Genomic DNA, 72089 nt, shown 5'->3' with positions numbered 1-72089 from the left:
CAGCCATGATGAGACTGCAGACGACTCAATGAGCCGAATGGCCTAATTCAGTTCCTGTGTCTTATGGTCTAGTAATAGTCGTAGCTGTGATCACTCGCATCAAGTATGATGGGCTGTCTGTTGGTGGAAATTCAGGTGGCTATAGATACTGATTCAGGATCCAAGTATTCTGGCATGGGACTTAATCCTGGATTCCCTTAATGGGGAACACCTGTGCATGAATTTGTTTAGTGTGGGGAGGCTGATGCAGAAGTAGCACCACACTGTCCTTGACAGACTGGACTCAAGAGTCCAGTGGAACTGGAGACCTTTCACTGCTGCAGCCTTCCTCTTCCTTCCCTGCTGCAGCCTTCCTCTTCCTTCCCTGCTGCAGCCTTCCTCTTCCTTCCCTGCTGCAGCCTTCCTCTTCCTTCCCTGCTGCAGCCTTCCTCCTCCTTCCCTGCTGCAGTCTTCCTCTTCCTTCCCTGCTGCAGCCTTCCTCTTCCTTCCCTGCTGCAGCCTTCCTCTTCCTTCCCTGCTGCAGTCTTCCTCTTCCTTCCCTGCTGCAGCCTTCCTCTTCCTTCACTGCTGCAGCCTTCCTCTTCCTTCACTGCTGCAGCCTTCCTCCTCCTTCCCTGCTGCAGTCTTCCTCTTCCTTCCTTGCTGCAGCCTTCCTCTTCCTTCCTTGCTGCAGTCTTCCTCTTCCTTCCCTGCTGCAGCCTTCCTCTTCCTTCACTGCTGCAGCCTTCCTCTTCCTTCTCTGCTGCAGCCTTCCTCTTCCTTCCCTGCTGCAGCCTTCATCCTCCTTCCCTGCTGCAGCCTTCCTCTTCCTTCCCTGCTGTTGTGATCTGTTATCTGTTGTCTTTTGCAACTCCAAAACATCAAACTAATTGAGCGAAAAACAAGGGGCTGGGAATGTGTTTTAGCTTTTTTCTTTAACGAGACACGCATTTACAATGTGGTGACGCAATGATGTACACCACCCTCGTACATTTAAATATAACCTATTATGAAGATTAACCAACCAATATACTTACAATATTACTCAAATATTAAAAATACGACACTCCTCCCTGCTTAGCTATAAACCAATCCAATAAAGAATGCATTGCAACTTACAATATATACAGCATATATATATGTACAATATACTTCACAACACAACTACTATATAGATATACACAGCAGAGTAAATTTTAAATTGTCCCATTCAGGCCTAAAGGTATAATCACTCTGGAGGTTTTCTTACTTTTGTGGAATTACATTTTTCCTGACCACGGAGGTCACTCTGCTTGGCAGGTGAAACTTGTGGCTGTGAGACAATCTCAGGTTCCAGGGCCTCTTCCATTGGTGGTTGGAGGAGTTGACTCTGGGACTGCAGGAAGTGATTCTGACAGCTCTGAACATCTTTTTTCCTGGATGTGTTGCAATCCCAAACAGTGCATAGCAAGCTGCTCGAACTGCAGATCTATCCCAAGTCACCAGACAAAGCCTCAAGCCAATGCTTTCATTTTGACCACAGCTAGATGACAGCCATGTAGCTCCTCCAACACTTCAGCTCCCAGCTTGAATACTACAACAACTCAATCTCCACAGAAGGCCACCACCGTCAAGTTAATCCCAATACTGGTAAAATGGGGGACTGAAATTTCTGCTACGCATTCCAGCCACTTTGGATGGCTATGTAGACTTGGAGTTGAATAAGAGCGAAACTTTCAATTTGCATTAGGGAGAATATGTCCAAAGGAGTGTACCCTTTTGTGAATTCTTCAGGTATTTCCTTGCCCAAGGGTAAACAGGACCATCCATCAGCATTTCCACAATTAGTTGTCCTCTTGAATTTGATCCTGTAATCCCCCAAGAGCCCAGCTCTGCATTTGTGCTGCTGCTGTTAGTGGAACACCCTTCTGTAGATTTGAAACAGACACTAGTAGTTGATTGAGTCATAGGGTTATTACTGAACTGACAATGATAAGACAATCTTGTCAATTCAGCCACGTATGCGGGAATGGATTCCCTTTCCTTTTGATTCCGCTTGTGAAATCTGTAGTGTTCTGCAGTCAGCAATGGTTTTGGTTCTAAATGTTCCTGCATGACTTTCACAATATCAGCAAAGCTCATTTTGGCTGTTTTGGTTGGAGTAGTTAAACTTTGAGGCAAACTGTCTGCTTTCTCACCTATTATACTCACCAAGACTGGCACTCACTTTTCATCGGATTTTTTTTTGGTTTGAAAATACTGCTCAATTCACTCAGTATACACCAGCTGTGCAATTGAATGTGTCTATCTTTTTGATGTAGCTAGCCATTTCTGCTTTTTCTATATTTATGATTATTATCACCCAACCCTCAGTGTTTATAAACCTGAGAATTCATGTGTTTTCTGCCTTTGTTAACTTAAATGTCTCTCTGCTTTTTTAAAAACTTTTACATCTTGCTGTTCTTCAACAGGTAGGTAGTCACCTTGTATTCATTTAAAATTTCCTTATTATCACTGTTATGTTTTCTGATCACTGTTATGTTTTCTAACTCCAAAACATAGAACTTATCAAAAGAAAAATATGGGAAGACTGGGATAAATGTGTGTAGTTCATTTTTACTTTAAATGAGGTGTGCACTTATGATATAGTGGCATAATGACGTACCAAGTCGTCAAGTCAAGTTTATTGTCATTTCGACCATAAGCTGCTGGTACAGTACACAGTAAAAATGAAACAACGTTCCTCCAGGACGCTGGTGCTACATGAAACAACACAAAACTACGCTAGACTATGTGAGACAGCACAAGGCTACACTAGACTATGTAAAACAACATAAAAACTGCACTAGACTACAGACCTGCACAGGACTACATAAAGTGCACAAAACAGTGCAGGGCAGTACACTAATTAATAAACAAGACAACAGGAACAGTAGAGGACAAATTACAATATAATAATAAATGATGTAGATGTCAGTCTAGACTCTGGGTACTGAGGAGACTGATGGCTTGGGGGAAGAAACTGTTGCACAGTCTGGTCGTGAGAGCCCAAATGTTTCGGTACCTTTTGCCAGATGGCAGGAGGGAGAAGAGTTTGTGGGAGGGGTGCATGGGGTCCTTCACAATATTGTTAGCTTTGCGGGTGCAGTGTGTGGTGTAAATGTCTATAATGGCAGGAAGAGAGACCCCGATGATCTTCTCAGCTGACCTCACTATCCGCTGCATGGTCTTGCAATCCAAGACGGTGCAATTCCTGAACCAGGCAGTGATGTAGCTGCACAGGATGCTCTCAATACATCCTCTGTAGAACGTGATGCCATTTATGTACTTTTACATATAACCTGTAATGGATTACGTAAACAACAAAGAATGTTTAATCAAACAAGTATATTTACAATATTCCTCATCTTACTAAAATATTAAATACCTAACATCATCACCTTCTGCCAGCTCCACTGTTGATGTCTTGGTTGGATCGCTCTTTGTCTGGAACCTCCCACTACTACCATGGGTGACCTTACCAGGAGTAATTCTTCAGACGGTATCACTCTCGGTATCTCAGGAACTCTCAGCCTCTCCACCACGACAATGTGACGATCCTCGGAGGGGCTGAATTCATAATTCAAGAACCATAAAATGAAAGGAAATTGAAGAAAACCATGGTCAGCGTGGTTAGCAGAACACCATGACAGTGCCAACAGTCACTGATTGGGGTTGAATTCCTGCTGCCATCTGTAAGGAGTTTGTACGTTCTCCCTCTGACCACGTGGGTTTCCCCCCTCATTCCAAAGATGTACAATTAGGGTTAGTGATTTGTAGGCATGCTACTTTGCCGCAGGAAGTGTGTCGTCCAGCACAATCCTCGCTAATTTGACATAAATGACACATTTTGATGAACATGTGACAAATAAATAATGTCTATGGAGAAATATGGAAGAGAGGTAAGGGTAGTGTTGGTGGGGGTGGGGGGAAGAGGAGGGCTCTGGTGAAGAGTCAATGGGATCAATAGGCTGCAGGGCCTTGTTTTGTCTTGTATCTTTTTATTAGAAAATGAGGAATTTAAAAAAGGATAGTATTTGTTTTTACTTAGAGGTATAGACACTTCTCTTGCACACCTCTTATTGCTTTTGAGGAGGTATCAGTGAGTTGCCTTCTTACCATGGGTGGATGTTAGCGTTAGGTTAACATCAACGCTTTATGGTGCCCGTGATCTAGGTTCAATTCAATTTCTGCCACTATCTGCAACGAGTTTGTTCGTTCCCCCAGTGACCATGTGGTTTTCTTCTATATTTCAAAGACATGCAGGTTAGAGTTAGTAAGTTGTGAGTTGTGGGCATGCTATATTGGTCACTGGAATCATGGCACACTTGGAGCTAGCCCCCCGCCCCCCACACGTACACATCCTCAGATTTCGCTGGCCATTGACGCAAACCATGCATTTCACTGTACCGTTTCGCCGTACATGTGACAAATAAAGCTAATCTTTCTTTCTTGAACCATACAAGGTCTGCCAAAAATGGTCCCACAGTGATATTTGGGGTGGTGTTCCAGGATTTAGACCCAGAGTCAATGAAGGAATGATGATGTATTTCCAAGTCAGGCTGAAGAGCGATGTGAAGGGGAACAGACAATAGGTGCAGGAGTAGGCCATTCGGCCCTTTGAGCCAGCACCGCCATTCATTATGATCATGGCTGATCATCCACAATCAGTATCCAGTTCCTGCCTGATCCCCATAACCTTTGATTCCACTATCTTTAAGAGCTCTATCCATCTCTTTCTTGAAAGCATCCAGAGACTTGGCCTCCACTGCCTTCCGGGGCAGAGCATTCCACATATCCACCACTCTTTGGGTGAAAAAGTTTTTCCTCAACTCCGTTCTAAATGGCCTACCCCTTATTCTTAAACTGTGGCCTCTGGTTCTGGACTCACCCATCAGCGGGAACATGCTTCCTGCCTCCAGCGTGTCCAATCCCTTAATAATCTTATATGTTTCAATCAGATCCCCTCTCATCCTTCTAAATTCCGGTGTATATAAGCCCAGTCACTCCAATCTTTCAACATATGACAGTCCTGCCAACCCAGGAATTAACCTTGTGAACCTACACTGCACTCCCTCAATAGCAAGAATGTCCTTCCTCAAATTTGAAGACCAAAACTGCACACAATACTCCAGGTGTGATCTCACCAGGGCCCTGTACAGCTGCAGAAGGACCTCTTTGCTCCTATACTCAATTCCTCTTGTTATGAAGGCCAGCATGCCATTAACTTTCTTCACTGCCTGCTGTACCAGCATGCTTGCTTTCAGTGACTGATGTACAAGAACACCTAGATCTCATTGTACTTCCCCTTTTCCTAACTTGACTCCATTAGATAATATTCTGTCTTCCTGTTCTTACCACCGAAGTGGATAACCTCACATTTATCCACATTAAACTGCATCTGCCCACTCACCCTGCCTGTCCAAGTCACCCTGCATTCTCATAACATACTCCTCACATTTCACACTGCCACCCAGCTTTGTGTCATCTGCAAATTTGCTAATGTTACTTTTAATCCCTTCATCTAAATCATTAATGTATATTGTAAACAGCTGTGGTCTCAGCACTGAACCCTACGGTACCCCACTGGTCACCGCCTCCCATTCCAAAAGGGATGTTAATCGCTACTCTTTGTTTCCTGTCAGCCAGCCAATTTTCAATCCATGTCAGTACCCTGCCCCCAATATCATGTGCCCTAATTTTGCCCACTAATCTCCTCTGTGGGACTTTATCAAAGGCTTTCTGAAATCCACTGGCTCTCCCTTGTCCATTTTCATAGTTACATCCTCAAAAAATACAGAGTTGCTGGAGAAGCTTAGGCAAGGAACTGGAATGCATTTGTAGATGACACACAGAATAGGTGCAGCGATGGAGGGAAAAATGATGGATGGGTGCCAATCAAATGGATTGCTTTTCACTGGATGGTATTGGGCTTCATCCAGGCAAGAGGGGAGCAGTCAAAGTTTATCGTCATATGCACAACTATATCTATGCACAGATGCAATAAAAAACTAACTTGCAGAAGCATCACAGGCATAATTTTACAGGAAAGAACACAATTGAAGAAAAAAATTCAATTTTAGTGCAAAGCATTAGTGTTGCTTAACTGTTTTGATTAGGGTTAACATCGAGGATAATAGAATAGTCCAGCATAATGCTGGGCCCTCGACCACCATGTTGTGCTGACCTTTTAACCTACCCTAAAATCAACTGGATCCTTTAGCCCTCTATTCTTCTGTCTTCCAGGAGGCCATTCAACTGGATGTGCTGGTTGGTTCAAGAACTGAATGGTTGAAGGGGGAAAAAGGCTGTTCTTGAACCTGGTTGTGTTGGATTTAGGCTTTAGTTATTCAAGTATTCAATTATGTTCTTATTGTAAGGCTTGCGGATAGTAGAGTGGCTTTGGGGAGTCAGTATGAGAGTCACTGAACTGCACAATATCCAGCATTGTAAGTACTGGTAACAGAACTTAAAAAGTTCTAATTTACTAAGAATCTGTCTTTTTTCTATAAATCTAATGTGGTGTGTTGGGTGAGAGAAAGGGTGGTTGGTTGAGATTTTGTTGCTGATGTTTGTCTCTTGACATTTGCATGACATTAATGTTGTTTGCCATTTACAGCCGGTACTCACCTGTACTCATTGAAGTTCAAAAGAATGAGAAGGAATCTCATGGAAACATGCTGAATATCAAAAGGCTTAGAGACAGTGGACGTGTTTCTTATAGTGCAAGAGTCTAGGATCAGAGGGCATAGCCTCAGAATAGAATCACGTCCCTTTAGAACAGAAGTGAAGAGGAATTTCTTTAGACAGAGGGTGAGGAATCTGTGGGATTCATTGGCGCAGACAGCTGTGCAGGACAGTCATTGCACGTATTTAAACTGGAAGTTGATAGGTTCTTGATTTTTATGGGAGTCAAAGGCCATGGGAAGAAGGCAGGAGAATATGGTTGAGGAGGAAAGCCATAGTCATAGTCATACTTTATTAATCCCAGGGGAAATTGGTTTTCGTTACAGTTGCTCCATAAATAATAAATAGTAATAGAACCATAAATAGTTAAATAGTGATATGTAAATTATGCCAGTAAATTATGAAATAAGTCCAGGACCAGCCTATTGGCTCAGGATGTCTGAATAGAGACATTGAGTCATAGAAAAGTACAGCATAGAAACAGGCCATTCAGCCCATCTAGTCTGTGCAAGACCATTTAAACTGCCTAGTCCCATCAACCTGCAACTGGACCATAGCCCTCCCTACCCCTACATGCCATCTTGGTCAATGTCTCCCATCCACTACATAATGTACTGGGAGGGCACAGGAGTACATTCAGCCAGAGACTCATTTCTCTGAGATGCAGCACTGAGCGTCATTGGAAGTCATTCCTGCCTGTGGCCATCAAACTTTACAACTCCTCCCTTGGAGGGTCAGACATCCTGAGCCGATAGGCTGGTCCTGGACTTACTTCATAATTTACTGGCATACAACTTAGACAGCATCCTCTTTTCAGGCACCACCGTGAGAGAGTCCAGTTCCATCCCCACAACATCACCGGCCTTACGAATGAGTTTGTTGATTCTGTTGGTGTCTAAAGCAAATCAGCCATTATGGAATGGTGGAGCAGACTTGATGGGCCAAATGGCCTAATTCTGCTTCTATGTCTTATGGTGATTTTTGTTTGTTTTTAAGAAGGAAGGAATGCAGAAGAAAAGAAATTATAGGCCAGTTAGCCTGATTTCAGCAGTTGGGAAGATGTTGGAGTCCATTACTAAAGATGAGGGTTTGGGGTACTTGGAAGCATTTAGCCAAATTCGTCTTGGTTTCCTTAAGGGGAAATCTTGGCTGACCAACCTGCTGAGATTCTTTGAAGAAAAAACAGACAGGACACACAAAGGAGAGTCAGTAGGTGTTGTTAACTTGGATTTTCAATAGACCTTTGACGGAGTGCCACACATGAGGCGGCTTAACAAGAGCCCATGGTACTACAGGAAAGATACCAGCATGGATGGAAGATTTGCTGACTGGCAGGAGGCAAGATTGGGAATAAAGGGAGCCTTTTCTGGTTGGTTGCCCATGACCAGTGGTGTTGGGACTGCTTCTTTTCACGAGATATGCCAATGGTTTGGATAATGGAATTGATGGCTTTGTGGCCAGGTTTGCAGATGATATGAAAATAAATGGATGGGCAGGCAGTGTTGAGGAAGAAGGGAGTCTGCAGAAGGATTTGCACGGATTGGGAGAATGGACAAAAGAGTGGCAGGTAGTTAAGCATATAGTGATACACTTTGGTAGAAGGAATAAAGGCATGGACTATATTCTAAATAGAGACATTGAGTCATAGAATAGTACAGCATAGAAACAGGCCATTCGGCTCATCTAGTCTGTGCAAGACCATTTAAACTGCCTAGTCCCATCGACCTGCACCTGGACCATAGCCCTCCCTACCCCTACCATCCATGTACCTATCCAAACTTCTCTTAAACATTGAAATCAAATTCGCATGCACCACTTGCACCACATTCTCCTGACCCTCTGAATGAAGACGATTTCCCTCATGTTCCCCTTGAACATTTCATCTTTCACCCTTAACCCCAGACTTCTGGTTGTAGTCCCACCCAACCTCAGTGGAAAAAGCCTGCTTGTATTTACCCTATCTATATCCCTCATGATTTTGGACACCTCTATCAAATCTCCCTCCCCCCAACAATCATCTATGTTCCAAGGAATGAAGTCCTAAACTATTCAATCTTTCCTGAAAGCTCAGGTTCTCCAGTCCCAGCAACATCCTTGTAAATTTTCTCTGTACTTTTTCAATCTTATTTACATCTTTCCTCTAGGTGGGTGACCAAAACTGCACTCAATATTCCAAATTAAGCCTCACCAAAGACTTACATAACTTTAACATAACATCCCATCTTCTGTACTCAGTACTTCCATTTATGAAAGCCTATGTGGCAAAAGCTTTCTTTACAACCCGACCTACCTGTGAGAAATTTCAAAAATCAGAAGCACAAAGGGACTTGGGAGACCTTGTGCAGGATTTCTTAAAGATTAACTTGCAGGTTGAGTAAGTGGTGAGGAAAGCAAATGCAACAATAGCATTCATGTAAAGAGAACAAGGATATAAAAACAAGCATGTAATGCTGAGGCTTTATAAGTCATAGGCTAGATCGCACTTGCGGTGTTGAGAGCAGTTTTGGGCCCCTTGTCTGAGAAAAGGTGTGCTGGAATTGGAGAGAGTCAAGAAGAGGATCACGAGAATGATTACGGGAATGAAAAGGTTAATGGTTGAGTAGTACTTGATAGCTCTGGGCATGTATTCACTGGAATTTAGAAGAATGTAGGTGGAGCACATTGAAACCTATCAAATGCTGAAAAGCCTATATACAGTGGATGTAAAGAGAATGTTTAGGACCAGAGGGCACAGAATCAGAATGGAGGGATGCCCATTTTGAACATAGATGAGAAGGAATTTCTTTAGCCACAGGGTAGAGAACCTGTAGAATTCATTGGTACAGATGGCTGTGGAAGCTAAGTCACTGGATATATTTAAAGTAGAGATTGCTAGCTTCTTGATTCATTGGGGCATCAAAGGTTGTGGGGAGAAGGCAGAAGAATAGGGTTGAGGGGGAAAATAAATCAGCCATGATAAAATTGAGGAGCAGATTTGATGGGCTGATTGATCTGATTCTGGTCCTATGTCTCATGGTCTAAATTATCCCTAATGGGGGTTCTAGAATCTGAGGCAGGGTGAGGGGGTGGAGATGGTTTGAATGTGGAGAACAAAATGGAATTAGAGTCATTAGTGGTTGATACTGATTTGGTGAGCTGAAGGGCTCTTTACCTTCTATGCATAAAACCATAAGACATAGGAGCAGAATGCAAAGGGTGTTAGACATTGGAAACCCTCTCCAAAAATCAGAATTGATGCCAATTCAATTACATTGAACAGTTCAGTTCAGGAAGAAGCCTTTTGGCCCACTTTGTCTGTGCTGAACACAATGCCAAATTAAACTAAATCTCTTCTGTCTGGATATGATGCATGGTCCTCCATCCCTGCATATTCACATAAATCAGTCATGGCGGAATGGCCTATGTCTTATGGTCTAAAAGCCTCTTAGCACTGCTATCATATCCAGTTCTATTACTGTTCCAGGCAACTACAACCTTTCTGTTTAAAAAAAAATAATTGCCCAACATATTTCCTTTAAAGTTTCTCCCTCTCATCTTATGTCTCTAGTATTTGACATTTCCACCCAAGGGAAAAGATTCCATCTGTCTGCCTTATCTATTCTTCTCTTAATTTTATAAACCTCTATCAGATCTCCACCGAGCCTTTGACACTCCAAGGCAAGTTTGTCCAAACTTGTTCATGCCCTCTAATCCATGCAGCATTCCAGTAAACCTTTCCTGCACCTTCTCCAAAGCCTCATCCTTCCTGTAATGGGGTGATCAGAACACAAGCTGAATACCTAGCTATGAGGTCTGTAATACTTCAAGATTTCCAGTGTCCTTGAAAAATAGTATCTTACTGGGAATCAATGATGCCTACAACCCTGCCATACAGTTTCCTCTCTTCTACCTTCTGGGAGAAGATACAGGATGACAGAAGAAGGGCTTCTTCCCAACTGCTGCCACACTTCTGAACCAATCATTTTTTTTTTCAGTGGTACTGGCATGTTCACAAACCATTAATACTATCTCTTCCATTATTATCACTTCATTTCCTTTTGTACTACCTTGCTGTATTCTGTTGCTTTTACTTGTTGCTCTATGTATTAAAACTATCAAAAACAGTAGCAGAATTAGGCCATTCAGCCCATCAAATTGTCCTACCATTTGGTCATGGTGGATTTATTTTCCCTCTCAATCTGATTCCCTACTTCTTGTAACAATAGGAGAGTAGGGCCAGAAGGCACAGCCTCAGAGTACAAGCATGTCCTTTTAGAACAGAGTTAAATGAGGAATTTCTTTAGCCAGAGGGTGGCGAGTCTGTGGAATTCATTGCCACAGATGGCAGTGAAAGCCAACTCATTAGATATATTTAAAGCAAAGGTTGATAAGTAGGTTACAGGGAGAAGTCGGGGAATGAAGTTGAGAGGGAAAATAAGTCAATAATGATTAAATGGTCCAATTCTGCTCCTATGTCTTACAGTAACTTTTGACACTTACTAATCAAGAACCTACTGTATCAACCTTTGCTTAGACTCCCCCATTATTAAAACATTCTCTCCACATCCACGCTTTGAAGGCTTTTCAGTATTTAGCAGATTTCAATAAAATCTCCCCTCATTCTTCTAAACTTGAGTGAGTAAAGGCCGGAGCCATCACCACACCTTTCAATTAACCCTTTCATTTTTGGGATAATTCTTGTAAACCTCCACTGGACCCTCTCCAATGCCAACATATCCTTTCTTGTATATGGAATCTATGACTGCCAGGTACAGTATTTACTTTGTGACCTTCATGAGCATGGAATTTCTTTGCACCTTGGTGAATATGTTGATACACTAATCTAACCTGAATCGTTGGCCTATGATTAATCACAATGGAGCAGCAGTATCTAGGATGTCACCGAGGACATTAAGAGTCTTTTATTTACAGTGTGTGTGTGTGTGTGTGTGTGGAAGACCAATGCACATAGCTGAAGGAGCACGTCTGCTCTCATGCTACTTGTTTCACTAGCCTTCTCTTGCCCCACCTGTGGCAGAGACCTGAACTCACATGGACTACATCAGCTATCATAGAACAGAAAGACCCCTCAAGCCCATCTATTTGCCTGCCTAGGCAATCTACCTATAGCATAGCCTTTCATATCCCTCTCATTCATGTAGCTATCCAAACTTTTGTAAATCGGGCAGCATGGTCGCATTAGAATGGCCTTTAGTATTATCATGGAAAAGGATAGAATCAGAGAGGGCAGGAAAATTTTTAATTGGGGAAGGGCAAATTACGAGGATATGAGGCCAGAACTTGCGGTTGTGAATTGGGATGATGTTTTTGCAGGGAAACGTACTATGGACGTGTGGTTGATGTTTAGAGATCTCTTGCAGGATGTTAGGGATAAATTTGTGCATGTGAGGAAGATAAAGAATGTTAGGGTGAAGGAACCATGGGTGACAAGTGAGGGGGAAAATCTAGTCAGGTGGAAGAAGGCAGCATACATGAGGTTTAGGATGCAAGGATCAGATGGGTCTATTAAGGAATATAGGGAAGCAAGAAAGGAGCTTAAGAAGGGGCTGGGAAGAGCAAGAAGGGCACATGAGAAGGCCTTGGCGAGTAGGGTAAAGGAAAATCCCAAGGCATTCTTCAATTTTATGAAGAAAAAAAGGATGACAGAAGTGAAGGTAGGACCGATTAGAGATAAAGGTGGGAAGATGTGCCTGGAGGCTGTGGAAGTGAGCAAGGTCCTCAATGAATACTTCTCTTCGGTATTCACCAATGAAAGGGAACTTGATGATGGTGAGGACAATATGAGTGAGGCTGATGTCTGGAGCATGTTGATATTAAGGGAGAGGAGGTGTTGGAGTTGTTAAAATACATTAGGACAGATAGGTCCCTGGGGCCTGATGGAATATTCCCTGGGCTGCTCCATGAGGCGAGGGAAGAGATTGCTGAGCCTCTGGCTCGGATCTTTATGCCCTCATTGTCCACAGGAATGGTACCAGAGGATTGGAGGGAGGCGAATGTTGTCCCCTTGTTCAAAAAAGGTAGTAAGGATAGTCAGGGTAATTATAGACCAGTGAGCCTTACGTCTGTGGTGGGAAAGCTGTTGGAAAAGATTCTTAGAGATAGGATCTCTGGGCATTTAGAGAATCATGGTCTGATCAGGGACAGTCAGCATGGCTTTGTGAAGGGCAGATTGTGTCTAACAAGCCTGATAAAGTTCTTTGAGGAGGTGACCAGGCATATAGATGAAGGTAGTGCAGTGGATGTGATCTATATGGATTTTAGTAAGGCATTTGACAAGGTTCCACATGGTAGGCTTATTCAGAAAGTCGGAAGGCATGGGATCCAGGGAAATTTGGCTAGGTGAATTCAGAATTGGCTTGCCTGCAGAAGGCAGAGGGTCGTGGTGGAGGGAGTACATTCAGACTGGAGGATTGTGAGGAGTGGTGTCCCACAAGGATCTGTTCTGGGAACTCTACTTTTCGTGATTTTTATTAACAACCTGGATGTGGGGTAGAAGGATGGGTTGGCAAGTTTGCAGATGACACAAAGGTTGGTGGTGTTGTGGATAGTGTAGAGGATTGTCAAAGATTGCAGAGAGACATTGATAGGATGCAGAAGTGGGCTGAGAAGTGGCAGATGGAGTTCAACCCGGAGAAGTGTGAGGTGGTACACTTTGGAAGGACAAACTCCAAGGCAGAGTACAAAGTAAATGGCAGGATACTTGGTAATGTGGAGGAGCAGAGGGATCTGGGGGTACATGTCACAGGTGGATGGGGTAGTTAAGAAAGCTTATGAGGTGTTAGCCTTCATAAATCGAGGGATAGAGTTTAAGAGTCACGATGTAATGATGCAGCTCTATAAAACTACACTTGGAGTACTGTGTCCAGTTCTGGTCGCCTCACTATAGGAAGGATGTGGAAGCATTGGAAAGGGTACAGAGGAGATTTACCAGGATGCTGCCTGGTTTAGAGAGTATGGATTATGATCAGAGATTAAGGGAGCTAGGGCTTTACTCTTTGGAGAGAAGGAGGATGAGAGAAGACATGATAGAGGTGTACAAGATATTAAGAGGAACAGATAGAGTGGATAGCCAGCGCCTCTTCCCCAGGGCACCACTGCTCAATGCAGGAGGACAGCGCTTTAAGGTAAGGGGTGGGAAGTTCAAAGGGAATATTAGAGGAAGGTTTTTTACTCAGAGTGGTTGGTGCGTGGAATGCACTGCCTGAGTCAGTGGTGGAGGCAGATACACTAGTGAACTTTGAGACTACTAGACAGGTATATGGAGGAATTTAAGGTGGGAGCTTATATGGGAGGCAGGGTTTGAGTTTTGGTACAACATTGTGGGCCGAAGGGCCTGTACTGTGCTGTACTATTCTATGTTCTATGGTAGCATAGAGCTTAGTGCATCGCTTTAGGTTGACAGCTGTAAGATCGGGTTACAATTCTCAAGGTTGTAAGAAGTTTGTATGTTTTCACCATGATCGCGTGGGTTTCCTCTGGGTGCTGTGGTTTCCTCCCACATTCCAAAGGTTAAGGTTAGGGTTAGTGAGTTGTGGAATCCTACGTTGCCGCTGGAAGCATGGCGACTCCTACCAGCACAAGCCACGCTGATTTGATTTGACGCAAACATTTTCACTGCATGCTTGAATGTACATGTGACAAAGCTAATCTTTAGAAATCTTCCCACTTACATTGGCAGTTCATTCTGCAATTGCACCATCCTCTGAGAGAAGAAGTTCCCCTTCAGATTCCCCTTGAATATTTTGCCTTTCACTCTAAATCCATAATTTCTCGTTCTGGACTCACCCAACCTAAGAAAAAGATCTGTTCTGAAAGTGAATTGTCCTTAACCCTGAGGGACCGCCTCAAAATCTGTCAATAGTTAGGATTCTTGAGAGAACATGGAGGCAGGTCACAGACCAGGCAGAATTTGACTAACTGCCACCTTCTCACTTTTAAAAATTGAATTAGTCACGGACAAATTGTTAATTGCTTGTACATTTTATTTAATTGCTCATCATAAAAATGTTTTAGCCATTACAAAACAGATGGGCACGTGATTACTTGCTGAATACGACTCATCATTTCCGAGTGTAACACACCTCTATTTTGCTGCTGTTGGATTAATACACATACTCTGATACCTAGTAAAAGGAATTGTTTGGAACAGTCAATAAAGCAGGCTGACGTTTTGATAATTGTAATGGGGATATTCCACATGCAAATGATTTTTATTCAAGATACAATCTGTGGGAACTGGAACGAGAAATCTTACTGTTTTGGAATCCTTCATTCACCTATTTTCTCTATTCTTGAGGCAGATATTCAACATAAATTCCTTCTGGTCTGCTTTCTCCCATATTTTTAAATGGTGAGCAATTGAATGATGTTCAGAGGAAATTGGCTGTTTCTTTTACGATTTGCTAGAAACTACCATGTAAATAACAGCATGAAGTTTGGAAGACAGACATATACTCAGCGGCCACCTTATTAGGTACAACAGTGGAACCCGACGTGGTCTTCTGCTGTAGCCCAAACACTTCAAGGTTTAATGTGTTGTGTGTTGAAAGATACTGTTCTGAACACCATTGTGGTAATGTGTGGCTATTTGAGTTAATGTTGCATTCCTGTCAGCTTGAACCAGTCTGGCCATTCTCCTTAGGCCTTCCTTATTAACAATGTGTTTTCTCCTGCAGAACTGTCACTCACTGGATTTAAAAAACATTTTTTGCACCTTTTTTGTGAACTCAAGAGACTATTGAGCACAAAAATTACAGGAGATTGGCATTTTCTGAGATAAACAAACCAGCATGTCTGGATCCAGCAATCATTCCACTGTCAAAGTCACTTAGATCACATTTCCTCCCCATTCTGACGTTTGGTTTGAACAACGACGGAACCTCTTGACCATTTTGAGTTCCTGCCACATGATTGGCTAATTAGATATTTGCATTAATAAGGTGTACAGATGTTCCTAATAAAGTGGCCACCGAGTGTACGCTGGCCATTTCTACAAGGGATGAATGCAAGAGTAAGGATATCTTACTGGAATCGTATTGGGCCTGGTGGGTCCCACCATCTGAATGACATCGATGGACGTGGAGTCCTGATGGTGCTAAACTGCGATCCTTCATGTGCATCTACAAAAACAGCTTCATTTCTACCATTATGTCTCTCCTTTTCCCTTTCAGGGAGGATGGGGTTCTGTTGAAGACCTTGATCTGGAGTTACACTCAAACTTGTTTTTTTTTGCAGTTAGTGGAATCTGCTCCCAGGGGTTCACTGCTGTCAGCTTTTCGTTATCCCAAGGACACAGACTAGAAGATGAGCTCACCTTCTGGGTTCTGAGGTTTTCTGATTCCAAGCCAATGTTGCCAACTGAAGTGTCGCAGAAGAGAATGGAACATTGGGAACAGATCAGCTGTCAGGGACTGTGTACTTGCCAAGTTGTGCTCTCTCACACTCGTTGGTGGGTGAGAGATTGTTGCCATTTCTCAGGTCATCATAAATCAGTGAGTTGTTTTGTTATGTCTCCCCTCTCAGTGTGAAAGGGGACATCTCTTTTTCCCTTTATTAGGGAGGGTGGGAGAGAGCGAGCCTGTGGTATGTTGAACTATCGGGTGAACAATTCGTTTTTGTACTGCAGATTATGGTCTTGGGGGCTTTGCTATTGGTGGGTGGAGGGCACTAATGCTTTTTTGCGGAGTGGTCATTGATTTGCTTGTGCATAGGAGGGGGGAGTAGGTGGGGCTTTGGGGCTCTGTTTTAACTGTCATTCATTCTCTTCCGTTTTTGTGGATGTCTGTGAAGAAAAAGACTTTCAGAATGTACAGTATATTGTATATGGAGGAATCTAAGGTGGGGGCTTTTATGGGAGGCAGGGTTTGAGGGTCGGCACAACATTGTGGGCCAAAGGGCCTGTATGTGCTGTACTATTCTATGTTCTATATATTTCTCTGATATTAAATGGAACTATTGAATAGTGGAGATAGAACTAGTCTCCCTTCAAAGGAGAGCAGACTGATCTCTGGGAAGGGGTGGGGAAATGTCCTATGAGGAGAGATTAAGTAGACTGGCCAGGGAGTCTCACCAAAATGTACAACTTCCTTGAGGGGGTAGATGCAGGGAGGTTATTTTCCACTGACATGAATGGCTCAAACCAGGGATCATAGTCTCACAATAAGGAGTGGCCAATCTGGACAGAGAGAAGTATTTTCTTCACCTAAATATGCATTAAGTCAACAAATTTCTCTATTCACACAGGGTGTGGAGCCTTAATTGCTAAAGATATTCAAGATAGATTTTTTTGTTACGATGGGAATAATGACATTTGGGATTAATAAAGGAAAGTCAGCTGTGATCTTTATGAATGGCTCTGTTAAAACAAAAACAAGATATTCTGCAGATGCTCAAAATCCAGAGCAACACACACAAAATACTGGAGGAACTCAACAGGTTCTACGGAGAGAAATAAATAAGTAATGTTTGTCTTAAATCTGATGCTACTCACCTGCTAAGTTCCTCTGGTAAATTGTGTGTGTAGCTTTGGGTTAAAACAAAGACCTGTTCCATTTTTTACGGGCTGAGGCTGGTTTGTTGCAAGTCATCCAAGAGGCCAATTTTCATACCTCAAAGGTGTGCTGGTAGTCTATTCAACGGTGCACACCAGGTCCAAAGCTGTCTTCTCACTCCAATAGAGAGGCCCATTACATAGCTGTAGGAAGTATAGTTCTGCTTCGTTTATTCCTTCCTCCAGGCCTCTTTGGTGCTGAAATTGTTAACAAGAGGGAACATCCAATTCTCTTACTGAAATCAACCTACTCAGTGCTGGAATCATGCTTGCTGGGTCATTCGATCTTGTTCAATGCAAGCCAATAGGAAATGGGCCCCAACTATGAATGTTCTCTCAGCTAGGACATGGGTAGCAGGCACCTCTGAGATCCTCCTCAATTCACACACTAGCCTGACTTGATCCTATTACTGTTGCATTATTATTGGTGACAAGTCAAAATCCTACTCAACATCTCTGTGGGTACACCTTCACCACATGGATGATACGGATTTAAAAAGATTATCAACATCTGAATTAGAGATGGATGTTAAATACCAGTAACATGAACATCACATGATGGGAGGGAGGGTTTAAGAATAGCGAGCATCTCTGTGTGACAATGAATTCGGCCTCATTCCCGGGTGAGGCAGCCAGCCCAAAGTGCCACTGACAAATACAATAAATGCACTACTGTCAACTCAACAAGCAGTGATACACAAGATCCAGAAAATATAGAGGGCAGGGAGAGTGGAAATGTAGGGAAGTTTATTCTCACCCTTCAAAGCAAAAAATCAGTTTAATAAATTCAAGGGCAATGTAAATGCAATTGATAGGCACAAGAGACTCTGCAGGTGCTGGAAATCTTGAGTTACACACACACTGCTAGAGGAACTCAGCGGGTCAGGCAGTATCTATGGAGGGAAATAAACAGTTGACGTTTCAGGCTGAGATCCTTCATCAGATTCTGCAGAAGCTAGAATAAGGTGTGGCGGGGGGAAGGGGAAGGTACAAACTGGCAGGTGATTGGTGAAACCAGGTGAGGGCGAAGGTCCTGATGAAGGGCCTCAGCCCAAAACGTTGAATGTACATTTCCCTCCATAGATGCTGCCTGACCTGCTGAGTTCCTCCAGCATTTTTGCGTGTGTTACACATAAATGCAATTGGCTCTTTTGTAGAATGAAAGAGAAAGAACCATTTACTTCCATTTTGACAGCACATGAAATGAAATATTTTGACCATTATTTTAAAAATTCTTTTGGGAGTAACTGATGGACAATCTTTGCAGCTAAGTTTTGGACACTTTATTGCCACAGACTACAAAATCAGTATAAAAGGGTGCCCAACACGAGACCCTGATGATATATCAGGCTGCTGACAACTTTCTAAGCACCTGGAACAGACCTGCACATTCAAGTTGAGCACCTAGCAAGCACCAAGGTGTGTGAGAGCCTGCCATCTCAATGATTTGTAAGGAAGTTATTAAATGCACAGGAGAAATCTCTCTGTAGGAGGCTACATATACAAAATATACAAATGATAAATACAAAGCCCATTTTAGCTTTTGCTTACCACATAGCCCCATAATTCAGATACTTACCATTTAACAACTTGCTTTAGCTAACTGAAACCAACTGCATAGCAATTGCTTTGTAACCAAATTCACCACTGAAACATTTGCAGAGAAGCACTTTTTTTCTGCTTCCCTCCTTCAATGTATGAAAGTCAAATTGATCTTTAGTACCTCCAATCTTACAATCTCTATATATGGTTATAGGAGAAAAAACTGAAGTCTCCCACATAAGAAATTCACACTGTAAAAATAAAACATTAAAGTCAAACCAAGAGTCCCCAAAGCCAAACTATAACTGCATAGCAAACACAACACCCAATATAATCTACACATAAGACAGTTGTTAGTAAATTTAGTTTCGTGCATGCTCACAAAGATGCACAAATTACGTCACTTTATGCATCCTGAACGGTCTCGGCCCTAAATGTCAGCTGTTTATTCCCCTCCATTGATGCTGCCCAAGTTCCTCCAGCATTTTGTATGTATTACTCTGGATTTCCAGCATCTGCAGAATCTCTTATATCACTTTATCCTCAGGTTTTCCAGCATCACTGAACAGAAATGTGAAGCTTTTGGATTCCACGTCCAATTCCTTGACAATTTCATCAAACCCTTTCAAAATAAAAGCTGTAATAAAAGACGCAGATCTTAGAAATCCTGTAAATGTCAAGTTGTGACTTAAAAGTAAACCACAAGCCTTTAGTGTTGGTTATATTCTCCTTTGCTTGGTAAAACAAAGTTCTTCAGTTATAGGGGCTGCTAAAAGAACGCTAGTACTTATGTTGTGGTACAGCGAACAGGGAGTGATGCATGACTAGAAATTCAGACAAGATATCAAACAGTTTCTTGCTCCAGTTAAGGCTGGCATTAAAATAAATTCCATAGCGTTGTTCAAGCAGTTCCTTGGTGGGATCTTTCTTCATCTGACAGCACCAAGCTTGAGATCTTTCATTCTGCGGTTCTTTGTGTAATTTGCTGTAACAAAACTGCAGCCAGAGTAAGTCACTACATCTCAAAGTGATTTACTGTTCAGAGGAAGCGCTTTGAGACAAATACTCTCTGCACAAGGACCAATTGAAATGAAAGTGACTTTGAATATATCAAATTTATTGCTGATGATCACTAACAGGGATTTAGTAACTCTTGTATCTAGCACGCATACATATCAGTGCTGGTAGGTTAAGAACAGCTGCCAGATTTGGCCACCCGTTTCTGGTTGACCCAAAGAGTGCTGTGACTTCAATAACCTTGTTGCTGGTCAGATTGCTGGATATTAAGATTAGTTCAATGTTTCCAAATGGAACTGGGGTAAAAAGTTTGTCAAAACTTCAACAACTGATTGCAAAGTCTACTGGAAAGAGGATTGTATGTCTAACTGGGTAAGACAGGTATCAGGAGCTGGTTGAATGCTGTTGCTGTTTCCATTGGACACCTTCTCATCCTCAGAGAGCCAGGAAGACACAGAAGGTCCATTAGTCGCTCAAAGCTGGGAGCTGAAGGAGGTTGCCTTATGACCCTGTCCTTTGTGCAGCTTCTACACCTTGGGGAGAACACACTGCGGGAATCAAAGATGGTGAACACCTCTGATGGATTATGGCGGAAGGCGACTGTAACGGATGTGAGATTAGATGCCCCACACTGGACAGCCAGTCCCGTTTCACTTTGCAGTTTGCAGCAGTTGGAGCAGGAAATAGGTGGCGGGATTCCAGGCTCCTTCTCCATGTTCCGCTGGTCAGTCACGTATGTGAGGGAGGTCAGCACCGTCCCCCAGATGCACAGAGCCGTCATTGCAAATCCAGAACCTCTCCTGCTCGAGTCATTTTCCAACATGCAGCAACGGAGACTTGAGGGATAACCTTGAGTTCTGGCTACATCAATGGCCACTGAGTTAAACGACGGGAAAGATTCAACCTTGTGTGAGCATTTCATTGGCTCCAGGATAAACCCTTGATTCAAAACAGATTTCTCGGTGTTCGGGATCATGTCCACCTGGCCCTTTGAGCACATAGCTTGCCAAGCGACAGCAGAACCAGCGATTATTCCCGCCACACTGGTTAGGTACACTAGCCCCAACATGCAGGCAACCTGCAACAAGAAAGGAAGACCACAGAGATTTTAAAGCACATCTAAAACAGCCGTGGTTTTAATGTTTCAAGTTCACACTCAGTCTATACAACAATTAGCATGGTAGTGTAGAGATTAGTGTAACACTATCAGTGCACCAGTGACCACCAAGGTACAATTCCCGCCACTGTCTGTAAGGAGTTTGCACAGTTTCCCCATGACCATGTGGGTTTCCTCCGGGTGCTCTGGTTTCCTCCCACGTTCCAAAGACGTACAGTTAGAGTTAGTGAGTTGTGGACATACGTTGCCATCTGAAGTGTGACCATACTTGCAAGCCACCCACAGCATAATCCTTGGACTGTGTTGGTTGTTGATGCAAATTGACACATTTCACCCTATGCTTCAATGTACATATGACAAATAAAGCAAATTTTTTAATCTTTAAAACATATTTTTTCATTTACAAGGAAGTACTGCCAGCAAGAACATTTTACTCCCTGCCCTTTGGTGCCCTTGACAAGACAGTATTAAGCTGCCTTTTTGAACCGCTGCCATCCTTCCAGAGTGCTCTTGGGAACAGAGTTGCAGACTTTGAGTCTGTGACAATTCAGGACCACTGATATATTTTCCCATCAGGATGGAGTGTGACTTGGAGGGGAACATGCAGGTTATGACATTCCCATATCTCTATTGCTCTATTGCTGATGACACAGCCATGGGTGCATTCTTTACAAAAATAATTAGTCTGTTGTTGATTTACAGGGAAAGGTGAGGACTTCATTCCCTGAAGCACTGCAGAATGAAGGGGGATTTGACAGAGGGGTACAAAATTATAAAGGGTATAGATTGGGAAAATGCAAGCAAGGGTTTTCCATTGAGGAATGGTGAGATTAGAACTAAGGTCATGGGTTAAGGTTGAAAGGTGAAATGTTTAAGGGGAACATGAGGGGAAAATTTCTTCACTAGAGGCGGTGAGTGTGGAGCGAGCTGCCAGCAGAAGTGCTGGATGCAGATTCCATTTCAACATTTAAGACAAATTTGTGTAAGGGGGTTTCGACTTTTATGTTACTGCGGAGGCTAATTAAAATGGCGTTTTTGTTATGTTAATCTGGGGAATGCGGCTTTGTTGTGTTAAACGCTGAGAAAGTTTGCGCTAGCAGCTTGTTTTGGTTTAGAGTGTGATAGGAGGGTACTATTAACCAACTGGGATAGTTGTTATGGTTTTGGTGTATTTGAAGATACTGTATGCGCAGGGTTTTAGGGCAGAAGGGGGGAGAGCGAGACAGAGGATGGACGAAGTGCTGTGATGTCCGCTAGCGGGGTCGGACCCCGAGGAGGGCGTTCGGCGAGGAGACTGAGTCGGACTAGGGTGGAGCGTCTGGTCGACCACCATTGTTGGTCCCAGGCGGCCGGTCGAGGTGGTCCGAGGGGGTCGAAGGGTGAAGAAGAAGGTCCTTGAGCTCCAACTGTTTTGTGCACGAAGAGATTGAACTTTGATAAGTGTGGCGCCTTTTATTTTCCTTTTATATTTTATTCTCTCTTAATTATATAGTTCCAGTAATATCTATAAACTGTAAATTATTTAATTGCATCTGGTGTATTGTCTGTTATTTGGGCGGGGTGGGGTACCTCACGCAGCATTCACACAAACTATTACCCAGTTTGGCAGGGCCAAGGGCTGTTTCCCTAGACGACAGCGAGCCGAGAGACCCTGAGGGTGGCCGGGGGGGGGGGGGGGGGCTACATTTGGATAGGTACATGGATGGCAGCGGTCTATGAGCAGGTCAATGGGACTAGGCAGAATAAGAGTTCAGCCCAGACAAGATGGGCCAAATGGCTGTTTCTATGCTGTAGTGCATTAGTTACATTTTCAAAGTAAACTGAGATCACGATTTGGCCTCGTGTTCTAATCGTGACATTGTCTCAGCCCAAAGGTACAAAGTTCCATCCTGATCAGAGTCCTGGGTCGATATCAAAGATTGAAGACTGAATTTGGTCAAAGTTGAGGCCCAATGGTTGAAGCCCAGGGTATGTGAGTCCACAGGAAACTAAGAGGTGGCTGGTCCTGGAGTTGGAGCATTATCTTTGTGTTTGAATGGCCGGAGAGTGGAAAGGGGCTTGTTATGCTGTTGTGATTTTGTTGCTGTTGTTCTGCCAACGTGGTTGTCATATTACGTCGGCACAAGAATTTGTGGTGACACTTGTGGGCTGCCCCCAGCACATCCTTGGGTTGTGTTGGTTGTTAATGCACTTCACTGTATGTTTCAATGTTCCTGTGATATGTAAATTAATCCCAACCTGAATCTAGCATTTGGTGTGTGGGGGAGAGGACGGATGATTTGAGAAGCTTCGAGGTTCCAACTTCTCCTCCTTATTCCGGCTTCTTTCCCCTCCTTTTCTAGTCCTGATGGAGGCTTTCAGCCTGTAAAGTCGACTCCATTGATGCTGCCCAACTTGCTGAGTCCCCTCAGCATTTTGCATTGTTACTTGAGAATACAAGCCCAACCTATCTTGCCCGAATGCCAACCTCACTCACTTACCAGCAATGAGAAAAGTTAACAAAAATATTGTTGCTGTCCCAAGGTTACCTTCACTGCATTGACTCAAGTTAGTGAGAAGCTATGAAATATTTTACCGCTATTAAACGCACATTACACTTGCCTACTTAGCTGCTCTTTGCCTTCCCTTTATCAAGAACCAAACCATTAGTAAGGGTATGACTGGACACTACCTTGACAACATGCTGGTAGAATTCGGTAAACACCTGTTGCCACAGTGCCTGCTCCAATAACACACACAAGTCCGTATAGGTGAACCAGCCTCTCTTTAATCCCTGCGACTCAGCCACTCTATGAGAAAAAAAGAAATTAATTTTATTTTTTTTATTTAGAGATTCAGCAAGGTCTTTTTGATCCAACAAGCCTATGGTGCCCAGTTACACCCATGTGACCAGTTAACTGTACATCTTTGGACTGCGAGGGGAAACCGGAGCACCTACAGGAAACCCACTTGGTCATGGGGAGAACGTCCTGTGACAACAGACCAAGTTATCAGAAGATTGATGCCGATAAGAGAGATAAGAGAGAGACAAATGGGGGAAACATTCAAAATGCTAATAAGAGAGAGACGAGAGAGATTAACGAAAAGAGACACAGTTCCGAGTATTGTTTAGACCGGTTGCTTTGAACCTGAACTGTTTGAAGTTTGATGGACAGGCGATACCCCAGCAGGGGGATAAAAGGAACACGTTCGCTAAGGCAAAGATACACCACGACACCACGAGATAACGAGACCCTGGAAGTGCGGTGTGCCCCCACAAGTTGGTGGGAGTTTTGGAGGTCTGGTCGCGGGACCAACTATAGACGCACAGGGTGAGAAGGTACGATCGGCGGGAACCTGGTGTGTGTGTCCACCCTTGCCTGGGTGCCGGGTTCACCGCAGAAGAACGATTGTATCCGGAACGGAGGGGTCACAGTCGATGACCTCAGAAGACATTAAAAAGGGCTCGCGCCGAAAGCTAACTGCGAGGAATATCAAAGGTCTGTTGAATCCGATTTGAATATCAGCATTCGCTCTCTCTCTCCCCAATGGCACAACAGCGATTACTGCAAACTGAAACTGAACTGAACTCTGTGTCACTTGAGACTGATCATTTTACCCCTAGACTGCGATAGAGCTTGATTGATCCTATTATCCTAGTTCTGTGTACATGTGTGTTTTATCATTGCTAACCTGTTGCATTTATATCCTTACTATTAGAGTACTGTGTTACTTATTTCTTTAATAAAACTTTCTTAGTTCCAGTAATCCAGACTCCAACTAAGTGGTCCATTTCTGCTGGTTTGGCAACCCAGTTACGGGGCATGTAACAGTCCTTATAGACAGTTTCCGGAATCGAACCCAGGCCACTGGAACTGTTACACTAACTGGTACGCCACAAAGTGTTACACTAACAGCATCCTTTTGCATGCAAACCCTGTTGTGTTTTTAGAAGCTGTTTTAAGAGAAGCTGCCTGCAAAAATGCCACCACTCTAAAATGCCAATTTCTAAGCTCCTGGGATGTCTATGAAATGAATGATCCAGAGCTAGTTGATAACAAGTCCCAATGAAGGGCTGACTTTTTATTCCTCTCCATGGATGCTGCCTGTCCTGCTGAGATCCTCCAGCATTTAGTGTGTATTACTCAAAATTTCCAGCACCTGCAGAATCTTGTGTCTGTGATAATATTCCCTACTGTATGGCCAGCGCTGCTCAGGTACATGTACAGCAAGTACGCACAGTAAATTAAACTCACTGTAATTACAGCATTTTCCAGGCCAGCTACAAATTCTTAATTATGTAACCAGAAGAGATTGCCACAGATGCTGGAAATCCAGAGCACCACACAAAATTCTGGAGGAACTCAGCAGGTCAGGCAGCATCCATTGAGATGAATAAACAGTTGATGCTTTGGGCCAAGACCCTTCATCAGATATGGAAAGGAGGGGGAAAGAAACTCCATTCTGCCCTCTTCTGGCTCCTGCCCCACTTCTTTCTGTTTATTTCCTTCCATAGATGCTACCCAAGTTGCTGGGTTAACATGGAATACAGAATGTAACACAGTAAGGCCTTCTGGCCCATGATGTTGTGTTGCCCTTTTAACCAGCTCTAAGATCAGTCTAACTCTTCCATCCCACATATTCCTCCCTTCTGAGTCCTGATGAAGGGTCGCAGCCTGAAACATCGACAGTTCGTTCTCCCTCCGTAGATCTTCAACTGACCGAGTTCCTCCTGCAGTTTGTGTGTTGTTTTTAAAAGAATATTATTTAAAGATGCAGCATGGTAACAGGCCGAACAAGCCAGTGCCGCCCTATTACATCCATATGATCAATTAACCCACCCACTAACCCGTACGTCACTGGAATGTGGGAGGAAATCAGAGAACCTCGAGGAAACTCACATGGTCACATACAGACTCCTTACTGACAGCGGTGGGAATTAAACCTGGGTCATTGGCGCAGAACAACTTCACGCTAACTGTTCCTCTACTGTGCTACTCGATACATAATTGTTCAGCTGCAGATCGCTAGGTAACACTACTGACTCAAGAGTTGGAGGTTCACATCTCCTGCCTCAAGACCTTGAGTACAAAGTTGTCCATTCCAGCTGCTTCAGTGGGGGAGAAGTGCTGTCAAACATATGTACCCTCAGGCAGTCTGGAAAGATTCCATGACGTTGTGTATACAAGGGAGTGAAATGATGTAAAAATCAGGCAGGAGAATAATTGAGAAATGGGACCAACCAGCACCAGATTGGAGAAGACTCCGAGAACTGGAGCCTAGGTCTGCGAGTCTGCTGGGGAAGTTGGGGCCCAGTGTCTGTAAATCCACGAGCCTGCTGGAGGCTGAAGAGGACAGCCTGTCCTGGGGTTGGAGGACTGTGTATGTGTGTGGGTGAGTGGGAGGGAGGGAGGGAGGAACGGGGCTTGTTTCACTGTTGTTGCTTTGTCGCTTTGTACGTTCTGTTTTGTTATGTTGTGTGTTGTTCTGCCGATCCTTATGGGAATGCTACGTCAGTGTGACGGAATGTGTGGTGACACTTGCAGGCTGCCCCCAGCACATCCTTGGATGTGTTGGTGATTAACGCTAATGGTATATTTCACTGTACATCTCAATGTACATACGATAAACAAATCTGAATCTGATCTGAAACCAGAATTGGCTTTTATGGTCAATTTCTGCTCTAACATCCCGTTTCTCACTGCACTCAGTTCTGATCGCCTCACTATAGGAAGGATATGGAAGCTTTAGAGAGGGTGCAGAGGAGATTTACCAGGATGCTGCCTGGATTAGAGAGAATGCCTTATGAGGGCAGGTCAAGCAAACTAGGACTTTTCTCTTTTGAGTGGAGGATAAGAGGTGATTTGATGGTGGTATACAAGATGATAAGTCATCAGTTTGAGTGAATAACCAGAGACTTCCTCCCCCCAGGGTGGAATTGACTAATATAAAAGGGCATAATCTAAGATAGCACACACAAAATGCCGGAGGAACTCAGCAGGTCAGGCAGCATCTATGGTAACGAATAAACTGTTGACGTTTCAGCCCGAGACCCTTCTTCTGAACTGGAAAGGTGATTGGAGGAAAGTATAGGGGGAATATCAGGGGTAGAAGAGTGCTGGGTACATGGAACATGCTGCCAGGGCTAATGGCACAGGCAGATACATATAAGAGACTCTTGGATAGGCACATGGATGATGAAAGAAAAATGAAGTGCTATGTGGGAAGGAAGGGTTTGATCTTGGAATAGGTTAAAAGGTTGACACAACATTGTGGCTCAAAGGGCCTGCTCAGTATTATGTTCTATGCTCTTTTAGAACTACAGGATATCTCAAAGTCCCATCAAAAACCGCCTGTAAACACAGTAAGTGTTCCTTGCCAACAGCCAACAATACAATAGCACACCTACCTTCCCTCCAGTCGACTCAAAAGCTCAAAGAATTCCTGGGTATTAACGTACAGGTTCCAATCCTGAAAAGCCATGAAACAAAAAGTTGTTGAGTATAATCTGTGACACAGTACACATCGAACCAGCAGGCCTTGTTTCAAACCATGCCCTCCTGGAAGAAAGGTGCAAGTGAATGGATCTCGTGTAAATCTTGCAGATGCTGGAAATCTACAATAACACACATACACAATGCTGGAGGAAATAAACAGGTCTAAAGTTCTCTTCTACTTCTAAAAATTAAAATCGCAGTGTCTCTTTGAGATATCCATATAAACATCCAGATTTGCTTCTTACTCAATGCTAGGCAACTCAAAGCCCTCTACTTGGAATGGGAATGCTCCATTACTGTAAAGTATAGCATGAACATTACTTCCATTACAACCACAAAACAGGAGATAACAGAAAGTTACATGGGTTGCTTTATGTACATACAATCAGTCTATGTATATAACAATTATTTGTACATTGTGTTTTATAGGATTGTTTTATCTTTTGTATTTTTATTCTACTCTTTATACTTAACTGTTTTTTTTGTGCTGCATTGGATCTGGACTAATAATCATTTTGTTCTTTACACTTGTGTATAGAAGGATGACAATAAACAATATTGCATCTTAATTCTTGACAAGAGGATATATTTGAAAAGGCTGATACATTTCATGTGAATCTCAATGGGTTGAGCAGCATCTGCGGGAGGAAAGAAACTTGACATTTCAGGGCGAACCCCAGCATCAGGAGTGAGAATGGAGAGGCGAGATAACCAGTATAAAGAGAAGGGGAGTGGCAAGACAGGAGGCAGCAGTGAATGGTGCACTGAGGAGGGGTGTTAGATGATGGGCAGGTTACACCAGGTAAGGGAGGGGAGGGGAGCAGAGGTGGAGTTGGGAGGCAGTAAGAGACAGGGACACAAAATTGAGAGGCAGATGATGCAAAGTAGGGGGACAGGAATGTGAAGATGGGATACTGGAAGGTGATAAGTGGGAACACAAAGGGCTAGAGGTGGACTCTAATAAGTAAAGGAGGTGAGAATGAGAACTATTAGAGGAAAGATGAATGGCAGATAGAACCAGAACCAATGGTAACCAAAGATAATGGCAAGGAAGTTGGAGAGAGCTCAGGCAGTATTCTTTAATATTGAGTTGTTGAGATTTGGAGTGTTCTATGCAAGAACATGGTGGGATCAGTTTCAAGAAAATCACTCAATCTTAAATTATTAGTGCAAGAGAGAAGCTTTACAGGATATCAGTAGAACAATAGGGTAACCTATCAGCAACACACACAAGATGCTGGAGGAATTCAGCAGACCAGGCAGCAACTATGGAAAAAAGTACAGTCGACATTTTGGGCCAAAACCTTCTGTGTGTTGCTCGGTTTTCCAGTATCTGCAGATTTTCTTGTTTGTGGGTAATCTATCAGTATTTGCATGTGTATGATGAGCCAAACTGTCTTCTTTTAAATCATAGCAATTCACAAGTCCATCCAAGTACAGGTGAATGTTATGCAGAGGGTGCACTGATCTTATTTTCCCATTGCCACTGAGATGACTTTTAGAACAAATGCCAAAAGTCTATCTGTTGATGGACCCATGGTCAGGATACACGCATGGGATAACCAGGACTGACAACATTAAAGTCCCATCTGAGCGGTGCCATCACTTAGGTAGACTGCACATGACTGATATTGTCTGATTGCTATAGGCAGTTGTGAAGGCCAAGTTATTTGGGTATATTTAAAGTAGAATTTGATAGGTTTTTGATCTGTAAGAATATTGAATGTTACAGGAGAAGGTGGGAGAATGAGATTGAAATAAATCAATTGATGGAATGGTGGAATAGATCAGATGGGCTGAATGGCCCAATTCCGATCCCTCTGTCTTCTGGTCTTATGGACTGGATATTTAGTCAGCTCTCTTGATAAATGTGCACAGAGGGTCAGTTGAATAATTTAATGACATTAGGCACTAATTTTAAATGTAAATCCAACAATTGCAGGAGGTTTGGATTACACCGAATACTTTAGCAGTCTTTGCTTCTTTAAGTGATTCTACAAGACCATAAGATATAGGAGCAGAATTAGGCCATTTGGCCCATTGAGTCTGCTCTGCCATTTCTCAGCCCCAATCTCCTGCCTTCTCCTCATATCCCTTCAAGCTCTGATTAATCAAGAATCTATCAACCTAGGAGCAGAATTAGGCCATTTGGCCCATTGAGTCTGCTCTGCCATTTCTCAGCCCCAATCTCCTGCCTTCTCCTCATATCCCTTCAAGCTCTGATTAATCAAGAATCTATCAACCTCTGCCCTCAATAAAGACTTGGCCTGTGGCAAGGAATTCCACAGATTCACCGCTCTCTGGCTAAAGCAATTCCTCCTCATCTCCGTTCCAAAAGGACGCCTCTCTATTTTGAAGCTGTGTCCTCTGGTCTTAGACTCTCCCATCATAAGGAGCATCCTCTCCACATTCATTCTATCAAGGCCATTTGCCATTCGATAGGTTTCAATGAGGTCACCCCTCATTTTTCTGAATTCTAGTGATTACAGGCCCATAGCCATCAAATGCTTTTCATATGACAAGCCAGTCAATTTTCATAAACCTCCTTTGAACCCTCTCTAGTTTCATCACAACATTTAAGATAAGGGGCCCAAAATTGCTCACCAATGCTTTATAAACACTACATTCTTGCTTTTATACTCTAGTCCTCTTGAAATGAATGGTAACATCGCATTTGATTTCTTCACCACAGACTCAACCTGCAAATTAACCTTTAGGGAATACTGCACATGGGCTCCCAAGTCCCATTGTACCTCAGTTTGTTTTTGCATTTTCTCTCCATTTAGAAAATGGTCAACCATTATATTTCTACCAAAGTGCATAACTATACACTTCCCAACACTGTACTCCATCTGCCATTTCTTTGTCCATTCTCCTAATCAAAGTCCTTCTGTAGCCTCTCTACTTACTCAAAACTAGCTGCTCCTTCACCTATTTTCATATCGTCTGCAAACTTTGCAACAAAGCCATCAATTCCATCATCCAAATCATTGACATATAATGCAAAAAGAATCTTTCCCAACACAGACCCCTGTGGAACACCACTAGTCACTGCCAGTCAACCAGGAAAGGCTCCTTTTATTCCCACTCTTTGCTTCCTGCCAATCAGCCACTACTTTCTCCATGCTGGAATCTTTCCTAGGCTTGTAGCTTGTTAAGTAGCCTCAGGTGTGGTACCTTGTCAAAGGCTTTCTGGAAGTCCAAATACACATCAAATGATTCTCCTTTGTCTATCCTGCTTGTTATTTCTTCAAAGAATTCCAACAGATATGTCAGGCAAGATTTTCCATTAAGGAAACTATGCTGACGATGACCTATTTTATCTTGTTCCTCCAAGTACTCTGAGACCTCACCCTTAATAATCAGCTTCAACATCTTCCCAACCAGTGAGGTCAGACTAACTTGCCTATAGTTTCCTTTCTTTCGCCTCTCTTCCTTCTTGAAGAGTGGAGTGATATTTACAATGTTCCAGCCTTCCAGAACTATTCTAGAATCTATTGGTTCTTGAAAAACCATTACTAATACCTCCACAATCTCTTCAGCCACCTTTTTCACAACCCTGGTGTACACTGTCATGTCCACATGACTTATCTACCTTCAGATCTTTCAGTTTCCCAAGAACCTTCTCTCTGGTAATAGTAACTTCACTTCATAACCCCTGACACCTGGAACTTCCACCATACTGTTAGTGTCTTCCACAATAAATTCTGCACATTTTCAAGTGGGCAGACGTGAGAACTTACAATAGCTTGCAGAAAGTTCATTTCCAGAGTGTTGACCACTTGAACGTCCAACTTGCCGGCAGCTCCCCACTCATCGTTAAACACTTCCTCCTCCTCTCCCTCATCGTACAGGTACTTGCTGGCCACCATCTGCAACAAAGATGAAACAGCAAGTAGAATGTGTTCACGAGACTATTACAGTGCCACACTAGTTCACTTTCTGACCACTGCCTGCAAGGAGTTTGTATTTTCTCCCCGTGACCCTGTGGGTTTCTTCCAGGTGCTCCCGTTTCCTCCCACATTCCAAAGACATACAACTTGGGAGGTTAATTGGTAACATAGGTGTAATTGTGCAGCATATTCTGGTTCTGTGCTGTAGCTGGCCTTTTGAACAACCAACAGACCCAACCACTCATGTCCACACTGCACCAGAATATGTGGATCCTGGATTGACCTCTGCAGCCTCCCAAAGACAAGCCCTAGGAGATCATACTCAACTCAAGGGATTGCACTACTACAGCTATCTCTAAATAAAAACAGACAGACACAGCAATAACATTGCGAACTAAAAGAAATATTAAGCAAAAGAACCTAAGACCTTTTAAAGTAATACATTTTAAAGATTTATAACCATCTCTGATCAGCCTACAAGCATTTGCTAACAGTGAAGGGGTAATTGTGCAATTCTATAGTGCCATATCTTTAGTTTGGGGGCATCTGAATGCTCTTCATCTACTACTAATTACCATAAACTGCAATATCAGTATTGAAAATTTAGTCTGGGGTAAATGAGAGGAAACTTTTTGCACTAGCAGTATGCTGTTGGTTGTCCATCATATTCAACAATGACAAGAGACCTGTGTGGGAGAGTTTTTAAAGTGGAAAATCCATTGCATTGGGGCAGTTCCATTCTCTCAACCTCAGAAGATTGGATCCAGTGGTACAAGCAATCTTCTCAAACTGGGATCTTCCTTGGTTGCAGTGGATGATCATGACTTCCTTTGTGCCTTGTCAACTGCCAATATATTGTATTTGGTAATGCAAGTTTAAGATGAATGAGCGCAAGGAGATTAAGTTAGCTTTCTCCCTAAAACATGGCAGGTTAATATAATCTAAAAAAAAGGATGGAAAGGGTGGAGGCTGCAAATCCAATAGTAATTTGAGATCAAAGGCCATGATCAATGAGTGCTGGTGTCAAAACCCATAGGCTGTCGAATCTGAGTCTGGAGGTTGAACCCAAGGATTGGCATATTCAGGGAAGACCCAAGTCATCAAGACTAAAGGTTGGAAGCACGATATCTGTTAGTTTGGGGCCTATGACAAGGACTGGAGCTTGGAAACCTGAAGAAGGCCATCCCATGGTTGGAGGCCTGACTGTATTTTGCTGCTGTTGTATATAGATCGCCTGCTGTTCTACTGAACGCTGTGTTGGTGCCAGAATGTGTGGTGACACTTGCAGGCTGCTCCCAGCACATCCTTAAGTTGTGTTGGTTGTTAATGCAAACAACACATTTCACTGTATGTTTTGATATGCATATGATAAATAAATCTAATTTAATTTTCAGATAGAATAACAAATAAACTCACTAAGTCTTTTTAGATGGCACTTTCCAAACACATGATATTTACCAGCTAAAAGGACAAGGGAGCATAAGCTGTTCTTCAAACCACGCACAATCCTGATTTGGAAACAGGATTTGTTCCTTCGTTGTCACTGGATCAAAATCCTGGAACTTTCTCGCTAACAGCACTGTAGGTATACTCACACCTCAACAACTGCAGTAGCTCAACAAGGCAGCTCACTTGGCATCTTCTCAAGGGCAAATGGGGATGGGCAATTAAAGGAAAGATACAATGAACTGCTGGGGAACTCATCAGGTTAGGCAGCATCTGGAGAGGGAATAAGACAGTTCAGACCCTTGATTTGGACTGATGAGAAGGGTTTCGATCCTAAACATCAACTATCCATTTTCCATGAGCCATCAAGAAGCCTGCTGGTTCAAAACCAGCTTCCTTCCTACAGCCGTATAGGGCTTGGAGCCACCTGAAATCTTTTAACACTACTTCAGGCTGCCTCACTTTCTCTCTTTAGCTTGCACTGATACTGTTATGTTAACTTTGTTGTATACGTTTTGTTAATTTAAATGTCAATTAATTGATTTGTCTGTCATGTCTGTAAAGTATTGTGCTGCTGCAAAGAGATATTTTTGTGGTATTCATATCTGTCTATGTATGCTATTGACAATGAACTTGAACTTCATTAGCCACAAGTTTGTTGGAATGTCCAGAGAATGTGGAAGGCATTGAAGAAAATCACACACTTTCTTCCTTTATATCTGAAAGAACTAAGGCAGGGCTGGTAGAAAGGCTGTTTACTCACCATGGATATTAGAAAGAGGTCAGATGAAGAGATCTGCTGCAGGTACTCAGGGTTTCGATGTCGAAGCCGCTCAATGTAGACAAGAGCAAGCATCATCGCACAAGGTGAGATACAGGCCTCTCTATGGAAAAAAGCGGACACCACCAGCTTACAGAATCACTTCTGAGAATGTAGAAGATAAAATATGGAACAGCACAGCACAGGCCCTTCATTCAGTCTACAATGCTGTGCCAATCTTCAACTTACTCTAAGATCAATCTAACCCTTCCCTCCCACATAGCTTTCCAATTTATTTCATTTTTATTTATGCATGGTAACAGGTCCTTCAGGCCCAACGAGTTGAATTACACCCATCAAAACATTCAGTGAAATACCTCGTTTTGCGTTAAGTCAAATCAGCAAGGATTGTGCTGGGCACCCCGCAAGTGTCACCACACTTTCGACACCAACACAGCATGTCCACAACTCACCAACGCTAGCTATACATCTTTGAAATGTGAGAGGAAACTGGAGCCCCCATGCAAGTTACAGGGAGAATGTACAAACTCCTTACAGACTGTGGCTGCAATTACCCACTAATTATCAAGTGTCCGTTCCCCACTTTACAAAGTACAACTTTTATCAAACAATGTACAAATTATACACCTTGAGAATTTTTCGTACAGACAGCAAGAAACCCGAAGAATCCAATTTAAAGAAAAAGACCAAAATCACTGCGCAGAGAAAGAGAGAAAAACACAATCATGCAACCAATAGAAGCAGGCGACAGCATTCTGACCAAATTGAGTCCTCAGATCTGCTCTCCCTGGAGCAGCCGGAGTCGGCCCAAGCCTCGGTCTCAGTAGCACAGCAGTTGAAGCAGTTCACTGCTGAGAGATGAATGAACATCGCGGGAGAGTGAGTTAAATCATCCCGACCCTAGTCCCTGGTCCCAACACTCAGGCTTTCAAGTCTATCTGGACTGGAGTTTAAATTGTCCAAGCACCTGGTGGTGCCTCACCCTGGGACCCAGATACCGGCATAGCAATACGGTCCGGCCGCCCAGCCCGAAGACGTTCTCAATCTCATCAAATCAGATCAGCACTTGGAATGATCCAACCTCGCAGCTGGGGTTGGATGGGCATCAAAACTCATCGGCATCAACTCATGTATTGTCACATCATTACATCTGAATGAACAGATTTTCCATGATACCCTAGTATGAGACAATAATAAACCAATTCCAATCTCTAACCATTGTCACTTTGCATTACATATCTTCATCATGCAAAAGGAGCTTGACAAATATCTAAAAATACATTCACTGCTAAAACAACTGATGACTTTTTCCACACCCTCCTCTCCAAATCGATCTCATGTTTGTCCTCTTGCCTAAACAACGATTATAAGACCAGAAGACCAGACTTAGGCCATTCAGCCCATAGTCTGTTCTGCCACTCCATGATTATCCCTCTCAAACCCGTTCTTCTGCCTTTTCCCCATAACTTATGACACACGGATTAATCAAGAACATATCAACCTCTGCTTTAAATATACTCAATAACTTATCCTCCACAGCCACCTGAGGCAATGAATTCCACAGATTTATCACCCCCTGGCTCTAGACTCATCCACTATAGACAACATCCTTCCTACGTTCACTCTATCTAGACCTTTCAATATCCAATAGGGTTCAGTGAGGATGCCCTCCCCCCATTCTTCTAAACTCCAATGAGTACAGGCCCAGAGCCATCGATCACTCCTCATACATTAACAAATTCATTCCCAGAATAATTCTCGTGAACCTCCTCTGAAACATCTCCATTGCTAGCATATTTTACCTTAGCTAAGGGGCCCAAAACTGCTCTTAGTACTCTGTGAGTTCTGACGAATGCCTTATAAAGCTTCAGGATTACATCCTTGGTCTTAAAATTCTAGTCCTCTCAGAATGAATGCTGGCATTGCATTTGCTTTCCTTACCGCCGATTCAACCTGCAAGTTAACTTTTAGAGAGTCCTGCACAAGGGCTCCCAAGTTCCTTTGGAACTCTGATTTTTGAATATTCTTTGTTTAGAAGATAGTCTATGCCTTTATTCCTTTTAACAGAATGGATGACCATACATTTCCCTACACTACATTTCATCTGCCACTTCTTTTCCCATTCTCCCAAATCAAGTCCTTTTACAAAATCCCTGCTTACTGAACACTACTTGCCCCTCCACCCATCTTCGTGTCCTCCACAAATCTGGCCAGAAAGCCACTGATTCAGTCATCCAAACATAACGTGAAAAGAAGCAATCCTGTGGAACACCACTAGTCATCGGCAGACAACCAGAAAAGGTTCTCGTTATTCCCTGCTAGTATCTTTCCTGAAATACCATGTAAATACCAAGTAAACAACATCCACTGACTCTCCTTTGTTTATCTTGCCTGCTATTTCCTCAAAGAATTCCAACAGATTTGTCAATGATTTGTTATCATTGAGGACCTTGCTGTCAGCAGCCTACACCAATGCTGGGAGTAACAAGTTTAGTTTTATTTTGCATGAGAAATTGAAGTGAACCAGATACATCCAATTTTGGTCACTAAGATAAGAAAGAAGTCACAGTGCAGAGCAATTCTGAAGATGATTCCAGGTCTAAAAATTTGTTGGAAGTAGCATCACAGGTAGACAGGACAGTGAAAAAGGCATTTAGCATGCTGGCCTTCATCCACTGGGGCACTGAGAAAGAATTGAGACATCATATTGCGGCTGTCATTTGGTGAGGCCACACTTGGGAGTGCTATGTGCAGTCTTTGTCACTCTGTTGTAGGAAGTACGTGGTTAAACTGGAAAATGGGCCAATAGGCTGGTCCTGGACTTATTTCCTGGCATAATTTACATATTACTATTTAATTATTTATGGTTTTATTACTATTTATTTGTGGTGCAACTGTAATGAAAACCAATTTCCCTCGGGATCAATAAAGTATGACTATGACTATGACTAGATACTTACGAGGATATTGCCAAGATGAAAGGGTCTTAGTTATAGGGAGAGGTCAACTAGGCTTCGAACATAGAAGAATGGGGGGGGGTGAGCTTATAGAAATGTTTAAAATTATGAAAGGTAGATACAAGGTGGATGCTAACAAACTTGTCCCTGGGATGAGGGAGTCAAAAACTAAGAGGCATAGATTTAGGGTGAGAGGGGAAGGTTTAAAAGGTAACAGGGGCAATGCAGAGAGTGGCAAGGATATAGAATGAGCTGGCAGAGGAAGTGGTTGAGTTTGGTACAATAATTTCATTTGAGAAGCACTTGGATAGGTACATGGAGGGTTGGCGCTTCGAGGGATATAGAGTGATCACAGGAAAATGGGACTAGCTGGGCGGGCACCGTGGTCGGCATGGACTGGTTAAGCCAAAAGGCCTGAATCTGTGCAGTGCTGCTCTACGAGTCTATGGGAAGAACTGAACAAACCAATTTTGATCAGAAATAGGCCAACTGATCTTATAAAGCACAGTACAGTACGCCAAGGGCAGCACGGCAGTGTAGCTGTTTGTGCAATGCTTCACAGTGCCAGTGATCGGGGATCAATTCCTGCTGCTGTCTGTAAGGAGATTGGATGTTCTCCCTGTGACTGTGTGCGTTTCCTCCACATTCCAGATACGTACAGGTTAGGGTTAGTGAGTTGTGGGCATGCTATGTTGGTGCCAGAAGCAGGTGACACCTGTGGGCTGCCTCCAGCACATCCTCGGACCACGTTTATCATTGACACAAATAGTGCATTTCACTAAATGTCTCAATGCTTCAATGTACATTTAAAAAATAAAGCTAAGCTTTAAAAGATCTTTAAATACTGTAAATAAAAGAAAATTAAAGGGTCACTGGGTCATAAGTTCAAAAGAGCTTAAAGATAACATTGGTCATAATCTCTTCATACAACGTTTGATTCTAGGGACAGTGGAAGAAAAAGTGTTGTGATCATCAAAACCCACTGGACCCACAACAATAGTCCTTTATTACCTTCTGGGTCAATGAGCTGGAGCCAGCCAGCCAGCCTCTCTACACTGAATGAAATGTCAATCTTTATAAGAAAACACTGCTGATCAACATTCAGTACAGAAAGTGGACTGCAGTTTTGAGAACAAATTGTGGTAACATTGTAACACCTATTATTAGAATCAAAATCAGGTTTAATATCACTGCCATATGTCATGAAATTCATTGTTTTACATCAGCAGTACAGTGCAATACATAATCATAAAAATTATAAACTCCCAAGAAAATAATGAAAAAAATTAGAGTAAATAAGCAGTGCAAAATGAGAGAAAAAGAAAACAAAAGGTGAGGAAATGTCCATTCACTGGTAGAATCCACTGTCCATTCACAAGAAAACAAAAGGTGAGGCAATGTCCATTCACTGGTAGAGTCCACTGTCCATTCACAAGAAAACAAAAGGTGAGGCAATGTCCATTCACTGGTAGAGTCCACTGTCCATTCACGGGTAGAATCCACTGTCCATTCACAAGAAAACAAAAGGTGAGGCAGTGTCCATTCACCGGTAGATTCCACTGTCCATTCACAAGAAAACAAAAGGTGAGGCAACGTCCATTCACTGGTAGAGTCCACTGTCCATTCACAAGAAAACGAAAGGTGAGGCAATATCCATTCACTGGTAGAGTTCACTGTCCATTCGCAAGGGAAGAAGCTGCTCCTGAAAAGCTGAGGGTCTTCAGGCTCCTGTACCACTTCCTTAATGATGGCATTGAGAAGAGGGCATGTCCTGGTTATAGGGGTCCTTAATGATGGATGCTCCTTTTTGAGGCCTCCCTTTTAAAGGTGTCCTCGATGCTCGGCAGCCTAGTGCACACGATGGAGCTGGCTGACTTTGCAACTTTCTCCCATCCTGCGCAGTGACCCCTCCTTATCAAACAGTGATGAGACCCATTAGAATGCTCTCCATGCTATGATTGCTGGAGTATTTGATGACACATGAAGGTTCACAAATTCTTAATGAAATATAGCCGCTGTTGTGCCTTCTTTGTAATAACATCAATGTGATAGATCTTCAGAGATGTTGACATGGAGGAACTTAAAACTGCTCACCATCATAAATAATTAATCCAACTGCGATTGAAAGCATTTATAATATTTGATGTTGAATTATAGCATGCGTTAGAAAATGGTTTATTGCCTCTTCCCTAAACATACACAAGGCCCTCGGTTGGTTGGGGTTGACCGTGAATATTGTAAGCTAGTATGCAAGCCAGGGCAGTATATGGAGGGAAAGCTGTTGCAAGTCCGCACTCCTCCACGCAACTGATGAACCCAAAGGAACAGCAGAGACCGATGAAGTTGTATCGCAGAAGTTGCCAGTCAATGTTGAACTCCACACCGGACTGCCTTGGAGACTCCAGCTCCAGAAATTTTTTTCCCCTTCGGGATTTCTTCCCACAGTCTTCCCCATGAGCGAGTATAACCACAAGGCAGCAGAGGTTTGAGATCAGAGTTTTCCTACTCCTAAATGAGCTGCCAACCACTGATGAGCCCCATCGGCTACAAGCAAATGGTTTTAAGGCGCCAGTAACCTGTGTTTGCTTCTTCTCCTGTCAGTAGAAATGGTTCCATTGGGTTCAGTAGCTAAGCCACACGTGAGGACCAGGTGTTAGACTTGGTTTTCAAAGGCCATTTGGAGCATTTAATAGGTAATGGGAGCTTATTCCCAGTACCTTATGCTGCCCTTTATCAGTCAGGGCATTGAGTATGGGAGTTGGGAAGTTATACTCTCATTATGTTGGCAGTGCTGAGGCCACACAGGAGTATAGCATATAGATACAGTCACACTTTTATAGGAATGACATAAACTGGAAAGAGTGCAAAAAAGATTTATCAGGATGTTGGCTGGACTAGGGGCCTGAGTTACAAGGATAGGTTGTGATTAAATCACTGTAATTTAAAAAATTAAAGGGCGACCTGATAGAGGTGTACAAGATTACATGGGGCATAGGAAGTGTGAAAGCACTTAATCTTTTTTTCCATGGAAGAGTTGCTAAAAACAAGAGGGCATACGTTTAAGATCAGAGACGAGAAATTTAAAAGGGACATCAGGTGCTACTTCTTCACACAAAGGTTGATGGGTATTTGGAATAAACTGGCAGAAACAGTGGTTGAGGCAGACACATTAACATGTAAAAACCATCTAGATAATTTTAGAGTTCAAAGTTCAAGTTTCAAAGTAAATTGATTATCAAAGTATGTACATGTTATATTTGAGATGAAAACGAAATACAACAGAATTTTACGAAAAACTATAAATAAAAAGATGGACAAACACGAATGTGCAAAAGACGAATTGTGCAACCAAAAATAATAGAGAATGTGAGTTGTAAAGATTATAAAGATTGAAAGTGAGTCTGTAGGTTGTGGAATCAGTTCAGAGTTAGGGTGAGTGAAGTTATTCACACTGGTTTAGGAGCCTAATGTTTTCAGGATAATAACTGTTCCTGAACCTGGTGGTGTGGAACCCAAGGTTCCCATATCTTTTGCTCAAGAATAGCTTGAAGAGAACAAGATCTGGATGGCAAATGCTGCTTTCTTATGGCAGCAATCCATGTAAATGTACTCAGTTGTGAAAAGGGCTTCACCTGTGATGGACTGGGCAGTATTCACCACTTTTGGTAGCCTTTCAGAGGACTATGTGCCAAACAGAAAAACCTGTGACATGCAATCCTCGCTGGGGCCAAAATGGGAGGCTTGGAAGTGGAGCCAGAATAAATACCATAAGCTCTCAATTAATATTTCAGGTTACCTCGCCACATGAGCTGCATATTTCTTCCGGAGTTTTCTGATTGGACTTGGCGCTGATTTCTGAAGGAGCTCGACTGCAATATCTGAAAAGACAGGAGTTTGGAATTAGACCACTGCTTGGAGTGCTTTAAGAACCCTTCACAGAATTACACACAAGAATACCACGGAATTCGTGGCCACAAGAGATTCTACAGATACTGTACTGGAAATCAGAGTAACACACACACAATGCTGAAGGAACTCAACAGCTCAGGCAGATGTTGGAGGAGAATAACAGTTGACGTTTCATTTCCCTGCTACAATTCCAGCTTCTTTCCCCTTCCATTCCAGTCCTGATGAAGGGTCTTGGCCAAAAATGTCGACTGTTTCATCCTCTCCATAGGTACTACTGGACCTGCTGAGTTCCTCCAGCATTTTGTGTATTACATGAAATAGTTGGCACAATGTTATATCAGCAATTCTGCTACAGCAACAATGAAATGCAACAGCTACGGAGTATGCTCATAAAACTATACCAAAATAATGGTCAGATAACCAGTTATACTAATGGTGATTGCAGAAACAATGATGGACAAAAATTACAAACTCCTCTTCAATATACCCTGACAGATCCATTACCCAGATGGCAGATAGCTGCATTTAACATTTTATTTGGCATAATTTCATTATCACTTTTATCTTGCTCCCTACTTCTAGGAAAATAAGTCTGAACGTATAATTTGATGGGTTTGTCTGTCTGTACCCATGCATTTAAATCAAGGTCCCTACGACCATCCACTTTATAAAAAGTTTCTCCCATCAGTGAATGTTCTTCCCTGTACTAGGTTTAATCTGCGTCACTTACAGAGTGATACAACACTACAACACAGAAACTTCAGCCTATCTAGTCTGTACCACACTATAACTTTGCCTAGTCCATCAGCCCACACCTGGACCATAGCCTTCCACACCCCTTCCCATCTATGTACCTATCCAAACTTCTCTTATATGTTGCAATCAACCCACATCCCGTACTTCTGCTGGCATCTCTTTCTATACTCCCACCACTGAATGAAGTTATTCCCCCTCATGTTCCCCTTAAATATTTTATCTTTCACCTTTACCTTCTAGTTCTAATACCACCCAACTTCAATGGGAAAAACCCGCGTGCACTTATCTTATCTTTGTCTGGTCCCCGTCATCCATGATTCCCCAAGACTTACACAGCTGAGGAAATCAGAGTGCTTCATTTCTCTAGGGACAGGAATTGAACCCTGACCTTATAGCTGGTGCTGTACGGTGTTGCGTTAATTGCTAAGCTCCTATGACACCCAACATCTATCTTCCTTCACAGCATCTACCTTGTCAAGCCCCTTAGAGAATCTTGCAGTCCAGGAGAGAGCTTAGCACACCTTTCTTGAAGTCACCAAGGCAAGTATATGTCTCTTTAAAAAGTAGCACGCAGCGTTACATGTGTGGTTTCATGAAACCCTGCACAGTTGTTGCAAGATGCCCCGAATTTTATACTTCATCACTCTTGTAGTAAAGCAAAATTCAATTTGACTTCAATGTCAAAATTAATCACCGTGTCTGCAAGCTAACTGACTTGATAGAGGTGTACAAGATGATGAGGCATTGATCGAGTAGAGAGCTAGAGACTTTTTCCCAGGGTGGACATGGATAATATGATGGGACATAATTTTAAAGTGATTTGGAGGAAAGTAGAGGGGGGTATCAGAGGCAAGATTTTTGCTCAGAGAGTGGTGGGTGCATGGTACACGCTGCCAGGGCTGGTGGTACAGGCAGATACATTAAGGACATTTAAGAAACTCTTAGATAGGCACATGGAGGGCTACATAAGAGGGAAGGGTTAGATTGATCCTAGATAAAAGGTTGGTACAACATTGTGGGCTGAAGGGCCTGTACTGTACAGAAATGCTCCATGTTCTAATTGCATATGCCAGATTTGACAATCTTCAGATCCATCTGCAAAGCAGATTTCTATAGTCCCTCCATATTTACAGAGAAGTAGAATGGATAAATTAAGCCTGTAAATAGTTAAGGGACATGAGCAGTTAAATAATTCTGCACCTCCAGGAAAGAGAGCGATGGAGTAGAAGACCGCCCAATACAATACAAAGTATAAAGAACTTGCATTCATATATCATGTTTGTGTCCTTAGGACATCCAAAAGGTTTCACAATAAATAGATTACATTTGAAGAACAATCATGGCAAACTTGATACTCACTGTCTCAAAAGAAAAAATGAATGAAAGGTTTAATTTTTTCTGGTGGTTTTGGCCGAGGGATGCTGTTGTTAAGGACATACTGTCCTTTGAACAGTACGTATTTCTAAAGCTGTGTAAACACATGCCCCATATAATACCTTCAGTTTCTGGCTATGGCCTCCTTCCCTCTTAGCCACGTTCTCAACTTGTCCACATCACAAAACAACAGCATAAAGGCTCTGGTATCTGCTTCCTGCAGGACCAGATGAATTGGGATCATGCCTCATCATCTGGAGGGTGCATTACTGACTGCTAACATGGGATTGACAGGTATTGACATGACACAGTGGCAACCATACACCATTCTTCAACATTTGCCGAGTCAAATGCATAGAACTTTACAGCACAGTACAGGCACTTCATTTTTTTCTTTTATACTACTCTAAGATGAATCTATCCTTACTCACCATTTTTAACCATCAATTTTTCTAATATCTAGGTGCCTACCCAAGAATTTCTTCAATGCCCCCAATGCAGCTGCCTCTACCAGCCTCCTCCCTTCAAGACATTCCACGCAGCCACCACTCTCTCTATAAACTTGCCTCTAATATCACCCCCATGCTTCCAATCATCTTTAAATTACACCCCCTTGTATTAGCCATTTCCGCCCTGGGAAAACATCTCTGGCTATCCGTTCCATTTATGCCTCTTAAAATCTAGTGCACCTCTATCAAGTCATCACTCATCTTCCTTTGCTCCTGATGCATGCCCTAATTTGTTCAACTAATCTAAATAAGGCATGCCCTCTAGCCCAGGCAGTATCCTGGTAAATCTCCCCTGCACTCTCTCTAAAGCTTCCTATAATGAGGTGACCAGAACGGAACACAATATCCTAAGTGTGGTATGACCAGGTTTTGGGCTGCAAATCACTGTGTCTCCAATAAGTACTAGATTTTGAATTTAAGGTATCACAAAACTCTCCAATATGCTTTTTAAAAGATTTTCAGGCTGGAATTGGTATACCCACACTAAATTATTTATTTTATTTTTATTTATTTGGAGATAAAGCACGAAATAGGGCCTTCTGGGCCTTTGGGTCAGGCTACCCAGCAACCCCTAACAACCCTGACTTAACTCGAACCAATTCATGGGACAATTCTGTTGATGCCCCTCCTCCCCTTCTTACCTCATCCCTAATTACTTTTTTTCTTTCTCTTTCCTTCTCACAATAACTCCTTGCCTGTTCTCCATCTTCCTCTGGTACTCCTCTCCCCCTTTCTTTCTCCCTGGGCTTCCCGTCCCATGATCCTCTCCCTTCTCCAGCCTTGTATCCCTTTTGCGAATCAACTTCCTAGCTCTTAGCTTCATCCCTCCCCCTCCTGTCTTCTCGTATCATTTCGGGTCTCCCTCTCCCCCTCCCACTTTCAAATCTCTTACTATCTCTTTTTTTCCGTTAGTCCTGACGAAGGGTCTCAACTCAAAACATTGACTGTACTTCTTCCTATACACGCTGCCTGGCATACTGTGTTTCACCAACATTTTGTGTGTGTTGCTTGAATTTCTAGCATCTGCCGATTTTCTCGTGTTTGAGCTCTTTTTCCTTTGTTTTTTTAAGTTGTTTTCTTAGCTCCTCTTTTTTGCTTGTTCTTCATTTTTGTAACACAATAAAACTGCTTAGCAGTATGTTCTATGCTGATTCTTGATGTCTGAAGGACCTTTGCATCAGGATCTAACAAGTACCACACTAAAGAAACACGCCCTTTCATCCATCCAGCCCATGCTAACCTGACCTCCTACCAAGTCCCATCTACCTGCACCCAGAGCATATCCCTCCAAACTCCTCTCATCTATGTACCTGTCCTTTCTGATACAACAGTATTACAGTTCAGTAAAGGTAACCGTACATAACTAAAATGCATTATTATAGCTGCCTCTCCCTTCGGCACCTCACTCCATATACTCACCACTCTCTGCATGGATTGAAAATGCAAACAACACAATGCACACTGCTAACCTTTATTTCAACAATTCTGTATTTATAAGATTATTGCTCAATTCAACACTTTATAACTCATTCATCATTTATAAAATTGCTTTATTATGATCCATGGTATTTATGTGTTTGAAGTCATTAATTTATTCAGGAGATATTCAATATTAGTCAAATGGTGCTGTGCACAAGGGATTTCTGACAACTGATCAACAGGCAGTTTTAGAGAGTCAATCAAATTGCTATTCATCAACTGTTATTTAATTGGTCTGAGGAGCAATATATGATAACCAAACTAGATAGGTTTTTGTGACAAGTAGATAGTTTTGTGATCACCATTATTGCCTCTAGTTTCACTCTCCAAATTTCTTCATATTTAAGTATTCTGAACAGAGCAATGGTGTAAATATCCTCCATGTATCACATTTACTTCCCTCACATTTTCGAAGTTATACCACCGAGATATACAAACCAGCAGAGAATTGCAATTCAATGAGTAACTGTTATAGCATAAGTAGTGTTAACTTTTAGATGAGGCATTAAGACCAGGGGTTACCAAACTTCTAACAAATGGATCAATACCATTTAGCAAGGGGTTTGTGGACTGTAGGTTGGGAACCTATTCATTAGATCGATTCAGTCATTCAGGTTGAAGAAAGTTGTCACAGGCTCAATACTTCTCCGAATAAAAAAAAAAGAGATTCTGCAGATGTATACATCTTAAACAACACTCAGAAGATGCTGGAGATACTCAGTAGGTCAGGCAGCATCTATGGAAAGTAGTTTCAAGCTGAGACCCTTCATCAGGACTCATCCCACAGGTCTTGGCCCCAAACATTGGCTCTTTATTCCTCTTCACAGATGCTGCTTGACCTGCAAGTTCCTCCCATATTTTCTGTGTGTTGCTCTGGACTTCCACATCTGCAGAGTCTCTTGTTTTTATTCAGAGAAGTATTGAGCCTGTGAGATCTTTCTTTAATCTAATCAACTGAATTTACAGCATCATCTGAATCTTGTTTTTAAGATTTTCTGGAAATCTTAACCAACACACACACAGAATGCTGGAGGAACCCAGCAGGTCAGGTAGTCTTTATAAAGGGCCTTGGCCTAAAATGTCAACTATTAATTTCCCTCCCAAGACGCTGCTTGACCTGGACAGTTCCTCCTAGATTTTTGTGTGTTGGGTGCCCTGCCTACGTGCATGGCAAAACTAATTACATAAAAGTAACTGAGTCAGTGAAAAGACTGACCAAGAATTCAAAAGCTATCTATAAATGTTACTTTTTCTCCCTGAGAATTTTATTATAATTAAATGGAGAGCTCTGTGAAAAAGAATCCTGTTTAAAAGCAATTATCTAAGCTCTTACACCAAGTGTAACCTCAGCAACACCTTTTCAGTATGAAAAAGACCAACACAATGAAATTCCCTGCCTTCCATGTGATAAATAGTCTCAATTCACGTGAGTACATTAGACCCAATATTGTGCGCTCTTTCCATTAATGGTTATCCATGAGCTCCTTGCCTGAAAAAGTCCTAATGGATAACTACTGGTAAACACTAAATTTGGTGCTTGAAGCCATCAAGAACATCTTCAAAAAGCAATGCTTCAAGAAGGCAGCATCCATCATTAAGGACCCTCCAGGACATTCTCTCTTCTCATTGTTACCATCAGAAAAGAGGTACAGGAACCCGAAGACACACATTTAACATTTTATGAACAACTTCTTCCACTCTGCATCAGATTTCTGAAAGGACAATGAACCTGTGGAATATTACCTCACTATTTTTGCTCTCTTTTTGCACTTCTTAATGTTTTTTAATATTTCTTATTATTTATAGTATATTTTGTCTTCCACTGTACTGCTGCCACAAAACAACAAATTTCATGACATTTGTCAGTGATAATAAAATTGATTCTGATATAACACAGAATACAACTCTGAGGCTGTTGTATCATTAGAGAGTCACTGTTACATGAAAACTGGAGATGTTGGTAATCCTTTTCTTGTTTGTAATCTGTGGACACAAAGAGGCTGGTAATGTTGCTGACTTGTGTAAGTAGCCCTTCACACAACAAAGGGAAAAACTGGAGTCAGATAATTGATGATACAACCACAACCTTCAAATAACTTCCCATGAAACTGGTACTTCGATGTTACCTTTAAAACATCCCAAAGCCACACTCATCTACTACTGTTTCTGGAAATACATTCAATGAAAGAATCGAAGCCTTCTGTGATTAGCAGTACACACACACTTACCAGTGACAGGGCAGGACAGAGCATCCAAGTTGTAGTCTATGTCTCGACCATAGTAGAGTCGCTTTTTCACTCTCTCTGTTATCTTGCTATGGCCAGGAAGGAGCTGCAGAGAGTAGAAATAAAGATTAGAATCAAAACATACAGTGGAATGCCTCATTTGCGTCAACAACCAACACAGTCAAAGGATGTGCTGCGGCAGCCTGCAGATGTCACCACGCTTCTGGTGCCAGTACATCCACAACATACTAACCCTCACCTGTACATCTTTGGGAGGAAACCTGAGCACCTAGAAGAAACCTATGTGGGCAAGGGGAGAAAGTCCAAACTCCTCAAAGACAGTGGTCAGAATTGAACCCCAATCGGTGATTGCTGGCACTGTAAAGCATTGCATTAACCACTACACTTTATGCAGCTCAATATATCCAAGTACGAGGACACAGCATCTTTGTGATCTTCTCAGTAAAAAGAGTGCAATAATACAAAAATGAGCTTTCTTGTAAATCTTAGGATGCTAAAGCTACATTTTGTCTATCATAGGGACTAGAGTTGTGCCTTCAACCAAAATTGTTTAAAGTACCTTTAGAACACAAAACATACAGCACAGAACACCCCATCGTGTGTCTCTCAGATAGGCACATGGATATAAGAAAACTGGAGGGGAATATGGAAGGGAAGGATGAGATTGATTTTCGAGCAGATTAAAAGGTCACTGGCATAACATTATGGGCTGAAGAGCCTATACATGCTGTGCTGTTCAAGATTCTATGTTGTACCGGGGACATTGAAGATTGAAGGACAGAAACAACCTGCTAGAGGAACTGTTCTATGACAAAACTTTATCTGATGTTCTGCTAAATATCAGCACTTGTCAATGCATTCTACTTCCAAATAATCCATTGGGTCGGATGTCCTTAAACCTCTGCTTATAGCAGCCAAGCCACAATCAATCAGCATGATTCCATGTGATATGCAGCACATCACAGTTTATCTGCTATGATGCCTTCTGATGTGTTTCTTTCTATCTACTGTGAATGTCTACAGGAAAATGAATCCCAGTAGTAAATGATGACATATATGTACTTCGATAATAAATTTATATAGCAACTTTCATACGTTAAGATTCAGGCTCAAAGTGCTTTACATAGGTTGTAAAGGTAAATCAATATAGTCATAAAAATATGAGACAAAATTAAAAATCATAAGTAAAGACAAACATATAGAATAAAATGTAATCAAATATACTACATTATATAAATATAATCAGCATCAACAGGCATTAAGTAGTCCAATAAGTTGTTCAGTGCCTGTTACGCTGCTGGTGTTTAGGGCAGCAATAAGGGTTCTCCATCTCTGGTGGTGTTCAGGGCTTCCTTCTAGTTTCCTCTGGGTCTTCACCACTGTCAGTCATGCAATTCCCGAGTGGAGACTCAGGAATACCATCGCACTCAGATGTAGCATTCTTCATTGCTGTTTTCGTAACAATTTTGTTTTACCAGTCAGGGTGGTTAGCTCCGAGCTGAATCCCCAAACCTGGAAGACCAGTGGGCACTCTTAATCTGGCCTCTACTCTTTGACCTGTTTGGCATGGGTGACCCTACCAAGAGCTAAAGCATAAAGCCCTGACGCCAGCCAACGTAGCTCTCTGGGTCACTGAGGCACACAAACCTCCAAACCACAAGGTTGCAGTCTTCTTGGAGAAGTTTTATAAGTAGGCCACATTAATAAAGTAGATTTTTAGAAGTGTTTTGAAATGTTCCACTGCCAGCCTGGCGTACCTCAGTCAGTAGAGTATTTCAGATTTTTGGTGCTTAAGAGCAAAAGGCTGCATCACCAGTTCTTATATGCTTGCCTCTATGAAAACTAAGCAAAGTAGTAGTCATGGATCTAAGATTACAATCAAGGATGTAAAGGGATAGACATTCAAAAATACACAGAAGAGCTAGATTATTTAGAGCCTCATACACAATTAAATATTTCAAAATTGATCAGAAAGGACATAGGCAGCCAGTGTAATGATACCAAAACTGGTGAAATGTGCTCAGATTTTCTTTTTTTTTGGCTAAGATTCTTGCTACTGCATTTTGAACAAGCTGCAGGTGATCTATATCTTTCACAGGCATTTCTGAAAAGAGTGCATTACAGTAGTCTAATCGGCTAAAAACAAAAGTGTATGCAGGAGTTTGCTTGTGTTTCATGAACGATCACATGAGGATCTCAGAATGCCCCGAAGGCTGTACTCACTAAGCCTGATTGTCTTTAGCAAGGAAGAAGCAGATTTTTTTTGCAGTAAAAGAGCATCAGTGATTCCATGCCTAATACTGGGGTGAGCAACAAAGTGTGAGATATAGCACAGACCAACCAAAGCCACCGTGAGTGAGTCAGAGGATGACTGTGATCTTTACTTTCTTGGGCAGAAGAATCCAGACACAGATCTATGGATGAAACTCTCCATGAAGAATGTGGCTGCACAGATATTGAGAATGTTCTATTTTGGGGACATTGCTCCCCAGAGATTCATGTTAACAATATGACTCAGAGTCAGGGTGTACAGAAGGGAGCCCATCTTACCTTCCTCTCTTAGGGTATTCTGTTATATCTACCTTGCTCTATTGTCAACCCATGTAGAGCAATGAGGGGTCCATCACAGAGGTACTATGGTCAGGTTTAAAGTATAGTAATAGGATTGGATCCTAACCTAAGATGCTTCAGTCAATTGGAGAAGGGTTCAAAATCAATCTTCAGTGTGTCTCGCAACAGTCTAAAGAAGTATTGTAAATTCACTAAGTGGTCATTTGAATCATATTCCTCCATAGAACATAATGCTATGAAAAAACTCTTCTATTATGACTGATCAATCATTGCCTGGCTTAAATTAAGAGTCCAATATAGTAAGGGTACACACACCACAAAGTGTGCTTTCCATGTGACAAATGTATCACTCCACAAATGGCTTCATGACTGGAAGTACCTGCTCTAATTTCCCTGCTAGCCCATTTTTTTACTGATGCCATCTTCTCTTCTGAGAGGATTCTTTTCCCACATACAAGGCTGAAACATATGGCATCAAATGGAAACATTTTTAAGCAAGTTTTTCAGGATTGAATTGATAAAGTACATAACCCTAAAGATTCCTAAACATATAATTGTCAGAAGAAAGTGTGCCTCAATATGAAAAAAATTTTCATTTCAAAAGCACCACACTTCTCTGAAAGAAGTATGGAATTCAGATTTCATTTTGTCAATATGATCTGAATTGCATGAGAATATAAAATATATAACTTTAAAGGAATTTATAACTTTACCTTGACAGTTCTTACGTGACCTTCTCTAAAGTTCATCTGCACCTCTTTTCCACATAAAACAGATGACTGTCATCCATATGAAATTGCAAATTGTCACTAGCTGTCCAATTTTTTGGTAATCAAGTGCAGATTATTACTCAATAAATTTGCAATGCTTACATCACAATTGATTAATGCTCAATAAGCATGTGGTCCCACCTCAAATGAATGGAACATCCAGACAATGTCTCTAGGATACCCAGAGCAGAGAAAAGCAGTACTGCTAACATTAATTGAATGATAATACCTCCACTCAGAGTTAAGATACCAGAGAAATCAATGAAATTATTCACTAGGACTTGTTGATAGAACTAAAATTTAGCAAGCATTCATAAGTGAACCGTTATTCTCTTATAGATTCAAGGGACTGAATCTGGAAGAAAAACTGCTGATGGAACTCAGCCAGTCCAGAAATATCTCAGCAGGAATATCTACAATGCAGGCTTTTTTTTCTTGAAACATCAACAATTCCTCCCCTCCCCCACAAGGATGATGCATCATCCATTGAGTTCCTCCAACAGTTTTTTTTTGCTCCATTATCCTCTTTAGAGATTCAACATTATACCAGGCTCTTCTGGTCCAATGCATGCACACTGCCCAATACCCTACTAATTACCCTAGAATTACAACTTAATGAATTTCGATGAACATCTTTGGAATGTAGAAGGAAACTGGAGCACCTAGGAGAAATCCATGCGGTCATGGGGAGAATGTGTAAACTCCTTGAACCCAGATCGCTGCCACTGTAATAGCATTACATTAACAACTATGCTATTGTGTTGTCCTGTTTTCAGTTTTCCACATTATATTCATTTGTTAATGTAGGCAAAATTTAAAACTTACTTTGAACTTTGAATTTTCTCTGTACTCTTTCAATCTTATTGACATTTTTCCTGTAGGTAGGTGACCAGAATTACACAAAATACTCCAAATTAGGCCTTATACAAGTTCAACATAACATCCCAACTCCTGTACTCAATATTTTGATTTAAGGCCAATGAGTCAAAAGCTTTCTTTATGAACCTGTCCACCTGTGATGTCACTTTCAGGAGATTATGGATCTGTATTCCTACATTCCTGTTCTGCTAGGCTCCTCACTGCCCTGTCATTTATTGTGCAAGTCCCACCTTGCTTTATCCTCACAAAGTGCAACACCTCAAACCTGTCTGCATAAAGATTTCATTTGCCATATTTTAGCCCATTTTTCCACCTGGTCTGGATCCCGCTGCAAGATTTGATAGTCTTCCTCGTCGTCTACTATACCCCAAATCATGGTGTCATCCACAAATAGAAATATGATAGAATTTTATGAAGAACCATATATAAACAAAAGTTGATAAACACCAATGTGCTAAAGATGACAAGCTGTGCCAATAAAAAAAACTGAGAACATAAGTTGAAAAGAGTCCTGTAAAGTCAGTCTGTAGAACATAGAATCAATTCATAATAGTGGTAAGTGAAGTTATCCACGCTGGTTCAGAAGACTGATGGCTATAGGGGAATAATTGTTCCTGAACCTGGTGAGGTAGGATACAAAACTTCTGTACCTCTAACCCAATTGTAGTAGTGAGAAGAGAGCATGGTCTTTGATGAAGAATGGTGCTTTATTGTGGCAGCACTCCATGTTAATGCGCTCATTATTGAGGAGGGCTTTGGCTGTGATGGACAGTTAATTTCTTTGACAGTGGTCTTCTAATAATTTTTTTGTGTGCACATTAGTTGTGTCTTCTGTATTGAAATATCTTGCATTCACAGCCCTCTAAGGTTATCTGAGAATATTCTACCATCTATATCTCATACCAAGAAAAACTCCATGCAAAAAACAAATGTACTTCAACTTTGCAACCAAGTTTAAGGACCAAAGGGGAAAACCTTCTGTCTTAAATGGAGAATGATTTTAACATGATGACATTTAATAAAAATATTAAATATGAACGTTGAACTTCAAAAGTTTAAAGTCAAAGATCAAAATACATATATGTGACAATGCACTACACACAAGCTTAGTTTTGCTCAGGCATTCACAGTAGTGGAAAGAAACAGAATCAATGAAAAATCTCACTTGACAAAAAAACCAATTTTCAAAGATTCGAAGTACATTTATTAGAATCAGAATCAAGTTTATTATCACCAGCATGTGACGTGAAATTAGTTAACTTAGCAGCAGCAGTTCTATGCAATACATAATCTAGCAGAGAAAAAAGTAATAAATAAATAAAATAGTAAACAAGTAAATCAATTACGTATATTGAATAGATTTAAAAATGTGCAAAAACAGAAATACTGTAGTAAGGTAGAAGGGCTGAAATGTGAGTACCTCAATGCAAGAAGCATCAGGAAGAAAGGTGATGAACTGAGAGCTTGGATACATACATGGAATTATGATGTAGTGGCCATTACAGAGACTTGGCTGGCACCAGGGCAGGAATGGATTCTCAATATTCCTGGATTTCAGTGCTTTAAGAGGGATAGAGAGGGCGGAAAAAAGGAAGGAGGGGTGGCATTAATGGTCAGGGATACTATTACAGCTATAGAAAGGGTGGGTAATGTAGCAGGATCCTCTTTTGAGTCACTATGGGTGGAAGTCAGGAACAGGAAGGGAGCAGTTACTCTATTGGGGGTATTCTATAGGCCCCCTGGTAGCAGCAGAGATACAGAGGAGCTGATTGGGAGGCAGATTTTGGAAAGGTGCAAAAATAACAGGGTTATTACCATGGGTGACTTTAACTTCCCTAATATTGATTGGCACCTGATTAGTTCCAAGGGTTTAGTTGGGTCAGAGTTTGTTAAGTGTGTCCAGGACGCATTCCTGTCACAGTATGTGGACAGGCCGACTAGGGGGAATGCCATACAAGATCTAGTACTAAGTAATGAACCGGGTCAGGTCACAGATCTCTCAGTGGGTGAGCATCTGAGGGACAGTGACCACCGCTCCCTGGCCTTTAGCATTATCATGGAAAAGGATCCAATCAGAGAAGACAGGAAAATTTTTAATTGGGGAAGGGCAAATTATAAGGCTATAAGGCTAGAACTTGTGGGTGTGAATTGGGATGATGTTTTTGCAGGGAAATGTTCTATGGACATGTGGTTGATGTTTAGCGATCTCTTGCAGGATGTTAGGGATAAATTTGTCCCGGTGAAGAAGATAAAGAATGGTAGGGTGAAGGAACCATGGGTGACAAGTGAGGGGAAAAATCTAGTCAGGTGGAAGAAGGCAGCATACATGAGGTTTAGGAAGCAAGGATCAGATGGGTCTATTGAGGAATATAGGGAAGCAAGAAAGGAGCTTAAGAAGGGGCTGAGAAGAGCAAGAAGGGGGCATGAGAAGGCCTTGGCGAGTAGGGTAAAGGAAAACCCCAAGGCATTCTTCAATTATGTGAAGAACAAAAGGATGACAGGAGTGAAGGTAGGACCGATTAGAGATAAAGGTGGGAAGATGTGCCTGGAGGCTGTGGAAGTGAGTGAGGTCCTCAATGAATACTTTTCATCAGTATTCACCAATGAGAGGAAACTTGATGATGGTGAGGACAATATGAGTGACGTTGATGTTCTGGAGCATGTTGATATTAAGGGAGAGGAGGTGTTGGAGTTGTTAAAATACATTAGGACGGATAAGTCCCCGGGGCCTGACGGAATATTCCCCAGGCTGCTCCATGAGGTGAGGGAAGAGATTGCTGAGCCTCTGGCTCGGATCTTTATGTCTTCGTTGCCCACGGGAATGGTACCGGAGGATTGGAGGGAGGCGAATGTTGTCCCCTTGTTCAAAAAAGGTAGTAGGGATAATCCGGGTTATTATAGACCAGTGAGCCTTACGTCTGTGGCGGGAAAGCTGTTGGAAAAGATTCTTAAAGAGATAGAGAATCATGGTCTGATCAGGGACAGTCAGCATGGCTTTGGGAAGGGCAGATCGTGTCTAACAAGCCTGATAGAGTTCTTTGAGGAGGTGACCAGGCATATAGATGAGGGTAGTGCAGTGGATGTGATCTATATGGATTTTAGCAAGGCACTTGACAAGGTTCCACACTGTAGGCTTATTCAGAAAGTCAGAAGGCATGGGATCCAGGGAGATTTGGCCAGGTAGATTCAGAGTTGGCTTGCCTGCAGAAGGCAGAGGGTCGTGGTGGAGGGAGTACATTCAGATTGGAGGATTGTGACTAGTGGTGTCCCACAATGATCTGTTCTGGGACCTCTACTTTTCGTGATTTTTATTAACGACCTGGATGTTGGGGTAGAAGGGTGGGTTAGCAAGTTTGCAGACGACACAAAGGTTGGTGGTGTTTTTAGATTGCAGACAGTCATTGATAGGATGCAGAAGTGGGCTGAGAAGTGGCAGATGGAGTTCAACCCGGAGAAGTGTGAGGTGGTACACTTTGGAAGGACAAACTCCAAGACAGAGTTCACAGTAAATGGCAGAATACTTGGTAGTGTGGAGGAGCAGAGGGATCTTGGGGTAAATGTCCACAGATCTCTGAAAGTTGCCTCACAGGTGGATAGGGTAGTTAAGAAAGCTTATGGGGTGTTCGCTTTCATAAGTTGAGGGATAGAGTTTAAGAGTCATGATGTAATGATGCAGCTCTATAAAACTCTGGTTAGGCCACACTTGGAATACTGTGCCCAGTTCTGGTCGCCTCACTATAGGAAGGATGTGGAAGCATTGGAAAGGGTACAGAGGAGATTTACCAGGATGCTGCCTGGTTTAGAGAGTATGCATTATGATCAGAAATTAAGGGAGCTAGGGCTTTACTCTTTGGAGAGGAGGAGGATGAGAGGAGACATGACAGAGGTGTACAAGATAATAAGAGGAATAGATAGAGTGGATAGCCAGCGCCTCTTCCCCAGGGCACCACTGCTCAATACAAGAGGACATGGCTTTAAAGTAAGGGGTGGGAAGTTCAAGGGGGATATTAGAGGAAGGTTTTTTTACTCAGAGAGTGGTTGGTGCGTGGAATGCACTTCCTGAGTCAGTGGTGGAGGCAGATACACTAGTGAAGTTTAAGAGACTACTAGACAGGTATATGGAGGAATTTAAGGTGGGGGGTTATATGGGAGGCAGGGTTTGAGGGTCGGCACAACATTGTGGGCTGAAGGGCCTGTACTGTGCTGTACTATTCTATGTTCTATGTATATTTAAAAAATAAAGTGAGGTAGTGTTCAAAGATTCATTGTCCATGGCAGAGGGGGAAGAAGCTGTTCATGAATCGCTGAGTGTGTGCCTTCAGGCTTCTGTACCTACCTGATGGTAACAGTGAGAAAAGGGCAAGCCCTGGGTGCTGGAGGTCCGTAATAATAGACACTGTCTTCTGAGACACCACTCCCTGAAGATGTCCTGGGTACTTTGTAGGCTAGTGCCCAAGATGGAGCTGACGAGATTTACAACCTTCTGCAGCTTCTCTCGGTCCTGTGCAGCAGCCATTCCATACCGGACAGTGATGCAGCTTGTCAGAATGCTCTCCATGGTACAACTATAGCAGTTTTTGAGTGTATTTGTTGTCATGCCAAATCCTAATAAAGTATAGTTGCTGTCTTGCCTTCTTTATAACTACATTGATATGTTGGGACCAATTTAGATCCTCAGAGATCTTGACACCCAGGAACTTGAAGCTGCTCACTCTCTCCACTTCTGATCCCTCTATGAGGATTGGTATGTGTTCCTTCATCTTACCCTTCCTGAAGTCCACAATCAGTTCTTTCATCTTACTGACGTTGAGTGCCAGGTTGTTGCTGCGGCACCACTCCACTAGTTGGCATATCTCACTCCTGTACGCCCTCTCGTCACCACCTGAGAATCTACCAACGATGGTTGTATCAACAGCAAATTTATCGATGGTACTTGAGCTATGCCTAGCCACACAGTCATGTGTATACAGAGAGTAGAGCAGTGGGCTAAGCACACACCCCTGAGGTGCGCCAGTGTTGATCGTCAGCGAGGAGGATATGTTATTACCAATCTGCACAGACTGTGGTCTTCTGGTTAGGAAGTCGAGGATCCAATTGCTGAGGGCGGTACAGAGGCCCAGGTTCTGCATCTTCTCAATCAGGATTGTGAGAATGATGGTATTAGATGTTGAGCTGTAGTCGATGAACAGCACCCTAACATAGGCGTTTGTGTTGTCCAGATGGTCAAAAGCTGTGTGGAGAGCCATTGAGATTGCGTCTACCTTTGACCTATTGTGGCAACAGGCAAATTACAATATGGGTCAAGGTCCTTGCTGAGGCAGGACTTCAGTCTAGTCATGACCAACCTCTCAAAGCATTTCATCACTGTCGATGTGAGTCATTAAGGCAGCTCACATTATTCTTCTTAGGCACTGGTATAATTGTTGCCCTTTTGAAGCAATGGAAACTTCCACCCGTAGCAGTGAGAGGTTGAAAATGTCCTTGAATACTCCTGCTAGTTGGTTGGTTTTCAGAGCCTTACCAGGTACTCCATCGGGACCTTCTGCCTTGCGAAAGTTCATTCTCTTTAAAGACAGCCTAACATCAGCCTCTGAGGTGGAGATCACAGAGTCATCAGGTGCAGCAGGGATCTTCACAGCTGTAGTTGTGTTCTCCCTTTCAAAGTGTGCAAAGAAGGAGGTGAGTTCATCTGGTAGTGAAACATCACTGCCATTCCTGCTATTGGGTTTCGCTTTGTCGGAAGTAATGTTTTGCAGACCCTGCCAGAGTTGCCATGCATCTAATGTCACCAGTAACCTGGTTTGAAATTGTCCCTTCGCCCTTGAAATAGCCTTCCGCAAATCATACCTGGTTTTCTGGTACAGACCTGAGTCACCAGACTTGAATGTCACAGATCTAGCCTTCAGCAGATGACATACCTCCTGGTTCATCTTCGGCTTTTGGTGTGGTAATGCACATTAAGTCTTTGTGGCCACACACTCATCCACACATGTTTTAATGAAGTTGGTAACAACTGCAGCATACTCATCCAGGTTCAAAGATGAATCCCTGAATACAATCCAGTCCACCGATTCAAAGCAGTCCAGCAGGTGCTCCTGTGCTTCCCTTGTCCATACCTACTTGGTCCTCACTGCTGGTGCTGCAGTCTTCAGACTTTGCCTATTCTCAGGGAGTAGAAGTACAGCTAGGTAATCAGGCTTCCGGAAGTGAGGGCATGGAATAACACGGTAGGCACTCTTGATGGTGGTGTAGCAATGGTCCAGTGTGCTGTTTCCTCTGGTATTGCAAGCAATCTGTTGATGGTAATTGCTTAGTGATTTTTTCAGACTGGCCTGGTTAAAATCGTCCAAAATGATGGTGAAGGCGTTAGGATGCGCTGTTTCGTGCATGTTGATCCCATTGCTCAGATCATCTAAAGTCTGATTGACATTGGCCTGAGGTGGAATGTAAACTGCACCCAAAATGACCCCAGAGAACTCCTGTGGTAGCTAAAAAGGATGGCATTTTACTGATTGATATTGCAGAATTGGGACAGCACTGATATATTTGTGCACCAAGAAGAGTTCATCATGAGGCATACTCCTCCACCTCTGCTTTTGAGAGGCTCTATAGATCTATGCTGATGGTGTATAGTAAACCCGTCGATCTGGATCGCTGCATCAAACTATGTATAAATTAGATGCCTCTGCTTACAGGCAGCCACAAAGCAAGAAACCCAAAAGAACCTAATTATAAAAAGGAAGAACAATAAATTAAAAAAACAAATTATGCAAACAATGGAAGCAAACAACAGCATTTGGAACCAAATTGAGTCCATAGATCCGAATCCCTGGAGCAGCTGGAGTAGGCCCAAAGACAAGCCTCAGTCTCCAGTTCATCATATAGCAGGACAAGCTGCTGCGAAGCTCACAGCCACAAAGCATTTAGCAGGGGGAGAGGACACACAGCCTCAGTGTCACGGAGAGAGGAAGGAACATTGCAGGAGAGCAAGTGAAATCAGCTGATCTTCAACTGCAGTCTCTGCCTTTGCAGTCTATCTGGGCTGGCATTTAAATCATCCAAACACTGGGTCTTGCCCCGCTGTAGGGCCTCGACTTCGCTGCCCAACTCAAAGCCATTCTTAACCTCTCCAAATCGGCTCGGTGCTTAGAGAGATCCAACCTCACACCTGGATTAGGTGAACAGACACCAAAGCTTCTCCATCTTGACTCCTCTTCAAATCACTCATTCCAATTCCACTTCTGTTTCCAAAACTGCTTCAAATACGAGGTATCCTGACTTTGCAGGGCACCAGCGCAGATCCTCATCCTTCGAGTCATCTTTACCTTAGCTCATCTCTTCATTGTTTGCGGTGACAGTACACAGCTATCTCAGAAAAGTGTTATTAATGATGTTTTGGTTGTATTTTAGCCTTTTGAAAATCAGTAAGCTGTTGCACAACTTCAGTACTGCGACCTTAAACTAGAAAGTCTAAAGCTAAAAATTGGGTAATACAAAAAGAAAGAACTTAATAATAAATAAATAAATAAGCAATAAATATTGAAACATGCATTGTAAAGTCCATAAGAGTGAGTCCATAGGTTGTGGAACCAGTGCAATATTGAGGTGAGTGAAGTTATTTTCTCTGGTTCAAGAGGGGATAAGTTCTGTAACACTTTTCAGTGATAACATCCCGTACAAATGTGCATGCTCTCAAATCCTTTTGTTCCCCAGACCTGGAATACCTGTAGCTGCTGTGCAGACCCTACTGGCTGCCAAGGGAGATCACGGCTGTTATCATCACAGTGGTGTACATTCCACCACAGGCTGATATTGACCTGGCTCTCAAGGAATTGTACGAGACCATCAACTCTACGAGACCCAGGGATCACAACTGAGAACACCCTGACTGGCTGCATCACTGCCTGGTATGGGAACTGTACCTGCCTTAATCGCAGGACTCTGCAGAGAGTGGTGCGGACAGCCCATCGCATCTGTAGTTGTGAACTTCCCATGATTCAGGACGTTTACAGCGACGGTGTGTATAAAGGGCCTTTAAGATCATTGGGGACCCAAGTCACCCCAACCACAATCTATTCCAGCTGCTACCATCCGGGAAACGGTACTGTAGCATAAAAGCCAGGACCAACAGGCTCCGGGACAGTTTCTTCCACCAGGCCAGTAGACTGATAAACTCACACTGATGAGTGTAGTCTATATTACATTGACTGCTCTATTTATTATAAATTACTATGATTGCACATTGCACATTTAGATGGAGATGAAACATAAAGATTTTTACTCCTCATGTATGTGAAGGATGTAAGAAATAAAGTCAATTCAATTCAATCTTGAATCACATCATGAGTGTTCTCCATACACTCAATAGGTCACAATTTCAGTAAATCAGAATTAATATCACCGACATATGTCATGAAATTTGTCTCTGCGCAGCAGCACAATGCAATACATATTAATTAAAAACATGACGGAATCTTGCCAGCTCTTTAAACAGACCTCGCTGATTTTCTCAGCCTAGTTTAGAAATCCCCATCACATGATGAGCAAGTCATTGTGAACGCCACAATGAATACAGACTGACCAGTCTAAAGAGGGGCCAATCCCATTTAAACTTCAATTTAAGAACCAAATCCTTGCATTTTATAGCAGAAGACCAATCAACCAGTCGTACACCTGAGCTAGATTATTCACCATCCCATTCTCCAGTCCTAAGAAAACTTGAAACTAATTTAAGAGAACACTTGATTTTTTAAAATTGCATTTAGAAAGACAGCACAATAGGCTGCACTGCCCAATTACACCCATGTGACCCGTATGCCTTTGCAATATGGGAAGAAACCCACATGGTCACGGGGAGAACATACAAACTCCTTACAGATAGCGGCGAGAACTGAACCCTACTCACTGATGTTGTAATAGTGTTTCATGAACCACTACTCTACTGTGCTGCCCATAATAAATACACGAAGAAGAAGTGAGACAAAGTAATGTGGGAGAAGTTTGGAGCAGCACATAAACAGGAAAGTGAACCAGTTCAATGACCTTTGCTGGATTATACAACTTTCAATCGACTGCCAAATTTTTCTCTGTGTAAACAATTAAAAATTTAAAATTATTCCTTCTAATTTCTCCATTCTCTGAGGCAATAGTAAATACATGCTATCCAGATGATAATTTATCAAACAGTGGAAGTAACAGCTTTTGAAGATAATTTGAGAAAAGTCAACTACACACACATTCAGATTTCTAATTAATATATAGAATAATTATAAACACAAGAGATTCTGCATATACTGGATATCCAGAGCAACATACACAAAATGCTGGAGGAACTCAGCAGGTCAGGCAGCATCTACGGAGAGGAATAAACTGTGGATGTTTTGAGCTGAGACCCTTCATCATATTTTAGTCATTTATATTTTACATAGGCTTTTCTTTCCTTTAAGTTCCACAGGTATGGTTTCTGTAAATGATTTATGGAAGAAAGCAGACTTGTTTTACGCAGCACATTACACTTTGTGGAGGAGGAAAAATGCACCTTATAATTAAGCACATTTGAAATCTCGTTAATATTTTAATATAAAGAACACTAATTTGTGCAAAGAGCAATGCAATAGGGTCAAGACTATCTGTTCCAACAGCAAGGGATAAAAATTGGAAGGTCACTCGGGATTGCTCCTCTGGGAAAGTGCTACAGGATCTTTAATGCCATTCTTGAAGAGAAAGGTGCTAAGATTTTGTCTATTCTAACCTTTGATCACTCACTGGAGTGTCAACTGAGATTTCAGTGATGAACTTTCTGTAACGGAATTTTAAAGTTCAAAGTATCTATTGTCAAAATATGTATACACTACTTTGAAATTCATTTTCTTGCAGGCATTTACAAGTAAAAATACAGTAGAATTTTACGAAAAGCTATACATAAATAGACAGTGACAAACAACGTGCAAAAACAAACTGCAAATAAAAATAGTACTGAGAAAACGAATTGTAAAGAGAACTTGAAGAGAGTCGGTAAGCTGCAGAATCAGTTCATAGTGGTGAAGTTATCCACACCAGTTGACGAGCCTGATGGTTGTAACGTAACAACCGTTCCTCAACTTGATGGCATGAGACCCAAGGCTCCTGTACCTCATGCTCGATGGTAGTAGTGAGAGCACATGGCCTAGATGGAGAGAACCTTGATGGATGTTGCTTTCTTGTGACAGTGCTCCATGCAAATGTACTTAATGGTGGGAAGGGCTTTGCTTGTGGTGGACTGGGCTGTATTCACTACTTTCTCCAGCCTTTTCTGTTGATGGGCATTGGCGTTTTCATACCCGGCTGTGATGCGACCAGATACAATACTCTCCACTTTGCATCTAAAGTTTGCCAAACTTTTTGCTGACATGCTGAATCCACAAAAACTTCTAAGGAAATAGAGGTACTGTTGCGCCTTCTAGAACCTTTAGGGTTGCACAGTATTATAGTAGTTAGCGTAACACGACTGCAGCATCAGCAGCAAGGGTTTAATTGTGTCGCTGTCTGTAAGGAGTTTGTATGTTCTCCTTGTGACCTATGGGTTTCCTCTGGGTGCTCGAATTTTCCTCCCATATTCTAAAGACATACAGGTTAGTAGGTTACTGGTCACGGTTGTAATTGGGCAGTCCAGGCTCATTGGGCCTTAAGGGCTTGTTACTACGCTGTATCTCTAAAATAACAAAACCCCAAATGTGATTGACTCAGACATGGGAGTGCTTCCCACGTTAGTACTGCTGGCACTCAATGTTACGATAGATCAGTGAGCTCCCGTGTGCATAAAAGGAAGCCAATGAATCCCCAGATGTGGCCCCAGCTCACATCACTGCCATTCGGCTGAATCCTTATTCTCATAAAATTATCATCAGCTTGGAAGGTTCTGTGTATCTGGCAAACGTTTGTTTGGTCAGGCAAGGAGCAAGCAATATGTTATTTTTTCCATTGCAAAACAGTTCAACTTTAGCCTGGCTCAAGGGATAACTAAGGTTGAGGTCATTTTGTGCTCATGGACAAAAACAGCAGTAGCCACTCTGACAAAGTGATGCTCAGCAATTTACAATTGTTTAGAAAGCATGACTAGGAGTATTGACTTTGCTAACATGCACAATGAATTGCTTTAGCTATTAAGTTCCAGCAAATCTAACAGCTTCTGCTCTGATCACTGGTTAGACCAATGTTGATATAAAAGGCTGAAAAAAAGTTTTATTAGTTCAATACAGCATTTCTTGATCAGACTGGGTTCCAAAATAAAATCACTCCAGCAGCATAGAACATAGAACAGTACACACAGTATTGGCCCTTCAGCCCACAATGTTGTGCCAACCTACAAGAACCTACTCCACACTCAACCTATCCTTTCCCTCTCGCACAGACAACAATCTGCCATTTTTCACATCTCCATGTGCTATATCTTTAAATGGGAATAAGCTCCCACTACCTATTAAATGCTCCCAATGGCACGCACCTCAAATAGCCTCTGATAACCAAGTCCAGCTCCTAGCCATCACGTGTGGCTTGGCTACTAAGCCTGGTGGAACCTTTTCTACTCACAGAAGAGACAAAGGCACTTTACTGGCGCTTTAAAAACAGACGCTTCAGGAAGATGGGGCTCGTCAGCCATGGTTGGCAGCTCATCTAGAAGGAAACCTCTGATCTCAAACCGCCACTGCCTTGCGGATATACCCATTCATGAGGAAGGCTTCGAGAGTAAACCCAGAGGGAAAAATCTGGAGCTGAAGTCCCTAAGATAGTCCTTTATTGAGTTCAACACTGACTGTCAACTCCTGCAATGCTGCCGGTGCCAAACCATATTGACCTCTGCCGTTCCTTTGGGTTCATCAGTTGTGAGGAGAGGGGGAGCTTTCTACATGGGCAACTGCTTGCTCTTCACATTGTACTGCCCAGACTTGCGTATCTAGACAGCCAGGAAATAATATCCATGGTCGACCCTGACTAATAGAGGCCTGCTCTATAAACATCCCTTACTGTAACAGCCTCCAAGACTGCTGGTAGTGAAGTCCAGGCACCCACCACTGTGTTTAAAAAAAAATCCACCTCTGACATCTCCCTTAATCTTTCCTCATCTTAACCTGATATTCTCTGGTATTGGTCATGTTGCCCTGGGAAAAAGTCTCTGACTGTCCACTCTATCTATGCCTCACATCATCTTATACACCTTAATGGATTAGACTTTATAATTATCTTCCTTGTAGGTTAACACTCTTGTGTTTGTTTATATTTTTATACAGTTGTTTATGTATATGCAATAGTTCAGTGTTTTCCAGTAGTTGCAGTTGTGGGTATCACATTATTTGAATGGGGGCTCTCTGATTGGTTGACTCAACTATGGAAATTCAACGGAATTAGCAAACTGGGATAAGAGGCCAGAGTATGTTGGATTCACTCTCTCTTGTCTCTGTTCTTTGCTCTTTGTCTCCTTGTCTTTGTCTCTCCCTCATGTTTCTTTTCCTTTGTTTCATTCTTGTAATGATTAATAAACAGTCACAAACAAGTTTTTATACCATTCTTGACTTTTGAAGAACCTTGGATCAAAAACATCAGTTTCCAACAATCTTTACCAAATTATTTCATCTTCACTTGCTCCAAAGAGAACAGCCCTAGCTTGTGCAACGTCTCCTCAAACAACATGTTCTCTAATCTAGGCAGCATCCTGGTAAATCTCCTTTATACCTCTTTGAAGCTTCCGCATCCTTCCTCTAATGAGATGATCAGAACTGACCACAGTAATTCAATTATGAACTAACTGAGCTGCAACATTACCTCGCAGCTCCTGAACAGTCACCCTACCGCTGAAGGCCAGCACATCATTCCCCCTCTTAACTACCATCAACTTGAACAGCAACTGCGAGGGATCTATGGATCCAGACCCCAAGATCTCTTTGTTCCTCTACACTGCTAAGAATTCTACCATTAACCTTGTACTCTGCCTTCAAATTTGATCTTCCAAAAAATATTCTCACATTTTTCTCAATTGAACTCCATCTGCCACCTCTCCACCCAACTTTGTATTCTGTCTATATCCCACTGTAGCCTATGACAACCTTCCACAACATCTCTAACCTTACTGTTACTTGCAAACTTACTAACCTATCTCATTCCACTTCTCATCCAAGTAATTTATAAAAATCACAGGGGTCCCAGAAAGATTCCTTGTAAAACATGGACCTCCAAGCAAAATATGTTCCATCTACTATTATCCTCTGCCTCCTGCGTGTGAGTTAATTCTGAATCCATGCAGTCAAGTTTCCATGAATCCCAAGCCTCATGACTTCCTAAAAAGCCTACCAAGGGGAATCTTGTTAAATGCCTTAACAGAATCCATATACACAAAATCACTGCTCTATGTTCAATTTGCTTTGTCACCTCCTTGAAAAACTTTGTGAGCTTTCCCTCACAAAGCCGTGCTGCCCATCCCTAATAATATCCCTAATACTGTTGCTAATACTATATAAATTCACACACACTACCTCATTAAATAGAAAAACTAATATACAATCAATACATGAACATAACATTAATGAGCGGGCTATGAGTCCTCCATGGCTGATTTTATCATAGCCTCATTCCCACACCACCAGATTCAAATACAGCCACTTCTCTTTATAATCACTACCTCAGTATAGCAACAATATGACCACCTTGCATTGCAATGGATTTGTAATTCGTTCCTATTGTGTTTGTTCTTATACAATTATGTATAATTATGCTTAACACAGAACAATACAGGACAGTACAGGTCCTTTGACCCACGAGGTTGTGCTGACCTTTTAATCGACTCTAAAATCAATCTAATCCTTCCATCCCAGATAGCTCTCTATTTTTCTTTCATCTATCTATACACTTCAGAGCTTCTTAAATGTTCCTAATATACCTGTGCAAAAAACAGCTCTGACATTCCCCCCATACTTTCCTCCAAACATCTTAAAGTTATGTTGCTTCATATTAGCCATTTCTGCCCTGGGGCAGAGTCGCAGAACACTACCGCACAGAAACCGGCCCTTCTAGTCTGTGCTGAACCCTTAATCTGCCTAATCCCATTGACCTGCATCCAGATCATAGCCCTCCATACCCCTCCTATCCATGTACCAATCTAACTTTCTCTTAAATTTTGAAGTCAACTCTGTCTCTAGACTGTAGTGGCAGTTCGTTCCACATTCTCACTACTCTCCGAGTGAAGAAGATACTCATGTTCCCCTTAAACATTTCACCTTTAACTCATGACCTCTAGTTGTTGTCTCACCCAACTTCAGTGGGAAAAAAAGTCTGCTTGCATTTACCCAATGTATACCCCTCATAATTTTACATACCTCTACAATCTCCCCTCAATCTTCTACATTCTATTGAATAAAGTCCTAAACTATTCAACCTTCCCTATAACTTAGGTCTTCATACCCCGGCAACAACCTTGTAAATTCTCTCTGCACTCTTTCAATTTTATTTACATTTTTCCTGCAGGTATTATGGGTGATCAAAACTACACATAGTACTCCACACATTTTAATACCACATCCCATTCCCATTCTGACATGTCTATCCACGGCCTCCTCTACTGTAAAGATGAAGCCACACTCAGGTTGGAGGAACAACACCTTATATTCCGTCTGGGTAGCCTCCAACCTGATGGCATGAACATCGACTTCTCTAACTTCCGCTAATGCCCCACCTCCTCCTCGTACCCCATCTGTTACTTATTTTTATACACACATTCTTTCTCTCACTCTCCTTTTTCTCCCTCTGTCCCCCTGACTATACCCCTTGCCCATCTTCTGGGTTTCCCCCCGCCTTGTCTTTCTCCCCAGACCTCCTGTCCCATGATCCTCTCATATCCCCTTTGCCAATCACCTGTCCAGCTCTTGGCTCCATCCCTCCCCCTCCTGTCTTCTCCTATCATTTTGGATCTCCCCCTCCCCCTCCCACTTTCAAATCTCTTACTAACTCTTCCTTCAGTTAGTCCTGACGAAGGGTCTCAGCCTGAAACGTCGACTGTACCTCTTCCTAGAGATGCTGCCTGGCCTGCTGCGTTCACCAGCAACTTTGATGTGTGTTGCTTGAATTTCCAGCATCTGCAGAATTCCTGTTGTTTGTATAGTACTCCAAATTAGCCCTCAACAATACTTCAACGTAACAGTGCAAATCCTGTACTCAATACATTGATTTATGAAGGTCAATTGCCAAAAGCTTTGTTTACAACCCCATCTACCTATGACGCCACTTTCAAAGAATTATAGATTTGTATTCCCAGATCCCTCTGTTCTACCTCTCACCTCAGTGTCTACCACTCACCATGTAAGATATACCCTGGTTGGTCCTCTCAAAGTGCAACACCTCACATGTCTGCCATTTTTCTTGTTGTTCCAGGTCCAATGCAAGCTTTGACAGTCTTTCTCACTGTCCACTACACCCACAATTTTGTTGTTATCCGTAAATTTGTTGACCCAGTTTACCACATCAAACAGATCATTGATATACAGTAGATGTCAAACACCAACAGACCCAGCACTGATCCTTGCAGCACACTACTGGTCACAGGCCTCCAGTCAGAGACACAACCATCTAAAACCACTGTCTTTTTCCCGAAAGCCAATGTCTTATTCAATTTACTATCTCATCTTGAATGCCAAGCGACTGAACCTTCTTGACCAACCTCCCATGTGGGACCTTGTCAAAGGTGTTGTAACATCCATGTAGACAACGTCCACTGCCTTGTCCTCATCAACTTTCCTGGTAACTTACTCAAAAAACTCTAAGATTGGTTAGACACAACTTACCACACACAAAGCCATGTTGACTATCTCTAATCCATCCTTGTCTATCCAACTACTCATAACTAGTCCTGTAGAGTGTCTCAGAAAGGCATTATTAAGGACCTCCAGCACCCAGGGCATGCCCTTTTCTCAATGTTACCATCAGGTAGGAGGTACAGAAGCCTGAAGGCACACACTCAGCGATTCAGGAACAGCTTCTTCTCCTCTGCCACCTGTTTCTTAAATGGACATTGGATCTTTGGACACTACATCACCTTTTTTAATATACAGTTTTTCTGTTTTTGCACTTAAAAAAAATCTATTCAATATATGTAATTGATTTACTTGTTTTCTCTGCTAGATTATGTATTGCATTGAACTGCTGCTACTAAGTTAACAAGTTTCACGTCACATGCCGGTGATATGATCAGAATCAGAATTGTTATCACTGACACATTCTGTGAAGTCTGTTGTCTGCTACAGTACAGTGAAATACATAAAAAATTACTAAATCCTTCAAGGAATATAAAAATTAAGTCAGTAGTGCAAAAAGAGAGCAAAAATAGACCATTCAGAAATCTGATGGCAAAGGGGAAGAAGCTGTTCCTAAAATGAAGAGGCCGCGTCTTCAGGCTCCTGTACCTCCTCCCAGATGATAGCAATGAGGAGAGGGTGGTGAAGATCCTTAATAATGGATGTCGCCTTATTGAGACATTGCCTCCTCAATGTTTGGGAGGCCAGTGCCCATGATGGAGCTGGCTGACTCTTCAACCCTCTGCAGCTTTTTACGACTCTGTGCACTGCAGCCTCCATACCAGATGGTGGTGTAACCAGTCAGAATTTTCTCCATGATACATCTGGAGAAATTTGATGGAGTTTTTGGTGACATACCAAATCTCAAACTAATGTGCCCTCTTCATAATTGTAGGCTCAGCCTTCCCACATAACACAAACCTTTCATTTCATTGTATTGGGCATGTGGCCAAGTGGTTAAGGCGTTCATCTAGTTACTTCAAGGTCGCTAGTTTGAGCCTCAGCTGTGGCAGCGTGTTTGTGCCCTTGAGCAAGGGGCTTAATCACATATTGCTCTAGAGTCTGTGCGAGGAGTGGCGCCCCACACAGACTTCCAATCTGCACCTTGTGAGGCATGAAAATGCCCGACACAGGCCTCTCATGGTCTGAGTCGACGTTCCCTCCCCTTTCATTCCAGAAGAGTTGACGAATAGCACAACGTCTTAGAACATAAAACAGTAAATCACAACATAGGTACATTAGCCCATGGTTTTCAACCAACAGTAACCCATTTGATAGAATAGTGTTGCATTTGCTCAGTCCCTTCCCTTCCTGAAGGTGCCCCTGTTCTCCGCTTCAGATTGACCTCATTGAAACTATTGAATATTGAAAGGCCTAATAGAGTGGATGTGGAGAGGATGTTTCTTATGAGAGAAGAGTCTAAGACCAGAGGACACAACATCAGAACAGAGGGGCGTCCTTTTAGAACAGAGATGAGGAGGAATTTCTTTACCCAAAGAGTGGTGAACCTGTGGAATTCATTGCCTCAGGCGGCTCTGGAAGCCAAGTCATTGGGTATATATAAAGCGGAGGTTGATAGGTTCATGATTAGTCAGGGTGTCAAAGGTTATGGGGAGAAGACAGGAGAATGGGTTTGAGAAGGCTAATAAATCAGACATGGGCTGGCATAGCAGACTGGATAGGCTGAATGACCTAATTCAGCTCCTATGTTTTACCATCTCTTCAAAATCTTTGGTGCCATTACTAATTAATGGCATCTGTTTTAAATACACTCATTGTGAGGGGGATAAAACAAACTGGGATATGATGGAAGGATAGGTAAAAGGCTGAATATGGAGGAATCTGATAGGAGAGGATAGTGAACCATGGAAGAAAGAGGAGGAGGGGAACCAGAGGGAGGCGATGGCGGTGAGAAGTGACAGTGCAACCAGCATTGCAAATGGGGGAAAAATGTGAGTCCTTTCCCCCCTTTTCCCTACTCAACTTCTTACTTCATTGCCCTTCCCTACCCACCTTCCCCCTCATCCGGTCTCACCTATCACCTTCCCCTTCCACCTTATTTTGGCTTCTTTCCCCTTCCTTTCTAGTCCTCGTGAAGGATTTCAGCCCAAAACGTTGATTGTTTATTCCCCTCCACAGATGCTGCCTGACCTACTGCGTTCCTCCAACATTTTGTGTGTGCTGCTCAAGACTACTAGCGTTTGCAGAATCTGGGTCCCACATGTATCTCTTAGAAATCTGGATTAATTGGTTCTGATAGTTTCCTGTCAGAGCCAGCTAGCATTAATTCATCATGAAAAGATTAACAGCTACTACCCGAGCAGCTTCAACTTAGTGGAGACACAAGAGGTTGCAGATGTTGAAAAGAAATCTGTTGCGGAAAAAAAAGACAAACAGCTGGAGAAACTCAGCTGGTCAAGCAGTGTTTGAAGAGGAAAATGGACAGTTGACATTTCAGGCTGAGACCCTTCAAATGGACTGAAAGATAGAGGGGTGATAGCCAGTAGGAAGAGATGAAGGGAAGGCTTGGGGCATGAGATGGCTCTAAAATTACTGACACACAATTATGGTGAGGCAAAGGACTGAGACGACGGAATTTACGTGCATTGCTACTTTACTCAGAGGAGGCCTGAAGACACACACTCTATGACTCAGAAACAGATTCCTCCCCTTAGATTTCTGAATTGTCCTTGAACCTATGAACTCTACCTCATTACTTTTCTTTTGTACTATTTATTTCTGTAACTTATAGCAATTATGTTTTGCACAGTATTGTTGTCACATTGGGCTCGCAAAGCTAAAGGAGCTGGCGCAAGGAGACACGGTGGCAGCTGATGAGGTGCTGGTGGAAGGCGATGGCCTCCACCCGCCCGAGGAGGAGGCGCCAAATGACGTCTCGCTGGCTAGCAGGCTGAGCGAGTCGGAGCTGGAGGGGAGGCGGGTCGCGCCCCTCACTTTGCGTGCATTCAATTCAGGCCAACCTGTCCCTGCTGTTCGCTGTGCCCAGCTATGATATACACCAGATCGCTATACCCGCCTTTTCATCGGCTACGTGCGGCGGTCCACGTTCTTAGCCTTCCATGCTAATGCTCCCCAACACTTTCTCTGTGGTGCTGCTTCCTGCACCTGTGCCGAGCTCATCAATTTTAGATGTGGATACTATAGAGAGAGTGCAGAGGAGGTTTACAAGGATGTTGCCTGGATTGGAGAGCATACCTTATGATAATAGGTTAAGTGAACTTGGCCTTTTCTCCTTGGAACGATAGAGGATGAGAGGTGACCTGATAGAGGTGTGTAAGATGATGGGAGGCATTGAGCACGTGGATAGTCAGAGGCTATTTCCCAGGGCTGAAATGGTTAACATGAGGGGGGTGTAGTTTTAAGGTGTTTGGAAGTAGGTACAAAGCGGATGTCAGTGTGGGTAATGGGTGCGTGGAATACACTGCTAGCGATGGTGGTGGAGGCGGATACAATAGGGTCTTTTAAGAGACTCGTAGATAGATACAGGGAACTTAGAAAAATAGAGGGCTAGGCGGTAGGGAAATTCTAGGCAGTTTCTCAAGTAGTTTACATGGTAGGCCGAAGAGCCAGTAATGTGCCGTAGATTTCCGTGTGTCATATTTCAGCAATAACTAAACGCATTCTGATACCTCTCCCAACATTAACCATACGAACTTATCACCATGTAGTCCTGACGAAGGGTCTCGGCCTGAAACGTCGACTGTACCTCTTCCTAGCAACTTTGATGTGTGGAGCTTATCACCATGACAGGAGCCATTAACAGTAGAAAGGGTGAACAGTTTCAAATTCCTGGGTGCCCACATCTCTTAAGATCTACACTGAACCCAACTTACTGAATCAATTCCAAAGAGAGCACACCTGTGGCGATAGTGCATCAGTAGTAAATTTCTAGAGAGAGCATTTGTACTCATTGCATCACCATCTGATTTGGAGGTGCCAATGGACAAGTTGCAGAGGGCTGTAAACTCAAACAGCTCTGTCATGGGCACTAGCCTCCCCAGCATGGATGACATCTTTAAACGAGGATGCCTCCAAAAGTGGCATCCATCATTAATTACCCCATCACCCACGACATGCCCCTTCTCATTGCTACAATTAGGGAGAGATACAGGAGCCTAAAGTCACACTCAACGTTTTAGGAACAGCTTCTTCCCTTCTAGCAGATTTCTGAACAGTCCATGAATATTACTTACCTTTTTTGCTCCGTTTTTGCACTACCTCATTTATAGTTCCTATTGTGACCTACAGTGCTTTTGTGTGTATTGCGCAACAAATAGTAATAAACGTGATTCTGAAATTTTCCCTCATCCACTGGGCAGAATAGGTGCAATGACACCAGTCCAGTCCCAAGGTATGATAAGTCTCTATTAACTCAGCTCACGGATACCCTCGCCAAATTCATCATATCCACGAGTCCCTCGCTCAGCTCCCCCGCCTTCACTCCCCCCACTAAACTGAAGGCGATGAGATTTCCTTCCAGTCACAAAATTTAGAGGTGATAAAGGAACAGGTAAATTATGCAACATAATCGACGCATAAATCTGAGATTAAATAACAATACAAGTGTCCACATTGGTGCAAAAAGGCAAAGACGGTCAGATCCACTAGCACGGCCGAAAGGGCCCGATCCTCGGGCTGTGCCCGCTCGCAGGGCCGTGGAGGCGCCGCAAAAGGGTGGTGGGTGAGGCCGGAGGCCCGAGGCGGGAGAGGGAACGGAGAAGCCCAAGGAAATACTCACACTGAACTCCTGGAGGCCGCAGCACGGGAAGGAGCGGGAGTCAAAAAGCGAATCCACCCAGTCCGCCATCTTGTCGCAGCAACAGCGAGAGGGCGGGGCCAGAGACGGCGAGAGGGCGGGGCCAGTGGTGAGAGGGGGCGGGGCCAGATATGGTGAAAGGGCGGGACCATTGGTGGGGGGGTCAGAGGTAGAAGTGGGGGATCAAAGTCAGAGAGGGTTAAAGAGTGGAGGCAGAGGCAGAGAATGAGAAAGGGTGGCTGAGTTGGCTTGACTGGAAGCTGGCTGTGTTTTGCTTGATGCGTGAATGTGGTTTGGAACCTGTTGAGGGAAAGAGAGTGGGGAAGGAACGGAAATTGCTGGGAGGGGGTAGTGTGGGTCTGGTAATGGCAGACAAGATAAGAGGCGGGGTTGAGGGAAAGAAAGTGAAGAAGGAGAGGGATAGAGACTTGGGACCAGAGGTAGGCAGCTGGGGAGAGGTGGATTATTGTGAAGGGAGAAATAAAGGGAATGAGGAGGTAGTGAGGGGTCGGATGAATAAAAACCAAGACAAAGGGAATAAA

General features: G+C 42.7%; 1 protein-coding gene across 1 annotated transcript; it reads right to left on the bottom strand.

Moving 5' to 3' along the window:
- Positions 1-14657: 14657 nt before the first annotated feature.
- On the bottom strand, positions 14658-71621 carry cnppd1 (cyclin Pas1/PHO80 domain containing 1). The gene is made up of 8 exons (XM_072260961.1): positions 71530-71621; positions 46718-46820; positions 40259-40340; positions 33488-33608; positions 31129-31257; positions 27298-27359; positions 23581-23698; positions 14658-20870 (listed from the first exon to the last, which is right to left on the bottom strand). Exons 1-8 carry the CDS (start codon positions 71596-71598, stop codon positions 20157-20159), a joined length of 1398 nt encoding a protein of 465 aa, XP_072117062.1. The 5' UTR covers positions 71599-71621; the 3' UTR covers positions 14658-20156.
- Positions 71622-72089: the final 468 nt, after the last annotated feature.

Source organism: Mobula birostris, chromosome 6, assembly GCF_030028105.1.
Source record: "Mobula birostris isolate sMobBir1 chromosome 6, sMobBir1.hap1, whole genome shotgun sequence".
NCBI lineage: Eukaryota > Metazoa > Chordata > Chondrichthyes > Myliobatiformes > Myliobatidae > Mobula > Mobula birostris.
Note: the sequence above shows the minus strand (reverse complement) of the source record. Positions and strands in the feature narration are given on the sequence as shown.

What these genes read in the sequence shown, in the direction of transcription:
- cnppd1 (XM_072260961.1), bottom strand. Translation starts at nt 71,598, where the DNA reads ATGGCGGACTGGGTGGATTCGCTTTTTGACTCCCGCTCCTTCCCGTGC. An exon ending in TCTGTCCTGCCCTGTCACTG is followed by an intron (nt 40,341 to 46,717) that starts GTAAGTGTGTGT and finishes CTGTCTTTTCAG; the next exon opens with ATATTGCAGTCGAGCTCCTT. An exon ending in TTGAGTCGACTGGAGGGAAG is followed by an intron (nt 23,699 to 27,297) that starts GTAGGTGTGCTA and finishes TTTTTCTCATAG; the next exon opens with AGTGGCTGAGTCGCAGGGAT.